The sequence below is a fragment of the Spinacia oleracea genome, chromosome 1 (genome assembly GCF_020520425.1).
Source record: "Spinacia oleracea cultivar Varoflay chromosome 1, BTI_SOV_V1, whole genome shotgun sequence".
Lineage (NCBI taxonomy): Eukaryota > Viridiplantae > Streptophyta > Magnoliopsida > Caryophyllales > Amaranthaceae > Spinacia > Spinacia oleracea.
The window spans coordinates 30,648,065-30,720,153 of NC_079487.1; the positions used below are offsets into that span (position 1 = coordinate 30,648,065).

Below are 72,089 nucleotides of genomic sequence, written 5' to 3' on the forward strand. Positions count from 1 at the left end.
GCAATTCATTTGTTTCCTCCGGATTGCAACGATAGGCAGCCTTATTAGGCAAAGAAGTTCCTGGAATAAGATCAATTTGATGTTCAATACCACGAATAGGGGGCAAACCTGGTGGTAATTCATCCGGAAATACATCCTTGAACTCAAACAGCAATTCGGCAATGGGACTGCCTTCTTTCCAATTTTGGCCTTCAATTGGACTCTCCTTAGCCACGAGCAAATACACCAACTCTCCATGATCAAGAGCTTGCTCAATTTCTCGTTCACTAGCCAACATGGTGAGATTCAGCTTTTTCTTTTGTTTCACACTCATGGATCGAACCGCTTGAGATGACATAGGCTTTAGCACAAGTTTCTTGCCTTTGTCTCTCAATTCATACTCATTGCTTCTCCCTTTATGAATCACGTCCCTATCAAACTGCCAAGGACGACCCAACAAAATATGACAAGCATCCATAGGAATAACATCACAAAGAACTTCATCCACATACGAGCCCATAGTCAAAGCAACCCTTACTTGCTTCGACACTTTTACACTATTACCATCATCAAGCCAATGGAGTGCGTATGGCCTAGGATGGGCAGTAGTGATTAAGCCTAATTTTGACACCATTTCACTAGAAGTAGCATTGGTACAACTCCCCCCATCAACAATTACACTACACCACTTATCTTTCACTAGACATTTAGTATGAAACAACTGATCTCGTTGGTCTAGATCAGTAGGTGAAATTTGAGTTTGTAGCGCTCTAAGAACCAGATTTGTGTCATAAATTGGAGCCTCATACCCTTCCTCTTCCTCATCATCACCACTCTCATCAAACACAAATAAGTCCCCCAACCTCTTTTCCTTTTCCAACAACTCCTCACGACATTCAACAGCTTCTCTCAAGGTCACTACTCGTTTATTTGCACACGCATTTTGATAATGCCCAAACCCTTGACACTTAAAACAACGCACCTTGGACAGATTTGTTTCTTTGGTTGGGTTAGATAGTTTAGGGGCAACCGTAGAATTACTTAAACCTACGGTACTAGGTGATGTGTTTGGTTTCAAGCTAGGTTCGGATTTAACCCAAGACTTGGCTTTACCATCCATACTAGACCCTCCCCCATATTTTGCCTTCCCTTGATTTTCCAATTTTAAACAAAGTCCACAAAGAGTGTCAAAATCAGAATATGGATAAAGGTCTACGGTATTGGCAATATTATAATTTAGACCCCTTAAAAATCTGGACAGTTTTTGTTCCTCAATTTCCTCAATTTCTCCCATTAAGGACAACTTTTCAAACTCATCAATATATTCAGCCACACTCATTTTTCCTTGCCTCAATTCGACAATTTTACGATAAGTTGTTATTCTATGAGTTGTTGGCACATACCTTTTACGTAGCTTACGTTTCAAAGACTCCCAAGAGGTAATTTTCTCCTTCCCTTCACGTATTCTCTTGGATTTCAGTCCCTCGAACCACAATGAAGCCCCTCGTCCTAGCTTCAATATGGCATATTTGCAATGCTTCTCATCATCAATGTCCTTGAAATCGAACATTCTCTCTATTTTGCGCTCCCACTCCAAATAGGCTTCCGGATCTGTTCCACCAACAAATTCAGGAAGTTCGGTGACCTTGAATTCATCCATAGCCCGTAGATCACGCCTAGGAGGCCTACGATACCCCCCATCTCTAACGTTCTTCAAGGCTTCTTGGAGATGTTGTAGAAAGTCAGGATCAACAAAATCCATATTTCAGTTTGTAAGAATTACGAACAGCAGCTCTCTCTTTTTTTTTTCTTTTTTTTTTTTTTTTTTTTGGGCGGATCACACGAACAGCAGCTCTGATACCACTAATGATACGAGTTTAAAAACTCGTTGTATAAACAAGGATAGTTGATTAACAAGCTAGACCTTTAACTCGTTGATCGTGAATGCAAGACAAGACCTATTGACTCACAATCAGTTCTTTGAATAGGAAACGCGTCCAAAACAAAGAAAAAAAGCTGAATTATAAACTATAATTCGAAATGTAACAAACAAGTGTTTTAATCATCCAGTTGGTTGTTTATTCCAATCAAGAAGCTGACTATAAATAGCCAAAAACCAACAGCTACAAGAGCTTTAAACGGCTAATTAAGAGCCATTTAAGAGCCTTTAAAACTGGCAGTTACAAGCTCTAAAGCCTCCTAATTTAGTCACTAAATTGGAGGTTCAAAGGCTTAAAACTCTCCTTACAAACAGCAATAATCAAAGCTAAGTAATGACTGAATTTAAATTGGGGATTTAAACAAATATCCCTTTATTAAACCGACTTTAACCAAAGCAATTAAAAATAATAAGTGCGTGCAATCTGTTTAAACAAGCGGACCAATGTGATTAAACGGACCAGTTTGATTAACGTACCACCTTGATAATAAGGACCATATAACGAGCTCACTCAATCCAAGTCACCATGCACACAAAATGAGCCATTGAACCCAAATCAGTTTTGGTTCCAATTGCTAGCATAAGACTATCACTTTCATCCATAACCGTATCAGCCTTTTTATGTTTTCTCAAAACATTCAAGAGTTTGGAAAGATCTTCATCGTTGAGTTTAGCATTGACAATTACCGGACTTGCGTCATCAAGGTAAGCATATTTGAGAGTAGAGGGGAGGGGTTTGAGTTCAAGATTGCTTACCTCCTTGGTGGTCTCAACGGACACCAAGGGTTCTTCACAATCCATAGCTAAAAGCATCTCTTGAGTCTCCATGCTGGCATTGCATTCATTGGGATCATACACAAGAACATACTCAAGAACATCGTTAGTAGAATGCATATGCATGCTCATAGACTCATTGACAATCTTATCAAGGATATCAATCCTTTTACAATCATCCATGTGGGAGGGGCATCTCATGATTTGGTTAAGTTGAAACTCAATTTTCTCATCCCCCACATTAAGGGATAGTCTACCACCTCTAACATCTATGATTTCCTTCGCGGTGGCAAGAAAAGGTCTTCCTAAGATGATTGGGACATTATGGTCCTCCTCCATTTCTAAGACCACAAAATATATGGGAATAAAGAACTTTCCGACCCTCATAGGCACATCCTCTACCTTTCCCAATGAAAGTTTCACCGAACGGTCGGCTAATTGGAGGGACACTTGGTTAGGCTTCAACTCTCCCACATTCAACCTTTGAATAATAGAGAATGGCATTACACTCACACTTGCCCCCAAGTCACACAGGGCCTTATCTATGACAGGTTCCCCAATTGCACAAGGGATGGAAAAACTCCCGGGATCTTTCAATTTGGTGGGCAACTTGTTTTGGATAATGGCACTACAACTTTCGGGTAGGCTAATAGTCTCAACCACATCCAGAACCCTCTTCTTGGTTAGGATCTCCTTCAAAAACTTGGCATATGTAGGCATTTGCCTAAGGGCTTCGGCAAAAGGAATGTTCACATAGAGGTTCTTGAGGACTTCTTGGAATTTTGCAAATTGGTCATCAAGGTTAGCTCCGGCAAAACGAGATGGGAAAGGCAATTTGGGTTTGTAAGGAGGAATCACTCTCTTTAGGACTTCAACAACCACTGGCTCACTCACCACAACCTCTTCCTCATCTATGGTGGTATCAACAATAGGCTCACTCTCATCAACGGGCTCACTCTCTCCTTGAGTTGGACTCTTAGTAGTTGAATTCACAAGGTTTTTTCAACTTCTTGTCACAATAGAATTAGCTTGATAGGTCCCTGTCTTGAGGGACCCGGCGAAGAATTTCAGCCAGCCATTCATGGACAGGACGAAGTCTCACCGGGACTTACCCCTTAAGGGGGTAAATAACCGGGAACTATTGAAGCATTAGAGGATGACAATTGTGCAATTTGTGTTTCAAGCATTTTATTATGGGTGGCCATGGAATCAAACTTTTGGTTGACTTCAGTCATGAATGTTTTCAACATTGCTTCAATATTGGACTCTTGAGGAGGTGGAGCATTGAGGAGCGGTCTTTGAAAACCGGGAGGGGGATATTGAAAGCTTTGTGGTGGAGGCGGTCTTTGAAATTGAGAAGAAGAGGAAGATTGACCTTGGTAACTCCCTTGCTTTGATAGTTTTGTGGTGGTGGTATTTGGAAGTTTTAGGATTGGCCTTGATTTTGTAAACTTGGGCATAGTTTTTATTCCTTGGACCCCCATAATAGTTTGAACTTCCACCTTCATAGTTGCCTTGATTTCGACCATTCCCATGGTTTTGAAATTGGTTTTGACCTTGGGTTTGATCATCCTTCCAACTAAACCTTGGGTTGTGCCTCCAACCGGGGTTATAGGTGTTGGAATAGGGATCAAACCGTTGGTTGCTTGCATTATTAAAAGCATTAACTTGTTCCATGGGTTGGTCGAAAGGATAGCAATATGAAGAGGGATGCTCAAACGAACCATGATAATCACAAGACAAAGCACAAGACATGACACTAGAAGGGGATTAGGGAGTAGAAGGACAAGGAGGGATAGAATTGGACCTTTGACGTTGTGTGACGAGAGCATCAAACTTGGATCTCAAGGCATGGATCGGCTCAAGGTCGTACCTTCCTCCTTTCTTGTCACATTCTCTCCTATCATCTTTCCAATCTTCACAATTTCGGACCACATCATCAATGATGTCAAAAACCTCTTCCAAGCTCTTCTTCATGATTGGCCCCCCGGCTCCCGCATCTAGGGCCATCCTAAAGGCCTTGAAAAGCCCGTGGTAGAAACAATGGAGAAGCACCCCCATCTCTATGCCATGATGTGGGCATTGGCGAATAATCTCATTGAATCTTTCCCACGACTCTTGAAGGGTTTCAACGGTCCTTTCCTTGAATGTCATCATCTTGGAGCGGTAGTCCGCGGTTTGCGCGGGGCTACTATATTTGTTGAGGTATGCCTCCGTCACCTCATTCCAAGAGGTTAAGGATTTTGCCTTAAGGTCATCGAGCCATTTTCTTGCGTTACCGATCAAGGAGAACTTGAAGAGTGCCATGCGTATGTATTCTTGGTTTACCCCATTGTGTTTTACCGTGGAGCAATAATCGACAAAAGTCTTTAGATGCTCCCTAAGACTCTCAAGTCTTGACCCGGTAAATTGGCTCCTTTGAACCATCCCAATAAGTGCGGCCCGTAACTCAAAGTCGGTAGCCTCCAAGGCCGGAAGTGGGGATGGCACTTTTTGCCTCATAGGCCCCGGGGGCACCATAACTTCTCAAATCATGCGCCATTAGAAATGTATTACTTGAACTACTCTTGAAAGATCGGAGACTTTCCGTTTCTCCGTCCGAATCTTCTAGTTCTTCGTGCGCAAAAGGAAAAACGTGTTCCTCTTGATGATCAATGTTGTTAGATGCATGTTGCAAGCTTCGTCGCCTAACACGAAATGTCCGCTCAATTTCCGGATCTTGAGAAATGAGGGGAGAGGCTCTAGGAATTCTTGGCATGCACACTCAAGCAAACATTAGCATTGACAATAAAAAAGAAAGAGGAAAGCAATTAAAAGAACTTGACTCATACACTAGAAGCTACTAAACTTAGCCGCAATTCCCCGGCAACGGCGCCAATTTGATAGAGGGAAAAACTAGGTCGTTGCTAGTCTTACACCTAAATCAATCCAAATACCTAAACTAACCACTAGAACCAAGTAGAGTGGCAAGCAAAAGGTCGATATCCACAGGGAATTGCGAGTTTGGTAGCTAGAAATGCTAATATAAGCTAGTTCGAAATGGGGTTGGTTGTTGAAAAGGAAAACTCAAACTAAACGATTAGAACGATAAAAAAGGATTAAAAACACTAGGGAATTGGGGTTCACCAAGGGTTACATGCAATAGGGGATTAAGGATTTTGGGGATTAACTAGACTTGCAAAGACAAATTGAAAAGGGGAATCGATCTTTAATACTCTCAAAACAATGAATCGTGCTTCCGCATCAACCCAAGGGCTAAGAATCAATCAAAATAAATCCGATCGAAATCATACAACGGAAGGACTCACAATCCCTTGCCAAATCAATGCATCGTATTCCACTGACCAAGAAAAGTTACGTCTAACCAAGCAAGCAACGAGGAACCCCCCCAACTTATGCATTTAATTGCAAGAACTAATAAATCCTACCTTAAAACCCCATACATGGTTACTGATGTGGGCTTGGTGTAAATCCACAATGGGCCCTAAGACGAGGATGATCTGACTCAAGCTTACCCCCAAAATTCACATGGGCCCAAGGCTCACATAAAGGCCTAAACCATGTCACTTAGGCCCTGGAGGACCCCTCCCTTGGCAAAAGCACGAGTTGTCCATGACCGAAGCCCAAGTCTAAAGGGTCCATCAGGTTCAAATCAAAACTTTCACTTATGGACACGTGTCCCAATCCCCGAGAACACCCAACCAAGTAGCTAGGGTTATGGGACCAATTCCCACGAAACCCTAGCCCTATAAATAGTCTAGATCCCAAGGTAAAAGGGGCATTTAATTCATTCCCACCTACCTTAAACTATCTTTGCTCTGCCTTCTTTCTACAAATTACTTCTCTCTCTAGCCAATACTTACTTAGGCATCGGAGGGAATATTCCTACGGGAATATTCTTGTTTTGCAGGTTGTAGGAAGATCATGCCAGCGCATACTTGATACCTCTGAGGAACGCGTGACAAGTCATCACTACAAAAGATCCCACAACATTTGGCGCCGTCTGTGGGGAGGTATAGTGTCATGGCCAAACCGCAATCTAAGACAGACGCAGGAGGAGGACGGCCTGCTATCAACATGGGGCAGCCCACTATAAGAGGCGAAGCTAAAAAGCATTGTGATGTCTCAGCAAGCCGGCTAGCCTCCGCGAGGTCCCTGCAGCACATGTTGCATGGTCTCCATTAGAACATCACGAACGAATGGAAAGAAAGAGTTCAGCATGTCCTCCAAGAAGAAATCACGAGATCCTTCAGTGAAACCGTCCCGGTGCAAGAATGCAGCAGAGCGGCAAAGCAAAAGGGAAAGTCAGTTGGAGATGGACGCGGTCTACCTATGGAGGCCCGACCTCTGAAGGAGGAAAGCTATCATGTAAGAAAAGAACGTTCGGGGCGGCGGACGAACCCGGCACAACGAAGACACGCTTGCAAATCCCAGAGTCGTCACTTTACAAGTAGGTCCACCACCATGACCTCGGGGAGGCCGTGAGCAGAACCCACCCGAAAAGAAACTGGCCGAGGCATCAAAATGAGGATGAAACGAAGGAGGCCGTCTGCAGAAAGCTTATTTGTCTACAATGCTAGTCCCGAGGACATTCTCCTGACGGAAGGACCGAATCTGGGGATAGAGCAGTTGCCTCCCAAAGGGCCGCCTTCAGCAAAACATGAAGGAAATAATGCCCTTGGTCCAAGTACGCATATAATATTAAGTCTAATAAATGCGGTTCAGTATTAATTAACAAGTTAATAATTCAGTGAGATCAAGTGAGCTGAATGCCTAGCTAGAGGCCGCTTCAGTTCAAGTGGAATCAATTATATTAATCCACAACTTACTCTTAACTTAACCCGTAGGGTCACACAAATAGTACGTAAACAGATCAAGTATTTAATGGCATTAAATACTCCATCTATGGATATTCGGAATCGACGGAACTTGGTTCTAGTGGGAGCTGAGATCGTCAAAGGCAAGAAATGAATACTCCGGAAACGATGATATTGCCGGAAACGGAAATATGGATCGTATCGGAAATATAAATATTATCCAAGTCGTAGATGTTGCCGGAAACGGAAACATGGTACGTATCGGAAAATATAATCGGAAATGGAAATATTGCCGGAATCTGAAATATTATCGGAAACGGAAATATTGTCGGAATCGGAAATATTATTGGGATCGGAAAATAATTCCGGAAACGGAAATATTAAATATTTGTTCGAAAAGGAAATTAATTCCGGAATCGGAAATGTTGAATATTGTTCGTGTCAGAAATGAATTCCGTAATCGGGAAATTAATCGGAAGCGCGTCGTACGAATTAGCATCGGACGAGCTTGCTAGACGAAGGCCCAGCACGAAGCAAGGCCCACGTCCAGCAAGGGATACGCGCGCCACAACACGCCAGCCCAAGGCTGCGCCAGGCCCACCGCAAGGCTGGCCCAGCGCGCGCCCAAGGCTGCGGCAGTCGTGGGCTCCGTGGCAATTGGGCTGCGTTGCTCAGGCTGTGCGCGCGCGCGCATGGCGCCCCTCGTGGGCTGCTGTGCGTGCGTGTGTGTTTGTGTTCACATACGAAACCTAAAGCGTATAGGATTCGTTTAATGATTAAATTCCTAATCCTAAAAGATAAATTGATTAAATAAGAGTTCTACTAGGATTCTAATTTAATTAATTCGTATCCTAGTAGGATTCCAATTCTCTTTCCATACCCCTATAAATATGTGGCCTGGGTTCACAATTTATAACGAGTTTTTTTTCAAGTATTCAAAGTGACATTTTGAGAGCAAAATTCAGTCATATTATTGCCCTATAATAGCCGAAAATTATAGTACCTTAAGGGCGATTCTAGTTGGTCAATCTTAAGGCGGATCCGGACGTGCTGTGGACTATCTACGGAGGGACGACACTTGGAGTCCTAAAGACTTGTTCTTGTTCGGTTCGGGCGCAGCTAGGGAGGGCACGCTACAAAGTGTATGCATCTAAATTATGCTCAATGATTATGTGTAAATAATATGTTTCCTGGCTTTATGGTTTTTCCGCATGATTTATGTTTATTCATATGTATCATAACCTAACAGTGGTATCATATCCTCTTATTATTTTCATAATCTAAATTGCATGAACATGGTTAAATTTTACAAATTTGCAAAGAATTAAAGGGGTGATTAATTTTCGTAATTAATTGCAAATTGCGTTTATTTAATTATATGTACGCAGTTTTTCGGCAGTTTCTTCGTTACTCATCCAAATCGAGTGATTTTTGTGTCAATTCCTCATGTAAAAGGCATTCTAAAATTTTGAAAAAAATAGTCTTTTCGGCCGAACCCAGAATTCCCAAATTCGAACCCTAATTATGACTTTTCGGAGGTTTTAGTTTTTCGAACGCAAAAGTTTGTAAATTTAAGATGTTAAATTAAGTATTTGCGATTCTTGTTGATAAATCTTGAGTTTTTGATTGACCTACTGTATATGTTTAACAATTATGAATGCCTAGACTTGTTAATTATGCAACCTAATTTGTAACTATGATTAATTTGTTGAAATTCGAATAATTTAGAATTGATTTGTTTTTCATAATTAATTAATAATTAATTAGGTACCAATGATTAAAATCCACCATAAAAATTGTTAATTTATGTTAAATTTTTAATTTTTATGACCTAGATTTGAATCCATGTTAATCGGAAATTAATTGATTAATAAATTTTCGATTTTTCGCCCTAAAATTATGAAATTATTATGTTTTATTAATTCGTCATTAATTTTAAATTAAAAATTTTAAATTTTTATGAAAACGCTCATGAATGTTGCACGCACAAAGCAATGGAAGCTACGTGTTACCCTTAAGGGGTGTTGTATAGTGCGGGCACGCGACGACGAGCAACGGAGCTCGTCGCCCGTGCGGTACGAATGCAGCGAGCAACATAGCGTGGCGCGCGCGCAAAGCAAAGGTGCTGGCCGTGTGTGCTATGCAATGGGCGAGGGCGAGGGGCAAGGCAAGCGAGCAGTCGCGTGTGGGCAGCAAGCGAGCTGCGCCACAGCGCGCACTGCCTCTCCCAGCGAGCGCTGGCTCGCGTGCAGCGAGCGCTGGCTCGCGTGCAGCGAGCGCTGCCTTGCGAGGGTGAGCAGCAGCAGACGCGACACAACACAGAGGCTGCGCGCATCGTGGCCAGCGATGGCTGCGTGTGCGTGTGGCCTATGGCTGTGCGTTGCGTGGTGATGTGCGTACCTTGTGTTACGATTAAATCGTTTTAAATTTTAATTTGAGATTTTCAGTTCGAGTAATTTTAATTAATTTTAAAATTAATAATTTAAATTGTTTTCTTGGATTTTAATTTTGAATGTTATAATTATTAATAAATTTTAATTTATTCTAATTATTTTAATAAAATTAAAAACCTTGAATAAATTTAAATTCGACTGAAAATAAATTAAATAAGTGGATTCAGTTATAAATTTATATGAGCTTTAAATTTTAATTAAATTTGTATGTTTCCGGTTAGAGTAGAAATACATTTTTATGTTTAAAATTAGTAAAGCATATGAATTTATTGGTTTAAGTGGGAGCAATTTTAGTCATAAACTCTTGATTAGGTCTACAAATCCTTTAAGGTTAAACAACTTGATTAGAATTAATAAGGAATGAATCATTAGTAGATTATTGGTGCCCTTGATTAATTGCTGCAAATATTTATGTGATGCATAACGTGTTTTACTAACCAGCTATGTGGGCCATTCATGATAATGAATGGGTGAATGGTATATATTGTATATGTACTCTTTTGCAGGTTATGAAGTGACTAGTATGGCCCAAATAGGATAGAAAATATGGTATGCGTACCATTAATTTGAATGTAATTGGTCTAAAGCACCAAATTTGTTTTTCAATTCAAATATGGTCTGCGTACCATCAAATAGTTGTAATTAGTTTAATTATAGCTTATCCTATTTGAAGAAAATGGCGCCTCCCACGAAGATTTTCAAGACGGACTTTGAAGTTGAAGCTTCAAGATGAAGTCGGGCCATACTAGATCACATTTATCTTATGCATGTTTTAAGTTATTTATTTCTTTTAAATATGTCTTAAATATGCATGAGATCGAAGCTTAATTATGTTGCATGATTAAGGATTTTAGTTCACTTAAAATCTAACCAACATAGTAAGAGCCTTAAGTTCCAAACTTAAAAAAAAAAAAATTGAGTTAAAAGGTGCCATGCCCAAATAACACTTACTTGGATATCCTTTTTTCATCGATCTTAGTAATAGTTTTCCGCCATAGCGAGGTGTTACTTATCGATACTAAAGGGGTAAGGTACACAAATAATTGTGAGTACATGTTAGTTTTGGTGAAACTCAACGATATAAGTAAGGAGTCCTTTTATGTCGTGGCAAAATCGATAAGTTTACCTAATAAGATCTTAGACGTACCTATCAAGCAAGAGTAGTTTCTAGACTATTAGCAAAAGGCTTTTGCTTACCTAAAAGATTTTAGAATTGAGTCTAAATACATAATGTGCTTAATTCTTCAATGGTTTTTAGGATCTTGGAATCATTTTATTCACACCTGCCGGAACACATAACTTGAATAAAATGCTTAATGAACATTGAATTATGCATGTATGCTAGAATTTAAGTTTATTAAGAGAAACTGTGAATGATTATTTATTTGTTTATTCTTTTTCAATTGTAGTTTTAATTATGGAAAACAACAATTCATTTAACATTCGATCAATTCTCGAAAAGGAGAAGTTGAGCGGGAAAAACTTCCTTGACTGGCAAAGGAACTTGCAAATAGTTCTAATGCAGGAAGAAAAGGAGTATGTCCTGGAAGAGGCGATGCCCGAAGCCGCAGGCGAAGGGGTCACTCAGGCAGCCCTCAATCGTTGGATTGATGCCAACAAGTATGTGAAATGTCTAATGCTTGCAACCATGAGTGCAGATCTACAGAAAACGTTCATCAACTCAGATGCTTTCACGATCATCAGTGAGTTAAAGAACATGTTCCAAGATCTGGCTCGGGTCGAAAGATTCGAGACTCATAGGAAAATTCTTGAGACCAAGCTTAAGAAAGGCGAGCCCGTAAGTCCACATGTTCTCAAAATGATTGGACTCATTGCGAATATGAGTCGGCTGGATCAGCAATTCTCTCAGGAAATGGCTGTAGACACCATCCTCCATTCTCTTCATAACGGGTATGATCAGTTCAAGCTGAACTACAATATGAATAGTCTGGACAAAACGCTCACTGAGCTTCACAGTATGCTGAAGACCGCTGAAAAGACGCTCAAAAGTGATAAGCAAGATGTGCTTATGGTGCGTGGGGGCAAGTTCAAGAAATCTGGAAAGAAGAGGAATGCTAAGAAAGGTGGCAACAAGGCCAGCCCAACTAAGCAAACTGGCGCCAAGTCTGAAAAGAGGAAGGCCAGTCAACCCACTTCTGAATCTGAATGCTTCTACTGCAAGAAGAAGGGGCATTGGAAGAGAGATTGCTTGAAGCTAAAGGAAGATCAGAAAAACGGAACAGTCGTTCCATCTTCAGGTATTTTCGTTATAGACTGTACACTTGTTAATTCAACTTCTTGGGTATTAGATACAGGTTGTGGCTCACACTTATGTTCCAATTCACAAGGACTAAGAAGAAGTAGAAAGTTAAGCAAGGGTGAAGTCGACCTACGAGTGGGAAATGGAGCACGGATTGCTGCATTAGCTGTAGGAACTAATATTTGTCGTTGCCCTCTGGGCTAGTTTTGGAACTGGAAGAGTGTTTCCATGTTCCAAGTCTTACTAAAAACATCATTTCTGTTTCTTGCTTAGATGCTAAGGGATTTTCCTTTTTAATAAAAGACAATAGTTGTTCGTTTTATTTTAAAGAGATGTTTTATGGATCTGCTAGATTAGTCAATGGACTTTATTTATTAGATCACGACAAACAAGTTTATAACATAAATACCAAAAAGGCCAAAAAGGATGATTCAGATCTCACCTATCTGTGGCATTGTCGATTAGGCCATGTTAACTTGAAACGCATGGAAAGACTTCAAAAGGAAGGAATTCTAGAACCATTTGACTTAGAGGATTATGGTAAGTGCGAATCATGTTTACTTGGCAAAATGACAAATGGCAAAATGACAAAGCAACCTTTCTCTAAAGTTGGAGAAAGAGCAACTGAACTATTGGGTTTAATCCATACAGATGTATGTGGACCAATGAGTACAAATGCTAGGGGTGGTTTCAGCTACTTTATCACTTTCACTGATGACTTCAGTAGATATGGTTATGTCTACCTAATGAAGCATAAGTCTGAATCCTTTGACAAATTCAAGGAATTTCAGAGTGAAGTAGAGAATCAATTAGGCAAGAAGATTAAGGCACTGCGGTCTGATAGAGACGGTGAATATCTGAGCTATGAATTTGATGACCATCTGAAAGAATGTGGAATTCTATCAGAATTGACTCCTCCCGGAACACCACAATGGAACGGTGTGTCGGAACGGAGGAACAGAACCTTGCTAGACATGGTTAGATCAATGATGGGTCAGGCCGAACTTCCAATAGAATTCTGGGGACATGCACTAAATACAGCCGCACTCACTATAAATAGAGCTCCGTCTAAAGCTGTTGAAAAGACTCCATATGAGTTATGGTTTGGAAAGCCTCCAAAAGTGTCCTTTCTTAAGATTCGGGGATGTGAAGTATACGTCAAACGATTAATTTCAGACAAACTTCATCCAAAATCTGACAAATGTATCCTTGTGGGCTATCCAAAGGAAACAAAGGGGTATTACTTCTACAATACATCTGAGAACAAGGTGTTTGTTGCTCGAGATGGTATCTTTTTGGAAAAGGATCACATTTCCAAAATGACAAGTGGGAGAAAACTAGACCTCGAAGAAATTCGAGTCGAACAACAAACTCTAGAGAATGCTCAAGATGACATTCAGGATGAAACTCAGAGATCTTTAGAAGTTTCTGGTGAGAATCATGGTCAATCTAGAAATGTAACCCCGCATAGATTGCAGAGATATAGATCTCAACCGGAAAGGTACTTAGGTATTTTGACGAACGAAAGCTATTCTATTACTTGAAAGTGATGAACCTGCGACTTACAAACAAGCTATGACGAGCCCTAGCTCCAAGCAATGGCATGAAGCCATGCAATCTGAATTAGACTCCATGTCTGAAAACCAAGTATGGGATTTGGTCGATTTGCCAGATGGCTACCAAGCCATTGGAAGCAAATGGAATTTCAAACTGAAAAGGACAAGGATGGGAAACTTGAAGTTTTCAAAGCTAGACTGGTTGCAAAAGGTTACAGGCAAGTCCACAGTGTGGATTACGATGAAACCTTTTCACCAGTTGCAATGCTAAAGTCTATTCGGATAATGTTAGCAATCGCTGCATATTACGATTACGAAATATGACAGATGGATGTCAAAACCGCTTTCTTAAGCGGAATTTTAACAGAAACTGTGTTTATGACACAGCCTGAGGGTTTTGAGGATCCAAAGAATGCTAAAAAGGTATGCAAGCTAAAGAAATCAATCTACGGATTGAAGCAGGCATCCAGGAGCTGGTGATACGGTTATGGATGAAAGTGATAGTCTTATGCTAGCAATTGGAACCAAAACTGATTTGGGTTCAATGGCTCATTTTGTGTGCATGGTGACTTGGATTGAGTGAGCTCGTTATATGGTCCTTATTATCAAGGTGGTACGTTAATCAAACTGGTCCGTTTAATCACATTGGTCCGCTTTGTTAAACAGATTGTACGCACTTATTATTCTTAATTGCTTTGGTTAAAGTCGGTTTAATAAAGGGATATTTTTTTAAATCCCCAATTTAAATTCAGTCATTACTTAGCTTTGATTATTTCTGTTTGTAAGGAGAGTTTTAAGCCTTTGTAACCTCCAATTTAGTGACTGAATTAGGAGGCTTTAGAGCTTGTAACTACCAGTTTTAAAGGCTCTTAAATGGCTCTTAATTAGCCGTTTAAAGCTCTTGTAGCTGTTGGTTTTTGGCTATTTATAGTCAGCTTCTTGATTGGAATAAACAACCAACTGGATGATTAAAACACTTGTTTGTTACATTTCGAATTATAGTTTATAATTCAGCTTTTTTTCTTTGTTTTGGACGCGTTTCCTATTCAAAGAACTGATTGTGAGTCAATAGGTCTTGTCTTGCATTCACGATCAACGAGTTAAAGGTCTAGCTTGTTAATCAACTATCCTTGTTTATACAACGAGTTTTTAAACTCGTATTATTAGTGGTATCAGAGCTGCTGTTCGTGTGATCCGCCCAAAAAAAAAAAAAAAAAAAAAGAAAAAAAAAAGAGAGAGCTGCTGTTCGTAATTCTTACAAACTGAAATATGGATTTTGTTGATCCTGACTTTCTACAACATCTCCAAGAAGCCTTGAAGAACGTTAGAGATGGGGGGTATCGTAGGCCTCCTAGGCGTGATCTACGGGCTATGGATGAATTCAAGGTCACCGAACTTCCTGAATTTGTTGGTGGAACAGATCCGGAAGCCTATTTGGAGTGGGAGCGCAAAATAGAGAGAATGTTCGATTTCAAGGACATTGATGATGAGAAGCATTGCAAATATGCCATATTGAAGCTAGGACGAGGGGCTTCATTGTGGTTCGAGGGACTGAAATCCAAGAGAATACGTGAAGGGAAAGAGAAAATTACCTCTTGGGAGTCTTTGAAACGTAAGCTACGTAAAAGGTATGTGCCAACAACTCATAGAATAACAACTTATCGTAAAATTGTCGAATTGAGGCAAGGAAAAATGAGTGTGGCTGAATATATTGATGAGTTTGAAAAGTTGTCCTTAATGGGAGAAATTGAGGAAATTGAGGAACAAAAACTGTCCAGATTTTTAAGGGGTCTAAATTATAATATTGCCAATACCGTAGACCTTTATCCATATTCTGATTTTGACACTCTTTGTGGACTTTGTTTAAAATTGAAAAATCAAGGGAAGGCAAAATATGGGGGAGGGTCTAGCACTAGTAGAAAAAACCCTTGTTGCAGCGGGCTTTTAGACCCCTGTTGCAGCGTACATCGTATGCTGCAACTGGGGGGCCTGCAACAAGTATTGACTTGTTGCAGCGTACAATGTACGCTGCGAAAAGTACTTTTTTGCAGCGTACATTTGCATGTACGCTGCAACAAGTGTGTAAAATTAGGCAAAAATCAAGACTTGTTGCAGCGTACAAATAAAAGCCCGCTGCAACAAACCAGTCTGTTGCAGCGTACAAATAAAAGCCCGCTGCAACAAACCAGTCTGTTGCAGCGTACATCATTTTGTACGCTGCAACAAGTCTTGATTGTTGCCTAATTTTACACACTTGTTGCAGCGAACAAGTATATGCCCCCTGCAACAAAGCTGTGCTTTTGGCGGGAAAATTTTAGTTTTATTTATCTATACCTAGGGTGTCTTACACCAAATATAGGAACCTGTCAACAACAATAAATAAAATATCGCAACCTGTAGATCAACAAATATAAAAAATAATAACTGGTGTTTTGTATACATATATATATATCCCAAAACCAAAGTGCACGTACTACATTCAAATATACGTTCCAATTTCAATGTACGCATACATTTTAATGTAAACGATTGTTCTATAACAACTAAACCACCTCGATCAAGCGCGCTCAAGCCAATAGTAAATACTTGCGGGTAAAACACTTAGCCCGTTGCTCACGAACCACATCAATTTCCTCACTAGTATAGGCGCATTCCTCGGAGTGTAGACCTTTACAAAAACAGAAATTTCAACTAAGCATTAGATTAAATTCAAATTAAATATCACACTTTAACATTCAAGCAACTAATAACAATGTCCTAATAGCTATTACAAATAGTGCTTTGAAGTGGTATAGTTAAGAAGAAAAACCTTTATTTAGCAGTGCGTCATTTCAGAAACATAGATGATTTGTTCAACTCCGAAATAAAGCAGTACTTGAGCAGCATCACAAACAAGCTTCTCCTTGCCCCTCTTACAATCATCAAAACATCAGTTCTTCTCCAGGCACAGGAAAAGTGCTAGGCACAGAAACGAATGCTTGCCTTCCATGCTGCATAGAAGTTAATACATTTGGTGATCTACATACATGGAGCGAATATGTTATTCAAACAACCATTAAGAGGGTGATCCCTCTCTCCCTGTCACTTCTTAGGTATAAGGGATATTCATATATGTGGATCTCAACAGCTTCACAAAACATTTGACAGCAAACCTGTTTATAAGATTGAAATTTGGGTCCTATTTTCTGAACAAAATAAGTTACAGACTTACAGGTTGTTATAACTCTTTATAAATACTTAATTCTTGAATTGTCATGTTCCCACAACTCCACCCTAACTAGTGATAAATCCAAACTAATGAGCCACAGAAAACATATACAGATACCTATCACCTATACCCAAGCTAGTTAACATTGTTAAAAACTACTATAAAGTACACAATGTCTATCGAAGCTTCTAATCCTCGCAACGATCACTTGTCAACTAATGATGCAATGTTGGGAAATCAAAAGCTTTGTGGAAGAAGTGACTCAAATAAAGCAAATAGAAGTGGTTCGAGTAAGAATTGGATGATGAGTTGGACCAAATCTACATGTGTGTGTGTGTGTGTGGGAGTGGGGGGGGTGGGGTGGGCGGGGAGGGGGGGGGGGGTGAGACCCTGATGGCATTATGACTGGGGTGTAGTTTTCTGGGTCAGTTTTCCCTGCCCAGCAAGAGCATACAAGTTTAGTTTACTGATACAAAACCCTTTCTTCAAACAAAATAAACATACAATGGAATACCTTTACGAAAAGTGCTTGCCTACCATACCTCTATAAAACAATTGCCTAGCTCCTAGTATTTAAAAGTGAATCCAAAAGCACAAAATAACCAAGGCCTGAAGTAAACTCAACCAAGTCCAAACCTTTTAGTAGTATCCAATTTGGATCTTAAATCAGCTATTTCAGCCTCAGCAACAGAGAGACGCCGTTGGCAAGCCGCCTCAGCTTCATTAGCAGCTTTTATCCTCAGCTTCAACTAGTTTAGTGATTTGATTCTAGAAGAGGTAGACTGTGGACAGATACAAGAAGATAGAATAGATCACATAGTAAGTAGAGGCACGGGAAGATATGTCAGACTACATTTACACAAACAAAGAGTTGGAGAAGTGAATTTATCACAACAGAACTAGAGTACAGAGGAATATCAAATCAACAGTTGTCTGATTTTTTTTAACTTTAACAGGAAAAAAAACAGTGGAACGGTTTTATCCATGAAATTCCTTTTAACATAAAAGTTTGTGGCATGAGCCTTAGATGTGCGTAAATAGATTGAAATTAGTATGTCCACCCTCCTCTCATCTCAAACAAAACCCATAAAGGCAAGAGTCCGCAAGACAAATTCTGGGCTTGGCTTGTAACTGAGTCCCTGGCCATCACTCTGGTTCTTCTCTAACTTACACTGAACACCAATTATACTTTTTCCAAAAAAGACTTGCTCCATCATCTGCATCTCTTACATAGTCAAGCGCATTTTTCAATCTCAAAACTGGACTCATTTCAGCTTTTAGTTACAGGGGATGAGGGTCTAAAACTCAAGTCTCTCAAAGGAAAAAACCCGTCAATTTATCAGAGAATATAGGAGACAGCAGCACAAGTATCTAAACCAAAAAGAAAGTGATTGCTAGATACCAGGAAACGTTGTATTCATCTGGGTCTCTACGGTACGCACAATACCAAGCTGCTCAACGTAGTTTCCTAGGACTATCAATGCTCTAGTGGAAGCAATTATAATTTTATAATTCCGGTCACCAATACACCATTGTAACATACTACTAGAAAGACCTATCCTAGAGGTAGCTTCTCGGCATATATTGCATAAGTACTACATAGGAGAGTTGGAAGTGTGGAACCACTGATCAGAGAGTGATTTGAACCCCTCTCGAACATGAAACTGCAGTTCATCTAATACAGTATATAAATAATCAATATCCAGTTTGCAGTGAATCAGTGATCACTACAAGACCTTGAAAAACTGAAAATAATAATACTAGCCAGACTATGGGACTAGTATTATGAAAGCTGAAACTTTGGAAAGGCATAAATACGACAATACCTCAAACGCTAAATCAAAGTGCAGCTAGCTGAAAGGTGGTTCAGATGTTTATGCTAAGACATGTGTTTGGGACGGATAAAAATTAGGAATTGAAAAGACTTTTCGCTCAATCAACAACCCTCGATGTTGTCAGTTACGCTTAAGTTAGGAATGCATATTCACTCAAAGTTAAGAATAAAAGTTGCGTTGGATTGCTTGGCCACTATTTTCAAGCTTCGGTCTACCCCTTAACAACAATATGCTAACATCCACATCTATAACCCACTGCACGAAATCATTTGTATTCATATAATTACTTGAAAGTGGAATAGAACTATTAGATGACCATAAAGAATTCTGCAAGGAATAAAAAATGACAGATAATAGTAAGCCTGGCCTAGCTGAAACATATCAATTTTTGTTTTAACGTATCAAAGTATGGCTGATTTCAAAATATAAACTTGATCAATTGAATTCCCCCGAAGTAAAGCAGAATCCTAACATTTACCCTTATCCTTATATCAGTCAGTCCATGAACAATAACATATACTAGTATTAAAGAACACTTCAATGTGCAGGACCAAGAAGAAAATAAATGCAAACTAAAGATAACAAAGTTTTATCAAAAACTACCTTAAATTTGGCAGGTTCAACTAGTTGAAAAACAACAGTATCTCCTTCCAATTTCAGAACTATGGCAAACCTTTTCCACCCACCACTGAGTCCACGATATTGAGGCAGATAATTGGCTTCGTATTGTTCTCCAGTATCTGTCTCGAGTATTATAACAGTACGGTTTTTTACTGGTATATGCGCCCTTCAAAAGGGTGGAGGAAGTCTCTGTGACTCCACCAAATGAACCAAGTAAGAAAACACCTCAAAATAAGCATATTAATTTCATCAGAATAATATATAGTTTGTCACATTTGGCTAATGAAAAGGCCTAAAACATGAAACATGAAATTACTTAAATTGGATTGCTTTAGATTCAAAAAAGGACTGACATTCAAGAATGGAGGGAGTAGTTTTTCACATTTGCCTAATGAAAGAGCCTAAAACATGATTTGAGGTACTAACCAAGATGAAACCACCAGAAACATTCGATTTTACATCACTTTTACGGTAGTCAGATGTTCAACATTTATCTTTGAGTGAATTTTTCTAGCATGAACAGAATTATATTTCCTTAATCAGGGATTATTACAATATTTTTCTCATCAAGAAAATCAAATTAATTGATATATCTCTGTTTAAATTACATACGAAGATCAAGATTCAAGAATTTGCAAAATTTCATCATTTAAAACAAAAGAAATCATAACCCACCCGAGATAAACGTATGTATTTTCTCCTAATCTTGTCAGCCAACAATTTCTTTGGCTTTCTCTGCAAAAATGAAAAATGAACAAACCCTAATTTTGAAAACGAAAATAAAAAGGGACAGGGGAGAAAGTTACTTGCCGCAGCGAGGATTGACGGAGAACATGGTTCGCGAACCGGCCGAGCAAAGAAGCTTAGTTTTCCTAGCAGGGAATCACTTCGCCGGTTGTTTTTTCGAGCAGGGAATACCTTTTGCGGGGGTTTTTCGAGCAGGGAACCACCGGTGAGAGGTGAGGAAATTAAATAGACTCTTGCTAGAGTACCACCGGCGACGGGCGAGACCACGCGGCGACGACCACTGGTGAGAACCACCGGCGAGACGCAGGGTAAGCCGAGAGAAGAAGAAGGGAGTAATGAGAGTGGGATATTCGCTGCGAAATTGGTCATGAGGTTTGAGGTAGAAATGTTTGGTCTGAGTTAAAGTTGCAGCGAAAAAAATTACAAATATGTTATTGCAGGGGGCTTTTACCATGTACGCTGCAAAATAAAAGGTCTATTGCAGGGTGCTTTTACTATGTACGCTGCAAAAATCTCTTTTGCAGGGGGCAATTAATTTGTACGCTGCAACAACCCTTTAAAGGGTTTGACCCGCGTTGACCGACTGGTTGTTGAAGCGTATTAATACTTGTACGCTGCAACAAGGGGGTTGCAACAGGGGTTTTTTCTACTAGTGTAGTATGGATGGTAAAGCCAAGTCTTGGGCTAAATCCGAACCTAGCTTGAAACCAAACACATCACCTAGTACCGTAGGTTCAAGTAATTCTACGGCTGCCCCTAAACTATCTAACCCAACCAAAGAAACAAATCTGTCCAAGGTGCGTTGTTTTAAGTGTCAAGGGTTTGGGCATTATCAAAATGCGTGTCCAAATAAACGAGTAGTGACCTTGAGAGAAGCTGTTGAGTGTCGTGAGGAGTTGTTGGAAGAGGGAAAGAGGTTGGGGGACGTATTTGTGTTTGATGAGAGTGGTGATGAGGAGGAAGAGGAAGGGTATGAGGCTCCAATTTATGACACAAATCTGGTTCTTAGAGCGCTACAAACTCAAATTTCACCTACTGATCTAGACCAACGAGATCAGTTGTTTCATACTAAATGTCTAGTGAAAGATAAGTGGTGTAGTGTAATTGTTGATGGGGGGGTTGTACCAATGCTGCTTCTAGTGAAATGGTGTCAAAATTAGGCTTAGTCACTACTGCCCATCCTAGGCCATACGCACTCCATTGGCTTGATGATGGTAATAGTGTAAAAGTGTCGAAGCAAGTAAGGGTTGGTTTGACTATGGGTTCGTATGTGGATGAAGTTCTTTGTGATGTTATTCCTACGGATGCTTGTCATATTTTGTTGGGTCGTCCTTGGCCGTTTGATAGGGACGTGATTCATAAAGGGAGAAGCAATGAGTATGAATTGAGAGACAAAGGCAAGAAAATTGCGCTAAAGCCTATGTCATCTCAAGCGGTTCGATCCATGAGTGTGAAACAAAAGAAAAAGCCGAATCTCACCATGTTGGCTAGTGAACGAGAAATTGAGCAAGCTATTGATCATGGAGAGTTGGTGTATTTGCTCGTGGCTAAGGAGAGTCCAATTGAAGGCCAAAATTGGAAAGAAGGCAGTCCCATTGCCGAATTTCTGTTTGAGTTCAAGGATGTATTTCCGGATGAATTACCACCAGGTTTGCCCCCTATTCGTGGTATTGAACATCAAATTGATCTTATTCCAGGAACTTCTTTGCCTAATAAGGCTGCCTATCGTTGCAATCCGGAGGAAACAAAGGAATTGCAAAAGCAAATTGATGAACTTGTGAATCGAGGCTATGTTAGAGAAAGCTTGAGTCCATGTGCTGTTCCGGTGTTGCTTGTGCCTAAGAAAGATGGAACATGGCGAATGTGTGTTGATAGTAGGGTTGTGAATAACATTACCATCAAGTATCGTTTTCCAATTCCGAGACTTGATGATATGTTAGATGAGCTCCATGGTTCGAAGTTGTTCTCAAAAATTGATTTGCGAAGTGTTTATCATCGATTCGGATGCGTGAAGGAGATGAGTGGAAAACGGCTTTCAAGACAAAACATGGTTTGTATGAGTGGACCGTCATGCCATTTGGTCTCACTAATGCTCCTAGTACGTTTATGAGGCTAATGAACGAAGTGCTTAAATCATTTTTGGGCAGATTCGTTGTGGTATATCTTGATGACATCTTAGTGTATAGTAGGAACGAAGAGGAGCATCTGATTCATTTGAGGGATGTTTTTGAAACACTTAGAGCTCAAAGACTCTATGGGAAGCTAGAGAAGTGTTCATTCCTTGTTGACAATGTTGTATTCTTGGGCTATGTGGTTTCGAAAGATGGAGTGTCCGTGGATCAGTCCAAGATCGAGGCTATCAAATCGTGGCCTAATCCTAAAACTATAAGTGAGGTGCGTTCATTTCATGGTCTTGCTTCATTTTATAGACGTTTCATTTGTGATTTCAGTACTATTACTAGTCCTATCACTGGTTGCTTGAAGAAAGGTGCTTTTGTATGGGGAGAGGACGCTCAAAAGGCGTTTGATGTGATTAAAGAGCGTTTGTGTGCTGCTCCTATTTTGGCGCTGCCAGATTTCTCTCAACCTTTTGAGGTCGAGTGTGATGCTAGTGGAGTGGGGATTGGTGCTGTTTTGATCCAAGGTAAGCGTCCCATAGCTTATTTTTCAGAAAAGTTAGGGGGTGCTCGTTTGAATTATTGCACTTATGATAAAGAGTTCTATGCCATTGTTAGAGCTTTGGATCATTGGAGTCATTATTTGCGTTCTAGCCACTTTGTTTTGCATTCTGATCATGAATCTTTGAAGTATATTAATGGGCAACAAAAATTGAGCCCAAGGCATGCTAAATGGGTTGAGTTCTTGCAATCCTTTCATTTTTCTTTGAAATACAAAGATGGTAAAAGCAATGTGGTGGCTGATGCATTATCACGAAGGTACACTTTGCTTGCTACACTTGATGTTCGTTTGTTGGGGTTTGAAACCTTAAAAGATTATTATCATGATGATGGTGATTTTGGAGTTGCATTCGAGAAATGTGCAGTTGGTGCTTATGGGGAGTACATGTTGCAAGATGGGTTTCTTTTCAAAGGTAATCGCCTTTGTATTCCTAAGCATTCAATTCGTGAGTTACTAGTGCGTGAGGCTCATGGTGGAGGATTGGCTGGTCACTTTGGCATAGCCAAGACCTTGGAAATATTGAGAGAACATTTCTTTTGGCCTAAAATGTTAGGTGATGTAACGAACATTGTGAATAAATGTGTGACTTGTCATATGGCAAGAGTTCTTTCAAACCCGGTTTATACTCACCTTTGCCGGTTCCAGTTCGCCCTTGGGAAGATGTATCCATGGATTTTATAGTGGCTTTGCCTCGTACTCAAAGAGGTAAGGATGCTATTATGGTCGTGGTGGATAGATTTTCAAAAATGGCTCACTTCGTTGCTTGTCACAAAACGGATGATGCTTGTAATGTGGCTGATTTGTATTATAAGGAGATTGTTCGTTTGCATGTAATTACAAAGACTATTGTTTCTGATCGAGATTCCAAGTTCTTGAGTTACTTTTGGAATACATTGTGGAGAAAGGTGGGAACTAAGTTGTTGTTTAGCACTTCACATCACCCTCAAACTGATGGGCAAACAGAGGTGACAAATCGAACCTTGGGAACGCTATTGAGAGGGTTGGTAAGTAAAACGCAAAAGGATTGGGATGTCAAGCTTGCTCACGCTGAATTTGCTTATAACTGGTCTCCTACTTATGCTACTGGTCATTCTCCATTTGAGGTAGTATATGGGATTAATCCATACTTGCCCTTGGATTTAATTTCATTACCAAAAGATGAGTTGGTTCACAAGGATGCCGATGCTAAGTTAAAGTCTATGATGAAACTGCACCAACAAGTTCGTGAGCGAATTGAAGCTATTAATGCCTCTTATAAACATAAATCAAATAGGAATCGCAAACCGAGGTTGTTTGAAGAAGGTGATTTGGTTTGGGTTCATTTAAGGAAAGAGCGTTTTCCAAGCAAACGCAAGAACAAGCTTATGCCTAGGGCTGAAGGTCCTTACAAGGTGGTTGCACGTGTGAATGATAATGCTTACAAGATTGAGCTTCCGGGAGACTATGGTGTCCATGCTACTTTCAATGTAGGTGATCTTTCACCTTATCTTGATGATGATGGCCTTGCTGAATTGAGGTCAATTCCTTTTAAAGGGGGAGGGGATGATACGGTTATGGATGAAAGTGATAGTCTTATGCTAGCAATTGGAACCAAAACTGATTTGGGTTCAATGGCTCATTTTGTGTGCATGGTGACTTGGATTGAGTGAGCTCGTTATATGGTCCTTATTATCATGGTGGTACGTTAATCAAACTGGTCCGTTTAATCACATTGGTCTGCTTGTTTAAACAGATTGTACGCACTTATTATTCTTAATTGCTTTGGTTAAAGTCGGTTTAATAAAGGGATATTTGTTTAAATCCCCAATTTAAATTCAGTCATTACTTAGCTTTGATTATTGCTGTTTGTAAGGAGAGTTTTAAGCCTTTGTAACCTCCAATTTAGTGACTGAATTAGGAGGCTTTAGAGCTTGTAACTGCCAGTTTTAAAGGCTCTTAAATGGCTCTTAATTGGCCGTTTAAAGCTCTTGTAGCTGTTGGTTTTTGGCTATTTATAGTCAGCTTCTTGATTGGAATAAACAACCAACTGGATGATTAAAACACTTGTTTGTTACATTTCGAATTATAGTTTATAATTCAGTTTTTTTTCTTTGTTTTGGACGCGTTTCCTATTCAAAGAACTGAGTGTGAGTCAATAGGTCTTGTCTTGCATTCACGATCAACGAGTTAAAGGTCTAGCTTGTTAATCAACTATCCTTGTTTATACAACGAGTTTTTAAACTCGTATCAGCTGGAATATACATTTTGATGAAGCAGTCAGTGACTTTGGTTTCATCAAGAACGCCGACGAATCTTGTGTATACAAGAAGGTCAGTGGGAGCAAAATTGCTTTTCTAGTATTATATGTCGACGACATATTACTTATCGGAAATGACATTCCTATGTTGAACTCTGTCAAGATTTGGCTTGGGAAATGTTTTTCGATGAAGGATCTAGGAGAAGCACAGTACATATTGGGCATCAAGATTTACAGAGATAGATCTAAAAAGATGATTGGACTTAGTCAAAGCACTTATATCAATAAGGTACTTGATAGGTTCAAGATGGCAGACTCTAAGCGAGGCTACCTACCCATGTCTCATGGAATGACTCTAAGCAAGACTCGGTGCCCAAAAACACTTGATGAGCGTAGAAAAATGAATGGGATTCCATATGCATCATTGATTGGTTCAATAATGTATGCTATGATATGTACACGCCCGGATGTTGCGTACGCACTCAGTGCTACGAGCAGATACCAGTCAGACCCAGGAGAGGCACATTGGACTGCTGCCAAAAATATTCTGAAGTACCTGAAAAGGCACAAAGATGACTTCCTGGTCTATGGTGGAGATGATGAATTAATTGTTAAAGGCTATACGGACGCAAGTTTTCAAACCGACAAAGATGATGTCAGATCACAGTCTGGGTTTGTCTTCTGCCTCAACGGAGGAGCAGTAAGCTGGAAAAGTGCTAAGCAAAGCACCATTGCGGATTCTACAACTGAAGCGGAGTACATTGCTGCACATGAAGCAGCAAAGGAAGCTATATGGCTAAGGAAGTTCATAGGTGAACTTGGTGTAGTCCCCTCCATTAAAGGACCAATAGCCCTGTATTGTGATAATAACGGAGCTATTGCACAGGCAAAGGAGCCTAGACACCACCAAAGAGTCAAGCATGTACTTCGTAGATTTCACCTTCTACGAGAGTTCTTTGAAGGAAAAGAAGTCGAGATAAGCAAGATTGGTACTGATGACAACATATCAGATCCATTGACTAAACCTTTGCCGCATGCGAAGCACAAATCGCACACTGCAGCTATGGGAATCAAGCATATTGGAGAATGGATTTGATGTCCTTGTTTAATGTTTTAAAGTTTTAGAGTTTAATACTTTGTAAAACATTATTGGTTAATCATTCACAATAAATGAATAGAATTCATTTTTCCATTTAATTTGTGGTTTATTAAATGATGAGTCCCTTCAATTTGACGAAATATTCAAGATAGACTGTCAGGACCAGTCCTGTGACTAAGAAATGTCCATCAAGTGAACTTGAATGTCAAAAGTTGAAAATGGTCCCTGGTCGAAGTTTTCTATAAAATTGGACGCATAGAAAACGTTAGAGGACTAGAATGCAAGATGACTAGCAGTTCTGTTTCTTGAACTATGTGGACATGGCAATGTCGTAATCATTTGCATAGATACTTACTTTGGGAAGACTAGTATCGGACAGACCTATGAAACTTTACTGTAAGAGATGAAAATCTGTCATAAGTAAATTTCATTAAAATTATTAGACACTAAATCCTCAATACCTGAGTGATTTGAGATTACATGTTTGAGAACTGGTTACTTTGACATTGACCAACCGTCGCACCGTAAAGGAGGCTATAAAGGCAACGCTCAGGTAATCACCTATCAAACGAAGTCTAAACTCAAGATCGCAAGATTGGGATTGTCCTCCCATAAATCGGGATGAGATGCTTAATAGTAGTACAAGGCCACTCGGAGAGCTAGAAACTGTAAAATGCATGGGCGTGCTCGGATGAATCATAGGATATGATTACCAAATTATTTGATCAGTTGAACTCTGAAACCGAGAAACACCTCTGGACATAATAAGGATGACAACTCTTACCTTATGTTCATGAGCAAGCATCGAGTGACAAAGGAATTAGGTAATGCACACTTGTCCCTAAGGACAAGTGGGAGACTGAAGGAAATAATGCCCTTGGTCCAAGTATGCATATAATATTAAGTCTAATAAATGCGGTTCAGTATTAATTAACAAGTTAATAATTCAGTGAGATCAAGTGAGCTGAATGTCTAGCTAGAGGCCGCTTCAGTTCAAATGGAATTAATGATATTAATCCACAACTTACTCTTGACTGAACCCGTAGGGTCACAAAAATAGTACGTAAATGGATCAGGTATTTAATGGCATTAAATACTCCATCTATGGATATTCGGAATCGACAGATCTTGGTTCCATTGGGAGCTGAGATCGTCAAAGGCAAGAAATGAATACTCCGGAAACGATGATATTGCCGGAAACGGAAATATGGATCATATCGGAAATATAAATATTATCCAAGTCGTAGATGTTACCGGAAACGGAAACATGGTACGTATCGGAAAATATTATCGGAAACGGAAATATTGCCGGAATCTGAAATATTGTCGAAACGGAAATTAATTCCGGAATCGGAAATGTTGAGTATTGTTCGTGTCGGAAATGAATTCCGGAATCGGGAAATTAATCGGAAGCGCGTCGTACGAATTAGCATCGGACGAGCTTGCTAGACGAAGGCCCAGTACGAAGCAAGGCCCACGCCCAGCAAGGGAAACGCGCGCCACAACACGCCAGCCCAAGGCTACGCCAGACCCACCGCAAGGCAGGCCCAGCGCGCGCCCAAGGCTGCGGCAGTCGTGGGCTCCGTGGCAATTGGGCTGCGTTGCTCAGGCTGTGCGCGCGCGCATGGCGCCCCTCGTGGGCTGCTGTGCGTGCGTGTGTGTTTGTGTTCACATACGAAACCTAAAGCGTATAGGATTCGTTTAATGATTAAATTCCTAATCCTAAAAGATAAATTAATTAAATAAGATCTCTACTAGGATTCTAATTTAATTAATTCGTATCCTAGTAGGATTCCAATTCTCTTTCCATACCCCTATAAATATGTGGCATGGGTTCACAATTTATAGCGAGTTTTTTTTTCAAGTATTCAAAGTGACATTTTGAGAGCAAAATTCAGTCATATTATTGCCCTATAATAGCCGAAAATTATAGTACCTTAAGGGCGATTCTAGTTGGTTAATCTTAAGGCGGATCCGGACGTGCTGTGGACTATCTACGGAGGGACGACACTTAGAGTCCTAAAGGCTTGTTCTTGTTCGGTTCGGGCGCAGCTAGGGAGGGCACGCTACAAAGTGTATGCATCTAAATTATGCTAAATGATTATGTGTAAATAATATGTTTCCTGGCTTTATGGTTTTTCCGCATGATTTATGTTTATTCATATGTATCATAACCTAAAAAAAAAGAGCACCCCGTTCTGCATCTTTCACAAAGAGGCCGGACACGACACCCAAAACTGTCGGATGCTAAAGAGGATACTGGATGGTTACGCGGCCAAAGGATGCCTACAACACTATCTCTGCTTGACAAATGCAAGTGAGGCCAGCACTATAAAGGGGCAAAAATTGTGCACATCTGTCTCTGACAATGACAACAGCTTCTCGGATGATGGATTCATAGTAGTAATATCAGGAGGGTTAGCGGCAGGTGCACCGACTAATGATGGACGACAGTTTGGCTCGTCTCGGTCTCGCACTGAGCGAGTAGACCTACCCCATGTGGAAATTTCGGAAGCTGATTATCGCAAGTCGGTAATGCCATATGATGATGACCCCTTGGTCTTGGAGATTAAAGTAGCCAATCTCAGGGTGAAAAGAGTGTTAGTAGACACTGGGAGCTCGTCCGACATAATCAGTTTACAATGCCTACATAAGTTGCAACATGACCCTGGAACGATAGAAAGAGTACCCAAGCCCCTTGTAGGTTTTGGGGGAAGTGTCGCTCGTCCTATCGGCTCCATCTTGCTTCCCGTCTAAATTGGCACACCTCCAGTAACTATAGAAGGCGCTGTCAGATTCATAATTGTGGCGAGTCTCACCTCCTTTAACATCATACTAGGCCTCCCAGCCCTCAATGATTTGAAAGCAGTAATTGTTCCTCATTTACTGTTGATTAAATTTGTGGGAAGCAACGTAGACATTGGAGCCATCTATGGAAACCAACAACTGGCCAGGGATTGCTACCTATCTACGTTAGAACCGGCAACTTGGGGGGCGTCTGTTAGGGGGAAAATATCCTCCTGGTGACGTGGTCAGACATGACAAGTGGAGCATATGTGGCTGCTAACAAGGCGTGACGAAGCACCCCTCTATCTTGCTCTCAACGGCTAAGGGAAAGGCAGCGGTTACGAACCGTTGCTAAGCAAGCCGTTATTACTCATATAATGCCCAATTATGTACATTTATGTGTAAACGTTACACTCTTATCATGTAATGCCTATAAAATGGCTCAACTAAGTTAGTTTGTATACACGAAATACTAAGCAATAATAATACTCTCATTCTATGCTCTTACGACTTACTCTCGTTGCCCTAAATTATCTTGCTCAATCGATTGTTAGCACCATCATCAAGGCAAGTTCGTCTCTAAGTTGAATTTGCCCAAAACAATTTGGCGCCCACCGTGGGGCTGACAATCAAAAGCAGCTCGATAATACCATTCCGATCACCACGGCCGGTAATGCTAGCTCATCCAACGATATCACTCGTCGTTTTGAAGCCATGGAGCAGCGCATCAACATCCTCCAAAAGGAAAACGAAGCGCTGCACTTCCAGGTCAGATCCGCTGCCTCCATCGCCACCGGGTCTGGGTTCCAGTACCGGCGAGACACCTCTGGGCTGAGCTGCCGCTTGGACCTCGACGTGGCCCTGGATCATCCTCTCCATGTACCCTTTGGCGAACCCGGAGGCCCAATCCTCGAACAGATCCGCGAATTCGAGCCGTTGCCGAACCAGCCCCGTTCTAATCCGAGTTGGCTGCCTCCCCCTCCAACTCAAGCATCTTCTGCAGGTACATCAGCGACCAACGCTGCCACGACGGCCGCCCAAGCCGCCCCATCTCAAGTCGGCACGACAACATCCACCATGGTGTCGGCGCCCGCCTCTAATCCTGCATCTCGTCCATTACCTCCCCCAATGGTAACCATGTCAACGTCGTTAACCGTCTTAGTCCTGGCGCATAGACCGACACCGGCGACTCAAATGCCCTGGGACCAACTCTTCTCTCAGCAAGTCGTCCAACCTGTCGTCAACCTAGTCACCTCGGCACCAGGAGCACCTCCCCAAATAATGGTGGTCCCCTTGGCCGGTCAAGCACCACAAGCAGTGTTCCTGCACACCCCGATGCGCCCAAACTCCTCTCGAAACTATTCTTTATACACTACTCCTAACAGGTCAGTTGCTCCGATTAGTCATGGTTTCGTAACTCCCTTTCCTTATGTTGCAGGTACCAACGCTGCCCAGGGAACACCTCCCTTCTTGCAACAGGTCGTACCACAGTTTACTCCTCACCAAGCTCACAACATATATCCACAAAACACCTATTACCAACATCTCCAAGCCAGCCTTCTCGAAACGTTCAGCCCCCTCGTCCCGGTGCTCAACAGCATCTGTGAAAACACCAACCACCAACTCCAACAAATTATGACCATGATAAATGAAATTCCGGGAGTGCCAACGCCAATCAAAGAAGCCAGCCTAAATAGTTATGCCAACTCACCATATGCCGACCCCATCGACGCAATCGACATCCCGAAGCGGTTTAGCCCACCCAATATGCCCATGTACGAAGGAACGACCGACCCAAGGGAGCATATCTTGACCTACAAGCTGCGGATGATGACATTCCCAGTTCCCAAGCAAATAAGGGAAGCTAGTCTTTGCAAAGGATTCGGCTCGACACTATTTGGACCCGCCTTGAAGTGGTTAACCATCCTGCCAAACGGATGCATCACTTCCTTTGCTCACCTCGACAACATGTTTAATTAGCAGTTTGCCAGCAGCAGGTGTTTGGAGAAACAAACAAGCGACCTATACCGAGTGGTTCAACGCCCAGACGAACCTCTGAAGGATTAAATAGCTCGGTTCATCAGGGAGAAGGTGAGTGTACCTGAGTGTGACGTCCCAACGACAACCGAAGCATTCAGGCAAGGGTTGTATGGCGAGACCGACCTATGGAGGGATCTGATCAAGTATCCCTGCAAGACGTTCGAAGACTCCCAAGCCAAAGCAATGGCTCAAGTCAGGTTGGAAGAGACTCTCTACTCCAGGAAGGGAGCTAACGACTATACTAAGACGGACAGGCGACTACCCTATCCCAAGATAAGCAACGATCGTCTTGCCCCTTATTCCCGACCTCAACATATAGTAATGATGGAGGAAGACGACGACTCCGACTGGAGGAACAGTCCAGACCTGCCCCAAAGGAACAACGAATATTCTTTTTGTGTTAACACTGTAGGTTTGATGAACTACCTCTCGGAGATGGGGAAAGCAGTGCATTGGCCACCGAAATCCAGTAAACCCGAATCAAAGAAGGATCCCTCAAAATGGTGTGAATTCCATGCCGACATCGGTCACACTACCAAGGAATGCGTGGCGTTAAGAAGAGAAGTGGCTTACTTACTAAAGAACGGATACTTCAAGGACGTTATGTCGGACAAAGCTCGTGGCGTCGTCAACAAAGACAACTCCAACTCTCCTTCTCGACCTCCTCCACCTCCTCCTCATACTAAAACTCTAAATTTTATTGCTGGAGGTTCTGACGTTTGTGGTTTGACTTATTCTGCAACGAAGAGGCACGCTCGAGAAAACGAGATGGACAGACCAACCCGAGCCTAGCCGCGAAGTATCTAACCCCTATATCTTTTGATGAGTCTGATGCAGGGACATCTCGGATAAGCACCACGATGGTTTGGTAATATCCATCCCTGTTGGAAACTACATGATCAAACGAGTCCTGGTCGACAATGGTAGCTCCACCAATGTTATGATGCTCGACGCCCTCAAGGAGATGGGGCTCAACCCAGATACAGATGTCGTCAAAAAGCCCACGGTGATGATAGGATTCAGCGGCGAGGCAAAGACCACCTTTGGAGAAGTAACCCTACCTATTTACGCCCAAGGGAGCAACCAACAGGTAAATTTTTGTGTTATTGATTGCCCTTCATCTTACAACATTATTTTGGGCAGGCCCTGGATTCACGACATGAAGGCCATCCCATCGACACACCACCAAACCATCAAATTCTCGACTCAATGGGGGGTTCAAGAAATCAAAGGGGATCAGCAAGAATCCAAAGAATGTTACAAGGCAGCCTTGAAGCCCTCAGCCACCAATAAATCCTCTTTATAGCAACTACAGTCCAGTTCCGACCCATCAGGCTACAAAGAACCCAAATCTGAGCAGCTTGACGAAGTCATCTTAGATCCTGCAAAGCCAGAACAAGTCGTCCTCATTGGATGTGACGTACCTGACAACATCAGGTCGGAACTTATCACATTTCTCAAAGCCAACGCAGATTGTTTCGCATGGTCCCATGAAGATATGCCAGGTATCAGTCTAGGCATCATCACTCACAAACTCAGTGTTGATCCACATCACAAGCTCGTCAAACAGAAACGAAGGAAGTTCGCCCCAGAACGCAACCAAATCATCAACGACGAGGTTCGGCAATTATTAGACACCGGAAAAATTAGAGAAGTCAAATATCCAGATTGGCTGGCCAACGTCGTCGTAGTCAGAGAGAAGAACGGGAAATGGCATTTTTGCATAGACTTCACCGACATCAAGAAAGCATGCCCTAAAGACTCTTTTCCCTTACCTCACATCGACGCCATGGTCGATGCTACTGTTGGGCATGAAATGCTCACATTTATGGATGCATTCAGTGGATACAATCAGATTCTGATGCACCCGGACGATCAGGAGAAGACCGCCTTCATCACAGAACGTGGAACCTACTGTTACAAAGTCATGCCCTTCGGCTTGAGGAATGCTGGTGCTACCTATCAATGCCTAGTTAACAAGATGTTCAGAAAACAGTTAGGCGACACTATGGAGGTCTATATCGACGACATGTTGGTAAAGTCCAAAAAAGCCTCGGAGCACATCTCACACCTCCAGCAAGCCTTCGACGTCTTGCGAGAATACAACATGAAACTCAACCCCACCAAGTGCTCGTTTGGAGTCTCCTCTGGAAAATTTCAAGGTTACATGGTCACTCAAAGAGGCATCGAAGCTAGTCCCAACCAAATCCGTGCAATCATCAACTTGCAGTCACCTCGAAACCAAAAGGACGTGCAAAAGCTAGCAGGCAGAGTGGCTGCTCTCAACTGTTTCATCTCCAGGTCGTCTGACAAATGCAAGTTATTTTACGTCATCCGCAGGAAGAACGAGAAGTTCAATTGGACCGACCAACAAGAAGCTTCACTGCAACAACTCAAACAGTACCTGTCAGAACCCCCGCTGCTGTCGAAACCTAAAGACAAAGAGGAATTACAAGTATACCTTGCAGTCATAGAGTCGACCATTAGTGCAGTATTAGTACGAGAAGAAGACGACAAGCAGTTACCCATTTATTACGTCAGTAAGTCCTTACTTAGCGCCGAAACGAGGTACTCCCATCTCGAAACACTTGTCCTTGCGCTCATTGTTTCTTCTACTAAATTACGCCCTTATTTTGAGTGTCATCCTATAACTGTTAGAACTAACCATCCCATGAAGTCAATCATGAGGAAGCCTGAGTTATCTAGAAGGTTGTTACGACATCAGATACGAACCTCGCACAGCCACCAAGTCGCAGGCTTTAGCAGATTTTGTGGCTGACTTCACCCCAAGTCTCCAACACGAAGTCGACAAGGAAGTCAACACATTAACCGATGGTGAACTCTCATCAACATGGACCTTGCATACTGACGGCTCCTCCAACATACGGGTTTAGGTATTGTTCTAAAGTCGCCACAAAGGGACACCATAGTGCAATCTGTCTGCTGCAAGTTCAAAGCTACCAACAACCAGGCGGAGTACGAAGCCTTTATCTTAGGATTATCATTAGCACTCGACATGAGTATTCGTCGACTCGAGGTACGTCGTGATTCATTATTGATTATCAGTCAAGTTAACGGTTCGTATGCAGCAAAGGATTCCAAGATGCAGGCCTACTTGGAAATAGCAAAAAGGCTCGTCAACAAGTTCGACTCATGCACCCTACAGCAAATACCAAGAGATCATAACACCCAGGCCGACGCCTTAGCCAATCTTGGCTCAAACATCAAACCCAAGCTCATCTCCATCCCCGTAGTCCACTTGATGTACCCAGCCATCACCAACGACAACTTACCCATCATTGAACAAACTCCACCAACTCAAATGCCCTCATCATGGCGCGACCCCTATATACATTGGCTCAAACACCATACCCTTCCACCTGGAATCACCCACGAAAAATCCTTCCGCATGAAAGCTTCAAGATTCATTCTAATCCATGGAGTACTGTTCAGGAAGTCAGTTGCAGGGCCATACTGAGATGCTTAGATCATGACGAGATTGAGTCGATATTGCGGAACATACATGATGGAGAATGTGGAAATCACGCCGGAGGACGAAGCTTAGCCCACAAGACTCTAACCATGGGGTATTTTTGGCCGACTATGAAGAAAGATGCAATTACCTTCGCCAGGAAATGTGACTCTTGCCAGCGGTTCGCATCCATCTCTCACCAACCTTGTGAGGAGCTCCATCCCATCTTGTCCCCCTGGCCCTTCATGAAGTGGGGGATAGATATAGTAGGCCCCTTACCACAGGCGTCAGGGCAACGCGTCTTCATGTTGGCAATGACTGATTACTTGTCCAAGTGGATCGAAGCAGAAGCATTCAAACGAGTCCGAGACACTGAGGTCATTTCATTCATCAAGCGAAACGTCCTTAGTCGGTTCGGAATCCCCTCCGAGATCGTCTGTGACAATGGTTCTCAGTTCATCAGCAACAAAACCAATGAATTCTGTGGTAGGTAGAACATCACCTTGCATACCTCAACACCAAGGTACCCTCAAGCAAATGGCCAAGCTGAATCAAGTAAAAAAATCATCATCAACAACCTCAAGAAGCGCCTTGACGATGCCAAAGGAAGATGGGCAGACGAACTACCTATGATCCTTTGGGCTGATAGGACAACACCCAAGACGACAGCCAATCATACTCCCTTCTCTTTGGTCTTCGGTTGCGAGGCAGTCATTCCTCCCGAAGTCGAGCTCCCCACAGCAAGAAGCAGTTTTATGACACCAGGAATGAACGACTTAGTCCTGTCCTACGACATCGACACTGTTGACGAACTCAGGGAAGCAGCACTGGTCAGGATGGTGTCCTACCAACAAGCAGTTGCAAATAGGTACAACAAGAATGTGAGAGTTCGAGTATTCCAACAAGGAGATTGGGTTTTGCGCAAAGTTTTCCCAAACAAGAAGGATCCTCGACACGGTAAGCTGGCCCCGACCTGGGAAGGTCCCTATCAGATCGTAAGACGAACAGGTCATGGCGCATAAGAGTTGGTTGATAGAGACGGTACATCCATCCCAAGGAGCTGGAACGCAACGCACTTGAAGTTGTACCACTTCTGAACACTTTGAATCCTTTCTTTTTAGTTTTTTCTAACACACAGGAAAATTGGCATTTACCGACATCGTGTCGACATCCCCAAACTGGGGACTGCACGACATATTCCGAACCCGAGACGATCTCGGATGCAACCATGATGAAGCACAACTGTGACGACAACGAAATCAGATAAGTCCCCTATCTTTGTCTTTTTTAATTTTTTGATTCTTTTTTCTTCATTATCATTACTGACTTAGGCATCGGAGGGCCGTTCTTCACGCCATCATCTCATTTTGCAGATCACAACTCGAAGCTGACACAAACATACACCTAGAAGGAACATGAAACATACACATATGACACGACTTCGTCTAGTATTTCTTCTAAACTCTTTTCTTTTCCTCTTCTTGTCATAACTTCGTTTCATTTCATGACGCTCTATACTGACTTAAGCATCGGAGGGCCGTTGGCTCCACCAACGGCCAATCCTCACGCTCTGCTATGTTGACAGTATGATGCCCACATATGACGGATTCGACAAGAATAGGGTGGATTGGATAAAGTTGAAAGACAGAACACAGAGAAACAAATTTGAAGTCATACACGACAAAGCATGTTCAAGGAAACGAATGCAAGGAAACTTCGTCGATTTTATTTCATATTTCTCGCAAATTACAAACACACTTGTACAAATTACATCTTACAACTTTACAAATTACAAACTACAATTTAGGCCATAACAAAAACGCCTGACACATTACATTGTACATTACATACACATTGGAATACAGATTTACATTTTGCTACAGTCTACACTTTGCAGCATCTCCTCTGACAAGCTGGGGACGTCGCCAAAGTCAACCTCGAGGTACGCACACTACATGCAAAACAAACACAAACCAAAACACAAGCAGTTCACACAAACCCAGCTTAAAATTAAAAAATCCACAACTATTTACATGACTTGTCCCCTTAGACAAGCCTAAATCACACACAAAAGGCTGCCGCCATTAAGGCGAAACACATCCATAATATTTTTTGACCTCTTCAAAGGCCAAACACAAAAACCATTGTTTAAAAAACTAAGTCACCATTGAAATTTTAAATTTTTAAGGAGGGGGGGACAAAGCTACTCCTGAGGATCTGTTGGACCTGCATTCTCCCCTTGTTCGGCATCGCCTGGTGCCACCACCGTCTCGGCATTGGGGCTGGTTGCTCTTGCACCCTCCTCAACGTCTTCTTTATCGCTAACGGCACCAGGGGGGACATAGTCCTTGGGTAATGCAGCGTTGAACCGGGAAATATCTTCCTCTGAGTCCAGTTCACATGTTTGCCCGCCTTGAAGTCTTCCATCATCTCAGCTTTCATCTTCCAAGTGTAATAACCAGCACACTCAAAAATCCTCGCCTTGACTTTGGAAAGAGACGTCTTCAGCTCGTCGACCTCAGCAGCCAACGTCTCCTTCTCGGCATTTAGCGTTGCAATCTCAGCAGCCCCTTTTTCCTGCTCCGCCTCCAGCATCTCAGCCTTGGCCGTCGCCTCCTTCGCCACGCCGCCAAGTCGGCCAACCTACTGCTTAGCTTTCTTCATGTCGTTTTTCATTTTTACTATTTGATCCTCTAACACTATGACATGATGGCGCGTAGCCAAAGCAGATTGCAGGGCCTATGTTAACAGGAAAAAGAAGAAAAAGAGAGGGAATTCTAAGTCACTAAACGACGACTTAAAGGTGGCATGTAATAAAAGCTAAAGCAACGTAGAGAGTTATACCTTCCAAGCATCCGAGACGCTCTCGACAGTTGCAGCAACTGGGGACAGGGTCTCTTGACGCTCTCGACTGGCCGGCATCCATAGGCGGTCAACCTCTGGCCAAAGCTGGTGTTGTGGGGCATCTGCCGACCCGTAGTCATCAGGGAACTCCACTGTAAGCTTCCACTTCCAAGATGGAGGTGGAAACTTGAATTCAGCAGGCCGAGACGCCCCAATCTCCCCAGTCACCGTAGCGTCGGTGGAAGCCTTTTGCGACCTCCGAGGTGACACCAAAGTGATGGGTTTAGGTCATGTCCGTGCCTTTGGGGAGCGTCTGCAAGAATCTTACGGCCAAGGGGAGCAAGCCGTCTGGGAGGTTACCAAGCTTGATTGGGAGAAGCACATGGAGGGGGAGGACTTCCATTGGTTTGAACAACGGCTGAGCCATAGCTCTGCGTTCTGGCCGCTGAATGCCTTGGTCACCCGCCCCCAGAGTTTGTGTCTTCTGATGATGATGAGGACGCTCCAGACGGCTGACTTCTTACCAGTTTGCTTGTTATGCGCCATGGGCTCTTTTAATAATATTTTGTGTTTTTGCATCGTGGGCGTATGTATCATGGCTCCATCTGTGCACTAACACTTTTTAGTTTTTGCTGTACTTGTGCCGGGAGGCACTGAAGATATTTTGGGTGCTAGTGCGCCTTTTTGAAAAAATATGGCGTTTGGTTTGAAAGTGGTATTTTGTTTGTGATTGCTTTCAAACCAAACGCCATATTTTTTCAAAAAACGAGACGAGCTGGCGTCAAAAAACTATTGCTTTCAGGAACAAACTGCCGCCAGTTCGTCTCATTTTTTGACGGGCATGTCTATAATAGGATTATTGCCGCAAGTCAATCAATCGGTATGATTGCCGCTAGACATGCTCGTTATAAAACGATTGACGCTTGCCTCTGGCACGGCACGCACTAATGCCATAGGGCATGATAGGAAAAAATCCTTGTTTTCAAGGATATGTTTGTGTAGGGGGTTTATTTGTGCTCATACTTTTCCCCTACGAAGGAATGGCTTGGAGCTTTGTATGTTTTTGAATTTCGAAAGAGTCGCCACCAAACAATTTTTAGGGTCCCGTTTGGAGAGACCAAAGTTGACTCTTTAGTGGATAAGGCATTGAATCTTAGAAACGGATGGGTTAGATCCGGGCAAGCTAGGGAACGAGATGCTTATTCCGCGAGCCTTAAAAATTGTATTCGAATGCATGGCAAAGAGCATTTTCGAATAACCCTAGTTATGACACTATGTGGGTTTGAACTTGGAATTTTAGCACATAGAATTTCTACTTGTATTGTGACCACTTTGCTTTAAAGTTAATTTAAGGGAACCTAAGACCGGTTTGTCCAAGAAATTATCTTTGTTAAGCGTGGTGTAACTTTGCATTTTGTTGTATTTAGCATGTGAGGTAATGAAAGCAATAAACAAGTAAAGAAACATCACAATGAATAAAGGAATTATTGAAAGTGCGTACAAAACCATATCATCTCAAAGTGAGACGAGTAAAGAATGCGGAATTGAAATAGCATGTAATAAAGGTGCAAAATTGACGTGCAATATTGACCGGCATTATTGAAATTGTGGTATTGAAGTGCATAATTGAAAAGGTGCGATATTGAAATTGAACTATTGTATTTGAGATCCGAACGCCAAATGACTTCTTAATAATAAGTGCGTCCGACACAGATTCAAGTCTAAGACTCTCAACTTTAGGACAAGTTGCTCATCCAAAAGTGTCTTAGATTTTGGGCATAGAAATTGAACTTGAAGTATTGAATCTTGAATGTTGAACTTAGGTGTCTTGAATCTCAAAGATTAGACCTTTTAATGTTGAAAAGGTTTCATCTTTGATATGCTCCATAACTTGAAATGATTCTAGTTTAAGGAAGTGATTACAAACAACCTTAAACATCATAGAATCTTGAAAATGAAACTTGCACTTGAATATTGAAATAAGGAGTCTTGAATCTCAAATATTAGACCTTTTAATGTTAAAAAGGTTTCACCTTTGATATGCTCCATAACTTGAAATGACTCTAGTTTAAGGAAGTGATTACAAACAACCTTAAACATCATAGAATCTTGAAAATGAAACTTGGACTTGAATATTGAAAAGAGGAGTCTTGAATTTAAACATTAGACCTTTAAATGTTAAAAAGGCCTCACCTTTGATTACTCCATATTTTGAAAATGATTATAGTTTAAGGAAGTAATTACAAACAACCTTAAACATCCTGGAATCCATAACTTTGTATTTGCATCATAGAAAGTGTTGATTTTGAAAAAATATGTGATTGTTGTAAGTGACACTTTTGAGATCAAAAGTGTCAACTTTACTAATCATTTTGAAAGAGAAATTGTAGAAAACATAGTAGATTAGGATTGGGATTCGGAATTACCTAGTTAGGTTTAGGTTAGAATTCCTCTTGGAGCTCCCAATTCCTTGAACACTTGAGATTTGTATGAGAATGTGAAGTTTTTGTATTTGATTTTTGAGGGGGAATTTCAGAATTACGACGTTCTGATTGAAATTTGGTGCCCTAAAATGCTTGGAAATCAGGGTTTAAGTAGAAAATTGGATGGCTAAACGCCAAATGACAGCTGCGCCCAGCGCAGGCTATGGCGCCTGGCGCCGCTGACGTGGCACAGGAAACGGCAAGCAAGGGCGATGACACCGTCCTTGCATTTGGCTTTTAGTGAGCGTACCTTTGTGTGAAATGTACGAGCTTTGGCACGTAGCACTTGCTTAATGGTTAAGGCTTTGATTTTGCGACTAAAAACTAGCCTTTTCTGGTTTTTGAATTCGGTTTTACAAGACGAGGCCCGGCTAGCTCGGTTTTGTGGGTCGGCGCCCGAATTTGGATTGCTCAGTGTCATTTTGACTGGAAAAGGCCTTGTAAAACCAATGGAGAGGTCCATTGGGTGAGATTGTGTTTGGATTTTAAAATTGATTTTTGGAAATTGAACTTGTATCGAGTTCCGTAATGGGAACGGTCTCGGGAATTCGGACTTTGGATCTTGAACTTTGGAATATGTTTTAGAAATTGGGACTTCCGTACGGAGTTGCTCCAACCACCTAGCAAGGACAAATGTACCGTTATCATCCCAAAGGGGAGACACGATTTAGGTGTCTACAGATTGCCACTGGCAACAGTTGATTCCGCAAGCCTTATTTTGTATGCTTGTCTCATTTTGTGACGGGCATGTCTGTAATAGGATTGATTGACGCAAGTTAATCAATCGGTATGATTGCCACTAGAAATGCTCGTCATAAAACGATTGACGCTGGCACGACAAGCACTTATGCCGTAGGGCATGATAGGAAACAATCATTGTTTTCAAGGATATGTTTGCCGCTGGCAACTGTTGATGCCACATGCCTAATTTTGTATGCTCGTCTTGTTTTGTGACGGGCATGTCTATAATATGATTGATTGACGCAAGTCAATCAATTGGTACGATTGCCGCTAGACATGCTCGTTATAAAACGATTGACGCTTGCCGCTCACGACACGCATTTATGCCGTAGGGCATGATAGGAAACGATCCTTGTTTTCAAGGATATGTTGGCCGTTGGCAACTGTTGATGTTGCATGCCTTATTTTGTATGCTCGTCTTGTTTTGTGACGGGCATGTCTATAATAGGATTGATTGACGCAAATCAATCATTCGGTATGATTGCCGCTAGGCATGCTTGTCATAAAAGGATTGACGCTTGCCGCTGGCACGACACACACTTATGCCGTAGGGCATGTTAGGAAACAATCCTTGTTTTCAAGGATATGTTTTCCTCTGGCAACTGTTGATGCCACATGCCTTATTTTGTATGCTCGTCTTGTTTTGTGACGGGCATGTCAATTATAGGATTGATTGACGTAAGTCAATCAATCGGTATGATTCCCGCTAGACATGCTCGTCATAAAACGATTGACGCTTGCCACTGGCACGACACGCACTTATGCCGTAGGGCATGTTAGGAAACAATCCTTGTTTTCAAGGATATGTTTGCCGCTGGCAACTGTTGATGCCGCATGCCTTATTTTTTATGCTCGTCTCGTTTTGTAACGGGCATGTCTATAATAGGATTGATTGAAGCAAGTCAATCAATCAGTATGATTGCCGCTAGACATGTTCGTCATAAAACGATTGACGCTTGCCGCTGGTTCGGTACGCACTTATGTCGTAGGGCATGATAGCAAACAATCCTTATTTTCAAGGATATGTTTGCCGTTGGCAACTATTGATGCCGCAGGCCTTATTTTGTATGCTCGTCTTGTTTTGTGACGGGCATGTCTATAATAGGATTGATTGACGCAAGTCAATCAATCGGTATGATTGCTGCTAGACATGCTCGTCATAAAACGATTGACGCTTGCCGCTGGCACGGGACACACTTATGACGTAGGGCATGATAGGAAACAATCCTTGTTTTCAAGGATATGTTTGCTGCTGGCAACTGTTGATGCTGCATGCCTTATTTTGTATGCTCGTCTCGTTTTGTGACGGGCATGGCTATAATAGGATTAATTGACGCGGTATGATTACCGCTAGACATGCTTGTCATAAAATGATTGACGCTTGCCGTTGGCACGGCACGCACTTATTCCGTAGGGCATGTTAGGAAACAATCCTTGTTTTGAAGGATATGTTTGCCGCTGGCAATTGTTGATGTCGCATGCCTTATAAATTTGATAGGTGATCAGCCAATGTTGATGCTAATCTGGGCCACTTCTTAGGCTTCAATCAATTAGGCTTCTTGTGGTTTGACGTTTGCTAATCTTGGCCACTTCTTAGGCCATCAATCAATTAGGCTTTTGTTAAAAGAATAAACACAACTTCTGAGACAAGTAGCGTAATTTTATTAATAATTTTTGCAAGGTGAATTTAGCCAAGTACAAAAGAACTACGCTACTACGACCGTATAGGCTTTTAAGTGGAATAAAACAAACATAAATTGTTAACATATGGTCGTCAATTATCGAGTATCCTTCAGAAATTGTACTTCTTAAGATTGTCAGCATTCTAGGGTTGGAGGATTGGACGACCCTGCATATCTTGAATGCGGTAGGTTCCATCTCGCACTGCATCATATATCTCATATGGGACTTCCCAAGTAGGAGTCAGCTTTCTCTGCTCTTTAGCTCGTCTCACTGCTTCCATCTTCCTGAGGACAAAATCCCAAACTTTCAGTACTCTCTTTGAGACCTTTTTGTTATACTCTCTCGCCATGCGCAGTTTGTATAACTACTGTCTGAGGGCGGCATTACCTCTGACTTCTGGAATAAAATCTAATGCAGCCTTCATCATTTCCCAGTTAGCATCCTCATCATACAATATAACTCGGAGAGTTGGTTCACACATTTCAATGGGTAGAACCGCTTCAGCCCCATAGGCCAGTAAGAACGGAGTCTCACCCGTAGAGTTCTTTGTCGTGGTGCGGATAGACCAAAAGACATTTGGAAACTCATCTGCCCATAATCCTTTAGCCTCATCCAGCTTTTTCTTTATCCCTTCAGATATGATTTTGTTAAAGGCTTCCACTTGTCCATTTGCCTGCGGCCAACCTACCGAAGCAAAATGACTGGCTATACCGTGTTCTGCTAACCAGTCTGTGAGCTTGGGTGTCTCGGACTGGGGTCCGTTGTCAAAGAAAATTGATTGCGGCACGCCGAACCGAGTGATAATATTTCTCCAGATGAATTCTTTCAAATCGTAAGTCTTGATGTTCTTTAATGCCTCTGCTTCCACCCATTTGGTGAAGTAATCAACAACAACAATAACATAACACCTTCCCCAGGGGGCGGCGGTATAAGGGCCCAAGAGATCCATTCCCCACTTGGAAAACGGTACTGGACTAGTGATTGGTGTCAAGATTTGAGCCGGGCTGTGTATCAGATGAGCAAAGCGTTGGCATTTGTCACATTTTTTAACCAAGGAAAGTGCATCCTCTGTTAGAGTTGGTCAATAATAGCCGGTCCGGAGTGCCTTTTCAGCCAAAGCCCTTCCCCCAATATGCGAGCTGCACAAACCTTGGTGAATATCTTCCAGGATCTCCTGCCCTTTCTCAGGCGTCACGCATCGTAGGAAAGGACGGGAGTAGATTTTTTGTATAATGTTCCATTCCACATTTGAAACCAAGAACATTTCTTCTGGAGTGATTCTGCATGCTTGTGGTCGTCAGGTAAGACTCCATTCCTTTTGAAGTTGACTATATCATCCATCCATGTGGACGTTTTGTCCCCTGCCCAGCGCGCAACAGCTAGCACAACAATGGGCTAGTGCGTTGTTGTGGTGCGTCACTCGGCCAGCAACAAAGAAGGCCATGGGCGTTGCCTTGTGCACGCAACCCATGGGCGCTGCGGCGTGGCTGCTTGGGCGAGGCGTGGGCTTCGGCCTACGGCCTTGCCTTGGCACTTTGGGTCGTTTTATTTATGTTTCGGTTGAAAACGATTTTAATTAACTTTAATTTCATAATTTAATTTTTTTCTCGGAGTTTGATTTTGATTAATTTATTTATTATAAATTATTTTATACTACCTCCGTTTCAAAAAGATCTTTACAGTTACTATTTGCACGAACTCCAATGCAATATTTGACTACTAATATATCCAATTTCGTATGTGAAACAATTATGAAAATTTGATATTCTGAAAATACATCCCGAGACCAATCTAACAAGATCTTACATGTAACATTTTGATGTATATAATGGTGAGAATTTACGGTCAAAGTTTTTGTACTTTGGACACATTTTCCAAAGCGTAAAGAACTTTAGGAAACGGAGGTAGTACTAATTATTTTAATAAAATTAAAACCTTGATAAAAATTTAATTAATTAATTTTAATCAACTGAAAATAAAATAAAGGGATTTAAATATTATTTTATATGAGCTTTAAATCTTAATTAAATTTTTAAGTGTCTGGTTGGACTAGGAAATACAATTTTATGTTTAAAAATTTGTAAAGCATGTGAATTATTGGTTTTAGTGAGGGCTTTTAGTCATTAAACTCTTGATTAGGTCTACAATCCTTTAAGGTTAAAACAACTCGATTAGAACTAATAAAGTTGAATAATTTGTAGATTGTTGGAACCTTTGATTAGTTGCTGCAAATATATATGTGATGCATGATTTTTTCTACTAACTTGCTATGTGGGTCATTCATTGATAAATAAATGGGTGAATGGTATATTGTAAATGTACTATTTTGCAGGTTATGGAAAGTGGCTTGTATGGCCCAAATAGGATAGAAAATATGGTCTGCGTACCATTAATTTGAATGTAAAATTGGTCTAATGCACTAAAGTTTTTATTTTAAATATGGTCTGCGTACCATCAAATAGTTGTAATTAGTTTTAATTATAGCATATCCTATTTGAAGAAAATGACGCCTCCCATGGTGAAATTCAAGACGGAGTTTACAATCCATTTTCAAAGACGGAGTTTGAAGTTGAAGCTTCAAGATGAAGTCGGGCCATACTAGGTCACATTTAAATTTTATACATGCTTAAAGTTATTTATTGCTTTAAATATGTCTTAATTATGCATGAGATTATGGCTTGATTATGTTGCATGATTAAGGATTTTAGTTCACTTAAAATCTAACCAACATAGTAAGAGCCTTAAGTTCCAAACTTTAAAAATTGACTTAAAAGGTGCCATGCCAAAATAACACTTACTTGGATAACCTTTACATCAATCTAAGTAATAGTTTTCCGCCACAGCGAGGTGTTACATGTTGATTCTAAAGGGGTAAGGTACACAAAAAATTGTGAGTACATGTTAGTTTTGGTGAAACTCAACGATATAAGTAAGGAGTCATTTTATGTCGTGGCAAATGAGATAGGTTTACCTAATAAATTCTTAGATGTACATATCAACCAAGAGTAGTTTCTAGACTATTAGCAAAGGATTTTCTTACCTAAAATATTTTAGAGTTGAGTCAGAATACATAATGTGCTTAATTCTTCAATGATTTAAGGATCTTGGATTCATTTTATTCACACCTGTCGGAACACAAAAACTAAAATAAAATGTCAATGACTTGTTTAAATTGTATGATTGCTTTAATTTTCAAGTTATTACTCATGATTATAGACTTTGCATGCTTCAATGTATGTTTTAATTATTGTTTATAATTAAATATCTTGCACTGCGGTAATTCCTTTTAGAAAGGTAACAGTAAATTTCCTCGATTGGTAGTAAATCCAAGAACGATTCACGGAAATGTGAGAAAGTGAGCAATTTAAAATGTACGTTTCTTTTAGCGACTTTTATGGTTGTTTTCAAGTATCAAAGTCGAATGGAAAACCGATTGGTGCTTGTGAATTCAAAATACAATGTAGTTTTGAGATCATAAAGCATTGAGTTTAAACGCTCAGCTTTACCTATGGTTAATTAACAACCAAATATCTTTGTCCATTTAATTCTCAAATGAGTCTAGTTCCTAGACATTCGAATAGATCGATGCTTAGAGAACTTTAAGCTTCTCGTAAGATCATCTAGTTGAAGAAAAATATTCAACATAAATTAAATGGTAAGAACCTTGTTGGAGTGACATTGGATATGTCTAGCAAAGTATAAAAGTCAACACTAGAGAAGTAAATTCTTAAGACTATAAGAAAGGGTACAAGAAATAGGAAAACAAGGAACAAGTGAAAGGAACTTAGAATTCCGTTTCTACCTATAAGTTTATGTTTAAAGAAAAAGTAACCTAGAAATCAAACTTCCTTGGTATCATATACCGCTTGAGGTTCTTACTTCGGTAATAACTCAAACAATGGAAGTTAGGATACACTAATGACCTACAAGTTGGAAATGAAGCATGGAAATGCTGCATTAGTTGTAGGGTCATCTAGTTTGTTTTAAGTCCTTTCAAGGCTGGAACTTAATGGCTATTTTGTTCCATAATCAGCATACCTAAATTTCTGATTCAAACACAGAAAGACTCCCATTCAATAAAAACAAAAACACTGTTTGTTTGTTTATTTGAATGAAATGGTCATTTACGGGTTGAGTCATGTATGCTTGATTAAAAAAAATAACTCTTTAACAATAAGAACTCTACTAGGTTCAAATCAATCTCTTTATTTGAGTTGCTTAGACCATGTCAACAAGTTAACATTCAAAAGATCTATTTTGATGGACTTTTGAAATTAGATTGATTTCTAGATCAATTCAAGACTAGCTAGTCTTACTTGTTGAAAGTAACAAAAGATATGAACTATTGTTATAACACCTAGACAATAGAGTTCAAAGCTAAAGAAAGATTTTATAACTTTATTATTTCACCTAGATTTCGGTGAATATTGGTTTATTTACTAAATGTGATATAAATTTGAATATGTTAGGCTAGTTCAAAGATTCAGAAGTATAAAATCCACTTGGAAAGAAATCATAAAGATCTAGGTAAGATCATGACGATGATTACTTTAAGACCAAAAATGATCATCAATGATTGTGTGTTGTAATTTCACGATCTAGCTCCATAAGATATGGCATATCTAAGTTGGAATAATCTAAGTCAATTAGTGCTTGATTCGATGAATGATGAATCATAAAGATTTTTCCTATAATTTCTAAACAAAATGCTCAACTACCACCAAACTAAACCAAATTCGTCAAAGCTATTGAAAAGTAATTTCAGAATATCTTTTCAATAATATATATATCTAAAGAGTTGCTAAACTCAGTGGAAGATTAGTGTTTGTTATTCGACAAACTAAGGCCCAAGTATAGATATATGTTTCATTGTGATTTATTCAAATAAAACACAAGGGTATTGTTTCTACGACGAATTTTTGAGAACATAATGTTTGTTTGCTTGAAATAGTGTCCTTTTGGAGATTCGTTTCCAAAATGACAAGTGGGAGAAAATAGACCTCAAAAGCTCTTCGAGGCAAACAACAAACATAAACGGATATTCCAGAGGCTTTTAGAAGTTCTTCAGAAAATCCAAACACTTATTCTTTAAGGACTTTAGAAGTGGCTTTAAAGAATAGACATCTCTTAGAAGGCTTTACAAGTGCTTCAAGGAGAACAGAATATTCGAAGGACTTTCAAATGTCTGTTGATATTCTATTGTTTGATGTTCTATACCCAATTAGGCATAGAGTTCAGGTCACTGAAACTATGAGATTCTTCTATTAGATAGTAAAGGAACCTACAACTTGCAGTCAAACTATTATCATGTAGATTAATGAGTTTATGACTTGTAAGAAAGCTATGTCGAAACCCAGATTCCCTAAAATGGTTAGAGGCCATATATAGACTTAATGGTTAAAGGCCATAAAACATAATCAATGTTTTGATGACAAAATTGAAATTTTGTTGATTTGCAAGAATGGTTTACACCTATTGGTTGCAAATTGGTTTCAGAAATAAATACCACCAAAACAAGAAATTGTATTCACACACAAAGCTAGATTAGTTGCTAAAGGTTACAAGCAAATTCATGGCATGGATTGTGTTGAAACCTCGTGCATAATCGTAATACTCAAGTCTATAAATCAAGTAATGATTGCATATTGGTACATATGACAATTGGATGACAAAACATCTTCATCAATCAAATGTTGGAAGAAACTATGTACATGGCATGTCATAGGATTTGCGGATCCAAATAAATACTTGAAAAGGAAATCTAGCTTATGAAATCTAAGTACAGATTTAAGCAAGCAATTGGGAATTGAAACTGTATTTTAGTGAAGCTAATAAGTATTTTAGTGAAGCTAATAAGTATTTTAGTTTCATAAAATGTACACGATTCTTATAGATATATAAGAAGTTTAGTGGGAGTACGTAAAACTTAATTGGTCCTATGTGTATCACACACATATCTCTCTATTGTGAAATGACATTCAAATGCTAATGACTTAGATTTGAAATTATTCATCAATGATGGACCAAGGCGAAACTTAGTACATACTAGGTATTAAGATCTATTTACAAAGATCTTATAACATTGTTTTAGGTTAAGTAATATTGGAGATATTCGACCCATATGAATAAATATAAGTAAAGAATGTTTGAACTATGTATAAGCATTTTCTAAGTTAAACATCAAAGAGTCTAAATGAAATTCTTAACCTATATTATATGTCAAAGAATTTAGCTAGATTTAGTATCTACTAAAACTAGATGAGCTAAAGTTGCATAAATAGAATTCAATTGGGAATTATTTCTGCAAAAGAATTTATCGTGTATGATGTAATATGAGGTTCGCCAAAAATGTATAGTATGACTTTAGGCATGACGAACATATACCAATCTCTATTGGTCTAACTGAAGATCAACTAGATTGAGATCAAGAAAAACTTATGGTACTTGAAAAGGTACATAGGAATAGTTCTTGATTCAAGGAAATGAAGATATGCTAAATATTGATGCTACACGCATAAACACTGGAAAAAGATCAAGCAAGATCCCTTTGGAGTTAACCATTGGCAAGGACGAGCTACAGAGCATCGTGTTTTAAAATGGCAACGTGGATTGAAGACCATGAGTTGTTGCGTGGCAAATTATAATTTCTATGTTCAGAGATATAGATGGAAAGCCTTCCACATATTTGAACTGCTTGGATAAATAAATCCATACAAAGCATCACTAGCAACCTATGCAGTTGAAGTAAAAGTAATTATTGCCTAAGAAGCAATGAAGCAGAGTTGTTTATGTTAAATAGTTCTTCACTGAACTTGGGTAGATCACATGTCTGCTGGCTTGATGGTTCTTCATTGCAAAATGCGTAGAACCATTCTTGAAGCAAGAAAGACTAGATCACAAAATAAACATACTCAAAAGATATGATCATCCTATCTCGAAAGGCATTCGATTAAAAGGATATTAAGATTGGCAAAGCATGATAACTTAACCTATGCAACAAGTGAAATACAACACTCACATTGTGGCACTAGAAAGTCAAAACATAGTTTTGAATGCCATTAATTGTTTTAAAGATGGGTTAGAGGCCCATGGTTGTAAAACATTGGGGTTAAACATTTATCATATATGAAACGTATTTTCATATTCCATTTAATCTTGGTTTAGTATTAAATGATGAGTCCTTTCAATTTGACGATATATTCAAGATAGACTGTCAGGACCAGTCCTGTGACTAAGAAATGTCTATCAAGTGAAGTTGAATGTCCAAAGTTGAAAATGGTCCCTGGTCGGAAAGTTTTCAATAAAGGTGGACGCATAGAAAATGCTAGATGACTAGAATGCCAGATGACTAGTAGTTCTGTTTCTTAAACTATGTGGACATGGCAATGTCACAATCATTTGCATAGATACTTACTTGAAAATATTAGTATCGGACAGACCTATGAAACTTTACTGTAAGAGATGAAAATCTGTAAGTAAATTTCATTACATTATTAGACACTAATCCTCAATACCTGAGTGATTTGAGATTACTTGTTTGAGAACTGGTTACTATAACAGCAACGCTCAGGTAATCACCTATCACACGAAGTCTAACCTCAAGATCACAAGATTAAATTGTCCTCCCATAAATCGGGATGAGATGCTGAAAGTTGTACAAGGCCACTCGGAGAGCTAGAAACTGAAAAATGCATGGTCGTGCTCAGATGAATCATAAGCTATGATTATCTGTTTATTTGATTAATTGAACTCTGAAACCGAGAAATACCTCTGGACATAATAAGGATGACTACTCTTACCTTATGTTCATGAGCAAGCATTAAGCGACAAAGGAATTAGGAAATGCACACTTGTCCCTAAGGACATGTGGGAGACTGAAGGAAATAATGCCCTTGGTCCAAGTATGCATTCAATGCTAAGTCTAATAAATGCGGTTCAGTATTAATTAAACAAGTTAATAAATTCAGTGAGATCAAGGGAGCTGAATGCCTAGCTAGAGGCCGCTTCATTTCAAGTGGAATTAATAATATTAATCCACAACTTACTCTTGACTGAACCCGTAGGGTCACACAAATAGTACGTGAACGGATCAAGTATTTAAGTGAATATATTATTCATTAAATACTCCATTTATGAACATTCGAAAACGATGGATCTCGGTTCCAGTGGGAGCTAAAATCGTCAAAAGGCAAAATAAAGATTACTCCAGATATGATGATATTGCCGGAAACGGAAATATGGTTCATGACGGAAATATAAATATTATCCAAGTCGTAGATGTTGCCGGAAACGGACACATGGCTCGTATCGGAAAATATTATCGGAAATGGAAATAATTCCGGAATCAGAAATATTGCCGGAAACGGAAATATTATCGGAATCGGAAAATATTGTCGGAATCGGAAATATTAACGGAAACGTAAATATTTGTTTGAATCGGAAATAAATTCCGGAATCAGAAAAGGAATCAGAAGCGCGAAGTGCGAATGCTCGACGAACGAGCTTGCGAGACACAAGGCCTAGCGCAAGCGCCAGGCCCAGCGTCAAGCAAGCCCGCGCGGAGCAAGCACGCTTGGGACGAGCAAGAGCAGCAGCGCCCAGCTCATGCGCCGCGTGTTGTTGCTGGACGCCAAGCACAGCGCAGCAACATTGGCTTAGGCCACACGCTGCAAGGCCTTGGCCGGCTGGTTGCTTGCAAGCTAAGCAAGCTACTTGCGCAGCAAGTAGTTTGGGCCACAAGTTATAGTTTTCCTAAATCTACTAAAATTTGATATTAAGGGTAAATCTGAAATACTTAGTGTTTGATTGCCCCTAGAATTCTAATATTATTAATGAACTAGAGTCCTAATGGATTTAGTTAATCGATTCCTAGTAGAATTACAATTCCTTATGTATAAATATGTGGTACATGATCACAATTGATTATTCTATTCAAACACATTAAATTCAAGGGAGAATTTAATACTTGCCTATCACCATTGTGAGTTTCCCGAGTGCACATGAAACTTTAGAGAATATTCTAGTTGGTTGAACCTAAGGCGGATCCGTGCGTGCTGTGGACTATCTACGGAGGGGCCACATTTGGAGTCATGTACTTGTTCTTATTCGGTTCGGGAGCAGCTAGGGAAAGCACGCATCACATAGTATGTATACTAAATTATGCTAATTGACTATGTTGCAATTAATTTGGATTCCTGACTTTATGATTTTTCCGCATGAATTATATTGTTTATATTATTCATAACCCAACACGCCGTTGGTACTTTTTTTTTATATCTTTGAGTAGCATAACTTATACTTTCTCCGTTTTTTAATGCTCACAATATTTGGATATTTTACACTTTTCACATATTCTAGTTGTTGCGATTAAACCAAAATTAGAACAAACTTATCTGAGTTGATGAACTGAGTGAAAAACAATTGTTGCGTCATGGACACCCACTGTCCTAAAAGACGATTCCGCGCTACCTCCCGATGAAGTTGAACAGAATGCGGTCGCCCTCCAAGATTAGTGCAACCCCGACTTTGTGTGAACTCACAAAACCGGATGGAGTCAGAACATATGCCCAGAACCGAAGACAATTTTGTGTGAGAAAGAGAAATGTGTGTTTTGATTTTTCTGAAAAGTGATTGAATAGCTATGTGTTTTTGGAAATGAACAGTAATCAGAATTTAGGAGAGCAATAGACATAAACGCCTGGAACAATGTAGATTGTAATGACCAAAAAACGGACAAAAACAATCAATGTTGTAACGGACGTCATTAAGGTTAATTAAACCAACGGTTACGTAATCAATACAGATTCCAGTAACAAAGACTTAACCAAAATGTCCCGGTACCAAAAAGAATAGGTTGGCCTACAAAACCCACCCCACGCCCGTGAACCGCATTCCCAAAGACCCAAGGCCGAGCCCCGCCGGACCCAGCGCCCGCGTGTGTTATGTGTCCACCCATACCACTCTGAAATTAAACAAGAGTTACACCCATTCCCCAATTAATGAACAAGAAGAATATGAAGATTTTTTTCAATGTGGGACTCTCTTATTTTTCTACACTTATTTCTTTGTGTTTTCTAATGAGAACTTTGATTATTGTTGGTGATATGTGTACATAAAACATAGTTTTGTGTAATCTTGTTAGATTCGTTTCAATTTATATTTTCAAAATATTGACTTTTTAAACTTTTACATAAAAAAATTAAAGATATTAATAATCAAAGTTATAGATAAACATGCATAAAAGTAACCAACATTGCGAGTTTTAAAAAGGAGAAAGTATAAAAAAGAAAATTGACTAACTATATATACTTCGAGTGGCAGTATTTTGAGACTTGTCGAACAACATTCGTTGGGTGAGCTTTTCCGCAATTAGATAGTAATAGATTTTTACGAGTACCAAATATGTCAATTTAGCTTGAATCCAAATTTAACTTGTTTATTGGTCCACGTTATGCACGGGGTAAACATACAACTACAAAGAGAGTCTAAACATTATCTCCTTACGAATGCATTACATAATCATGACTGTTCATCTATACTATTTTTAATCTCTAAAACAAAGCATGTCACACCGCTATGGCACCATATTAGCAATATAGTGAAACATTACAAGGCGTCATACAGAGTGTTAACAATATAATGACATAAAGGGTGTGCTTTTAATATGATATCACTATAAAAAATTGTATCATTAACGATGGGAAATTCCGTCGTTAAAGGCAAATAATCGTTGATTTAATGACGGAATTTCCTGTCGCGAATCCGTCATAAAAAGGGGTAATCATTAATGGAAAATCTCGTCGTTAACCGTCATAATAGACATTTGCAACGGTTGTTCCCGTCTTTGTTTGGTTGTTAGCCCCGTCGCAAAAAAGCTTTTGCGATGGAATTTTTAACCCGTCGTAATTAGGTTGTCATTAAAGATACAAATTCTTGTAGTGAATACAATATGTTTTTGTTAGAGTCCGAATATGAGACCAACAAGAAGTATAGCAGAAAGTTTATCATCTTAGCTAAGTATTAGATGTATCTTTTAACTCCACTTAAGTATATTTAAGTGGCATATATAGGATGAGTGTGTTTTAATACTATTTTTCCGCATATTTATGTTATTTGCTAATTTTCATAACATAGTGATTGCAAAAAACTTAATTTTGCTACCTTCAAAAAAAGAAAAAAAAATTGCTACCATTATTGGTAAATAGTTTCGAATAATTACTACATCTTTAATTTGTCCATTTCTCATATATAATAGTAGAACATGGTTTTCTATTCATTAGTCGGCAATTGTTTAACATATATTTATCATAATTAGGGATGCAAATGAGCGATACTTTCGCGAACAAGCTCGGCCAAAGCCCGCTCAAAACGCTGTCAAAGCTCGTTATTAAGTAAATAATGAACGAGGTTGAACAAAAATTATAGGCTCAATAAGTAAACAAGCCAAGTTCAAACCTGTTGTGGGAGTTTTTCCAATAGTTGATGACGAGGAGGTATCTGGTTACACGTAGAGTCGAGTCTAGTCCACGTCGGCAGCTTTCCTACAAAACAAGAATATTCCCGGAGGAATATTCCCTCCGATGCTTAAGTAAGATTAGGGTTTTAAGGAAGAAGTACTTAATGAAAAGAAAGCATTAACTATATGAAAGTGAAGGGTGTTTCTCTATCTAGGAACTTGTGTCAATTCCTTGGGAATTGAGTGTATTTATAGTCTCCCCCTTTTGGGGGGAAACCCTAGAAGGGTCTAGGGTTTCACATGATTGGCTAGCTTACCATAATATGACAAGTGTCATTATCATAACATTCCCTATGGGTCATGGGCCTTTAAGGGGATTGTACATTAAACTCAGCCATACATCATTATTTGCTGACTCTTAGGTGGCTGTCAAATAAGCAATTTTGTTTATTGGGTTGTGCCACGTGTCGCGCTACGATTGGGCCACGTAGGCGGGGTATTTTTACCCACATCATTTTCCCCTCAAGAAGGGTAGTAGAGTAAATCAGTTTGTATAATGCCCATTCTTGATCATTGATTTCTTAATCAGGTTCGTTAGACCGAAGAGAGAGCGCCAAGTGGCGACTCTTCCAATTCTATACTTTCTATATATATGGAAGAGGGTAAAAAAAAATTTGATTTTTACTTTTCAAAAAACAACCTCCTTGCTTTCTAGAGAGAGAATTTACAGAGAGATTCTTGACGAATTCTTTGACTCGGCCGATTTCTTAGGACGAAGAAGGATTGTGCGAGCCCTCCGTCTCCTTTCTAGGACGCTGATTCTGACGCCATTATCTCCGACGTATTTTTTAAGGTAATTGTCTAACCATTTCGTCTATAATCTTATGTATGCCAGTAATTTTTGCATTACTTTTGTCATTCGTCAATTTTTGCATTGTCCAATATTTTGGGCGGTGTTTTAAGGTTCTTGAGCCGTTAAGGTTGGAACTTCTGGGTATGGTGGTCTGATCTGCGCCGCACCAATATCCCTCATTTTTTTAAGCCCGTCGTTAAGTTCGGCCTCCCATTGCGTCTTATGCAGGACACGATGAAGAGGACGAAAAAGACGGTAAACATTGCTGACTTGCGGCTAAAAGGTCAGTAGATGGACCCTTCTTTCTCAGGGGGGAGATCCATCAGAGTGCCGGCGGGGGAAATAAGCCGGACTCCGGACTCCGCCAGGCGAGGCTAAAAGGGCTCGTCAAGGAGTTACATACTTTGATGAATTTTGGATGGAGGAAATGGAAGATGTTGGTCCATCGAGACAACTCGCCGAATCGTTCGAGGAGTCAGAGCAAGATGAGAGCGACGGTAAGGTTGGGGTGAAGAGGCCGGAGAGGAGGCAATTAGAGCGCCTCGAGCTGTTGCTGGAGGTGTACAGGGGGAAAATGCTCAAATCGCTGCGGATCAGATTGGGGCTGATCCAAAGTGGTTAAAATGGATGGAGAAACATGGGGAGAATTATGCCGCTGGCATGAATACCGGCCCTGGTTATGAAATGAATTTTCCTGAAAGCGAGGCGTCCACCATTTTTGATGTGGGCCCAGGTGAGTTTCCTGTGTATGTTGGAGCTTTCAAGAGTGGTTTACGCTTTCCAGTCCACCCTTTTGTGGAGGAAGTGTTGGATGGGTTCGGCATTGGTCTTTGCCAATTGTCACCCAATTCTTGGACGAACGTACTTGGGTACGTTGCTAAGTGTGAGTTGTTGGGCCTGAGGCCGTCTTTTAATGAATTTCTTAGGTTGGTGCGTTTTCAGAAAGTGAAGGGAACCGAAGGTTGGTTCCAATTGGCTAACAAGGGTGAGTATGCTACTGCCTTTGACAAGCCGTCAAAACATCATTTTTGGAGAATGAGGTGGGTGGTGATGTGGATCGCCGACGAGGAGGCGAAGCTGAGATTTAGCCGCTGGCAGTTGGAGCCTCGCTTTGATGGGGGGAATGAGGAGTTTCCGGCCTTAACGGCACAGGAGTGGGATCAGATCGTTGTCAACTTTCAAGCTGAGTCTGTGACGGTGCAGACTAAGAATTTGAACATCCCTAAATCCTGGCTCCCGTCATGTTCTCAGTTCAAAGATCCAGTGTTTCTGGCAGCGGCTGGTCTAGATCATGGGTTAGACCAAGGTATCGAGGCATTACTGCTTTTTCGTGTTAGATATTATTTGCTAACTAACGGTGTAAACATCTTTTTTTTTGCAGCCGTTTCCATGTCTAAGCTCCCGACCCAGGAAAAAGGAGGAATTAGCACCAAGGAGTGGTTGACTCAAATGGTTGACCAGAAGCTGAACGGAATCGTTGGAGGTGCCTCGGCGAAAGTAAGTTGTCTATTTTTTGTTAACCTTGGTATATGTCTCGGCATTTTTCTTTATATTGCCTGTTCTGTTACTGCAGAGGGCGAGAAGAGTCAGGCCGGCCCGAAGCGCAAGGCCGAGGACAAGGATGCCTCTACTGCGGGGAAGCGTCCCAAGGTTAAGGCGGGAATCAAGCGTCCCAAGAAGGAGGATGTAGCGGAGAGGTCGATTGATTCTCCGGTAGAGGTCATTCCCATGGTCGTGACTCCTTTGCGGCAGCATCCTCCTCCGGAGGGTTCGGCCAAGAAGAGGGACGCTAGAGGAGGGGCCGGTCCCAGCAAGAGGGCTCCTTCACCTACGTCGGTTGAGATCCTCGATGGTGAGGACGACCAGCCAACGGCTCGGGCGGCCTAGACTCCGGAAGCGCCTCGTCCCCGGGGGAGCGACGATCTAGATAGGTGTTGGATTCTTCGAGTTTAGTTGTTTTCCTGGTTAAGTACTTTTGTAAACTCCCATCTCTCTTTTGTGCAGCTTCTGACAGGCAGGCGGCATTGGACGAGGAAATTCGCAACATTCCTCCGTCACGACATTTTTCTTCACGAGATAAGGCTAAGATTATCTCGGCGGTGATTAAGGCCGTGCCGAAGGATTATGCGGAGTAATTTCCTCCAGCGGCAAATGCTCAGTTTGGCGCCATGCAGGTGGTTCTCTTGGATGTATGTGTCAAACCTTTTGTTATCATTTCGTTTTTGTACTTTGTAGTTATTATTTTTTCTAACTTACATTTTTCTTGTAGCTTCTCATTAAAGCCGAGGGCTTCAAGCGCTGGCAAGCTGACGTCACCAGTCAGCTTCAGCGGCAGGTGCATAGGGCCACCAACGCCAGCGACTACACCATGGAGACGGTGGAGAAAGTTTGGCTAGAGATGCAGGAGACCATTGAGGCTCAGAGCAAAGAGCTGGCCGTCTTAAGGAGCGACAAGAAATAGTGCTTAATCAAAATTAATGAACAAGTACTTGCTATTGAGACTCTCAATGCCGAAGCCCTTTCTGTCCAGTCGTTCCTCCAAGAAGCCGAGGCCAAGGTGAAGGAAGTTGCAAGCTTGCGTCAACAGGTGGCTAGTCTTGAGGAGATGGTTTCGGCCTCTCAGGCTGAGATTTCTCAGGTCAAGGCTGAGGCTAAGTAGGCTGCGGACGAGGTGAGAGAAAGGACTCGCCGAGCTTGGGACGCCTGCATGGAGGACTTCTCATTTTCCTGGTTTGAACGGCAAATAGAGAAGCAGGGTGCAATCATTACCGCCGAGCAACAAGGTCTTCCTCCTCCCGTGTTCGAGGATTCTGATGCCGAAAGTGAGGAGGTGAACTCACCGGCTCAGGAGGAGGGGACTTCGGCTCAGCCAACCCCAAACCCTGCTGTCGACGGTCCAGATGGTGTGGATGCGTCGACCTCTGCGAACTCTGCTGCTCGTCCTGCTAGACCCTAACTCCACTTCTCCTCATCAAAATCAAAATCAGTTTTTATGGCGCCGCGAGCGTCTGTAATAAATAATTTTTATTTCTATTTGACGCCTAGGGCGTTTGTTTGGATACTTTTTTAATTTTCGTTGGATTTGGCGCCGTTTTGAGCGCAGACAAGTGGTGATTCATCACCCTTTTATGTTATTTTCATCTTGAGACTTTTAAACGCCTTCTATGTTATTTGTGTGTTCTGTGTATTAATGGACATCTATCTTTGTGCCCCAGAGCAGGTGTTTGTAAGTCTCTGAACAGGACTCCAATGCCCAAGTTTATTTTAGTTGATTGATTGACGCAAGTCAATCAATCAGTATGATTGCCGCTGAACTTGGGCATGGGGATTGTTGAGCGGCTTTTGGTGGCGGCCTGTTTTATACTATGGCCAATAGGAATAGTCTTGGGTGCCTTAGAAAAATAAACTATCGTTTTAAGAAAGCGATGATTGTTTTGGGGGTTTGCCCCCGTCTTAAAATGGAAGCGGCATGTTTTATGTCGCGGCATATAGGAGTATACCTATTTTGCCTCTGGAAAAATAGACGTTCGTTTTAGGAAAACTATGATTGTTTAAGGGGTTTACCCCGTCTTAAAATGGAAGCGGCATGTTTTATGCCACGACATATAGGAGTAGTCCTATGTGCCTTGGAAAAATAAACTATTGTTTTAAGAAAACGATGATTGTTTTGGGGGTTTGACCCCATCTTAAAATGGAAGCGGCATGTTTTATGCCGCGGCATATAGGAGTAGTCCTATGTGCCTTGGAAAAATTAACTATTGTTTTAAGAAAACGATGATTGTTTAGGGGGTTTTCCCCCGCCTTAAAATGGAAGCGGCATGTTTTATGCCGCGGCATATAGGAGTAGTCCTATGTGCCTTAGAAAAATAAACTATCGTTTTAAGAAAACGAAGATTGTTCTGGGGGTTTGCCCCCGTCTTAAAATGGAAGCGGCATGTTTTATGCCGCGACATATAGGAGTAGTCCTATCTGCCTTGGGAAAATAAACTATCGTTTTAAGAAAACGATGATTGTTCTGGGGGTTTGCCCCCGTCTTAAAATGGAAGGGGCATGTTTTATGCCGCGGCATATAGGAGTATACCTATGTGCCTTGGAAAAATAAACTATCGTTTTAAGAAAACGATGATTGTTCTGGGGGTTTGCCCCCGTCTTAAAATGGAAGCGGCAAGTTTTATGCCGCGGCATATAGGAGTAGTCCTATGTGCCTTGGAAAAATAAACTATCGTTTTAAGAAAACGATGATTGTTATGGGGGTTTGCCCCCGTCTTAAAATGGAAGCGGCATGTTTTATGCCGCGGCATATCGGAGTAGTCCTATGTGCCTTGGAAAAATAAACTATCGTTTTAAGAAAACGATGATTGTTCTGGGGGTTTGCCCCCGTCTTAAAATGGAAGCGGCATGTTTTATGCCGCGGCATATAGGAGGTTACCTATGTGCCTTGGAAAAATAAACTATCGTTTTAAGAAAACGAAGATTGTTCTGGGGGTTTGCCCCTGTCTTAAAATGGAAGAGGCATGTTTTATGCCGCCGCATATAGGAGTAGTCCTATGTGCCTTGGAAAAATAAACGTTCGTTTTAGGAAAACGATGATTGTCCTGGGGGTTTGCCCCCGTCTTAAAATGGAAGTGGCATGTTTTATGCCGCGGCATATAGGAGTTATCCTATTTGCCTTTGGAATAATAGACGTTCGTTTTAAGAGAACGGTTTCCATAATTTTGGTAGGTGATCAGCCAATACTTGTGCTAATCTTGGCCACTCCTTAGGCTTCAATCAATTAGGCTTGGAAATGTTTTGCTAATCTGGGCCACTTATTAGGCCCTTATTCGATTAAACTTTTTGCATGCATATGTTAGATAAATTAGTATTTGACGTGCGAGTAATAAATAGTACGAAACGAGTAGTATTATTTATACTTTGTCAGGCAAATTTAGCCGGCTACAAGAGAGATTACTACTCTATCAGGACCGTTAGAGGTCATTTTCTAGGCAACAGATTCTTCAATGAAAGATGAAATCAGAATACATCTTAGAAAAAATATTTCTTGAGATTGTCTGCATTCCAGGTGCGCAGAACAGGTCGGCCTTGCATGTCTTGAATGCCGTGGTCAGCTAACCATTCCTTCAGCTTAGGCGTCTCAAACTGAGGCCCATTGTCAAAGACGATAGCTTGTGGCATTCCGAAGCGAGTCATAATATTTTTCCAAATAAACGCCCTTACATCACTAGTCCTTATATTCTTGAGTGCTTCTGCTTCCACCCACTTGGTGAAGTAGTCAACGGCTACAATTACGTAGCGCCGGCCTCCAGGGGCTGCTGTATATGGTCCTAACAGGTCCATCCCCCACTTGGCAAACGGAATGGGGGTCAGAATAGGGGTGAGAGGGTGAGCCGGCCTGTGAATGAGATGAGCAAATCGTTGGCACTTGTCACACTTCTGCACCATGGCCAAGGCGTCTTCTCTCAGAGTGGGCCAGTAATAACCAGTTCGTAGGGCTTTTTCAGCTAAAGCTCGTCCTCCGATATGGGAGATACATAATCCCTGATGCAGGTCGTCCAGAATTTCCTTCCCTCTCTCAGGAGTGACGCACCGCAGAAGGGGTCTGGAAAATGACTTCTTATACAAAAATCCATTCCACCATTCAAACCAAGAACTTTTCTTCTGAATTTTGGCGGCTAGACTTGAGTCGTCTGGAAGCGAGTCGTCTACTTTATATGCAATGATAGGGTCCATCCAAGTTGACGACCGGTCAAGGATAGCTACCACAGGAGCACATAACTCTTGTTCAATGTTTCGTTTTTCTTTCATTTCCCAAAACACATGACGCGGAGTATCACAGGAAGCTGAGCTAGCTAGCTTAAATAGGGCGTCAGCCTGATTGTTCTCTGTTCTAGGAATCTGCTTAGCCTCGAAACTCTACAAATGTTCTATTTCTTGACGCACAGCTTGCATGTATTTGATCATGTTGGGGTCTCCTGCCTCGTAGTCTGCATTTACTTGACTTACAATGAACTGTGAGTCAGAAAAAGCAAGTATTTCTTGAGCTCCGGCAGCTTTGCACATTTTTATGCCGGCTAGCAAAGCTTCGTATTCAGCCTCATTGTTAGATGTTTGGAAGTTGAATCTCATGGCATACTTGTACTTGTCTCCTTCAGGGGATTGGCATATTATGCCGGCTCCACATCCGTTCTTTTTACTATCATATCATCAATGTAGGCTTCAATGTTTCGTCCCAACTGGTTAGAGAAGACGGTGTTGACTAGACGCTGAAATGTGGCCGGCGCATTCTTTAAGCCAAACGGCATTACTTTGTAACAGTACAAGCCTTGCTCAGTAACAAATGACGTTTTTTCTTGATCATCTGGCCATAAGGGAATTTGGTGAAAACCAGAATAGGCGTCTATGAAGGACATCATGGCATGACCAGCCGTCGAGTCTACCAACCGGTCTATCTTGGGCAGAGGGAAGCTGTCTTTTGGGCAGGCCTTGTTTAGATCTGTGTAGTCCACACACATTCTCCATGATCCATTGGGCTTCGGCACCAACACTACATTTGCTACCCAATCTGGATATTGGCTTGGCCGAATGAACCCAGCATCTAACAACTTCTGAACTTCCTCAGCTGCGGCTTTGTTTCTAGCTTCCCCATGATTTCTCGTCTTCTGACGAACATGTTTTAAGGACTCATCTACATTGAGCTTGTGGACGGCTACACTTGGATCGATGCCCGGTGATGTGGGCCTAAATATTCCAACCATAAGGCCTAAAGAAGCCACAATGACCAATCAAGCCAGCCCAGGTGATTCATGGGCCCAAGCCCAGGAAGTAGGCTCAGGCCTCGGTACCCAAACAAAACAAGGGCAAAGCCTTACTTAGGCAAGCCCACCTTCTCTGGCCCAATTCGCAAAAGGCCCATCATTGTTGGCCAAATGACACGTGTCCTAAATCCCCAAGGGGCACGTGTCCCACAGTTAAGGTTGAAGGATCAATTCCCAAGAAACCCTAGCCATATAAAAGGCTCAGATCCCAAGGTAAGAGGAATCAATTCATTCTCACCAACCTAGAAACTACCTTTACTCTGCCTTCTCTCTAAATTACATCTCTCTCTAGCTTATACTTACTTAAGCATCAGAGGGAATATTCCTACGGGAATATTCTGGTTTTGCAGGTTGCCAGAGGTTCGTGTCAGCTCATACTTGATACCTCCGAGGAACGCGTGACATGTCATCACCGTAAAAGATCCCACAACATTTGGCGCCGTCTGTGGGGAGGTACAGTGTCATGGGCGAACTGCAATTTGAGGGCGAAGAGCACAATGACGGATCAGGGGAACGAGCAAGGTTTCCTACCAATGGAAGGCAGCTCTCTGCTAAAAACAAGACCAACAATCATTGTGAAGCAGCAACTAGTCGGCCTGCCTCTGCGAGGTCCCTGCAGTACTTATTAAACGATCTCCATCAGAATATTGCGGATGAATGGCAAGAGGGGTTCAGCACGTCCTCTAAGAAGAAATCACCAGATCCTTCAGCAAAGCCAACCCTGAGCAGGATAACGGCAGAGTGGTGGAACCATTATCAGATGATCTTGATCCACCCCGGAAGGGACAACGCCCGAAGAAGGAAAGCCAGCATGTAAGAGAAGAGCGTCCAGGAAGGCGGACGAGTCTATCTTCACGGCAGACGACTTGTGAATCTCAGGATTATCGCTCTCCCAGGATTTCTAGAAGGCGGCATGAGAACATCACCCCGGAAAAGAGTGGTCGACGCACTGAAGTAAAAAGGAAACGAAGGAAGTCGTCGGCAAGAAGCTCCTTTATATTCAACACGGCTCTTGAAGATATTCTCTTGACTGAGGGATGGAATCCGGGAATAGAACAACGGTCCCCCGACGACCGGCTACCTTGAAACAACAGGCCTCGTTCTGCGCTTTTCACAAAGAAGAAGGGCACGACACTCAAAACTGTCGGATGTTGAGCAAGATACTGAATGACTACGCGGCTAAAGGACACTTACGTCAGTACGTCCGTTTGACAGATGCAAGCGAAGAGTCGAGTCTCCCCACCAATAGCAACAGTTATTCAGACGAAGGATTCGTTGCAGTGATATCAGGAGGGATAGCAGCAGGAGAACCATGTAAAGAAGGACGGCAATCAGGTTCATCTTATCTTCGTCCCGCACAAATGGATTTACCTCCTGTGGAAATTTCCAAAGACGATTACCGAAAGGCGGCAGCACCATATGATGATGATCCTTTGGTTCTAGAGATTAAGGTGGCTAACCTCAGAGTGAAAAGAGTACTGGTAGACACGAGGAGCTCGTCCGACATAATCAGCCTGCATTGCCTGCAAAAATTGAAGCACGATGCCAGAACAATAGAGAAAGTATTCAGGCCCTTAGTAGGATTTGGAGGAAGTATCGTCCTCCCAATTGGATCCATCCTGCTCCCAGTTTCCATTGGCACCCCTCCAGTGACCAAGGAAGGTGTCATCCGATTTACGATTGTAGCAAGCCTCACCGCATTCAATATCATACTCGGTCGTCCAACACTCAATGACCTAAAAGCTGTGATTGTTCCCCATTTACTACTATTGAAGTTCGTAGGAAGCAATGGACGCATCGGATCCCTCTATAGAAACCAACAGCTGGCCAGAGATTGTTACTTATCAACGCTGGAACCACCAGCATGGGGAGCCTCTCCAAAGAAAAACGAACAGTTGAAACCACTGACAAGCCAGCGTAAACTCAGAGAGACACCTATGGCACATAATGCGGACAGACGCCCTGAGCCAGTGGGAGCACACTATGATATAGTTCTAGACATAGTAGACCCGTCTCGAACAGTTCCCATTGGAATCCCTCCTGACGACCCCATGGCAGCGGCACTGGTACAACTGCTTCGAGAATACAAAGAAATATTTGCCTTCACGGTAGAGGAGATGTCAGGCATTGATCCGGCGGTGGCCGTGCACAAGCTGAATGTAGATAGCGCTATGAAACCAGTACGACAGAAGAAAAGGAATCATGGAGAGGCAAGAAATTTAGCCGCTACTGCTGAAGTACAGAAGTTAATGGACGCAGGCTTCATACGTCCATGTCAGTATCCAGACTGGGTAGCCAATGTAGTACTGGTACCTAAGCCCAATGGGACGTGGAGGATGTGTGTCGACTATACCGATTAAATAAAGCCTGCCCCAAGGACAGTTTTCCATTGCCAAAGATAGACCGACACGTCGACTCAACGGCAGGGCACGCCATGATGAGCTTGATGGACGCTTACTCCGGATTTCATCAGATCCCTTTGTGGCCCGAGGACCAGGAGAAGACATCATTTGTCACAGGGCAAGGTTTGTACTGCTACAAAGTAATACCGTTCGGCCTAAAAATGCCCCAGCCACCTTTCAACGATTGGTGAACACTATTTTTGCAAAACAACTGGGGAGGAATATAGAAGCCTATATTGATGATATGATTGTAAAAAGCAAGCAAAAGATGGATCACCTCGGCGATTTGCGGGAGACCTTTGAGACCCTTAGGGCTTACCAAATGAGACTCAATCCAAAGAAATGCATTTTCGGAGTCTCTTATGGCAAGTTCCTTGGCTTTTTTATTGATGAGAGGGGCATTGAGGCCAATCCTGACAAGGTACAAGCCTTCATCACTATGACGTCGCCAAAGACAGTTAAAGATGTGCAACGCTTGACTAGTTGTCTTGCCGCCTTGGGACGATTTTTGTCTAGAGCTGGAGATAAGTGTCATTACTTTTCCAGTACCATCAAAAAGGGTACCCGGTTTGAAAGGACGCCACAGGCAGAGGCAGCCTTCCTTCGTTTGAAAGAGCATCTGCACACTCTGCCGCGGCTAGTCAACCCTCTCTCAGGGGAGGTTCTGTGCCTCTACCTTGCCATCTTAGACTACGCTCTAAGCACCGTCCTACTTACAGAGAGGGATGGGATGCAACTACCTGTCTATTTCATCAGCCACATGTTGCAGAATGCAAAGCTTAAGTATCCAACTGTTGAAAAATTCGGCTTTGCTGTGTTCTTGGCTAGCAAGAAGCTTCGCCCTTACTTCCTGGCCCATCGGCTGATAGTGTACACGGATCAACCTCTGAAACGGCCATTTACCAACCTGGAAGCGTCCGGGAGAATGCTCAACTGGGCAATCGAGCTTAATGCATTTGATATTTCGTATGAGCCGCGGAAGGCCATAAAGGGACAGGCTTTTGCTGACTTTATTGCGGAAATGACTAGGCCACTCTACTTGAAAAATGAAAAGACTCAGTGGGTGGTCCACGTGGATGGCTCTGCCACCCAAAATGGGTGTGGAGCCTGCATTATCTGTGAATCACCAGAAGGGGATGTCTATGAATATGCAATGCGTTTTAACTTTCAGACGTCAAACAATGAAGCTGAATATGAAGCCTTGATATGCGGAATCCAAATGAGCAAAGCAGCAGGGGCAGCAGAGGTCCTGGTTTTATATGACTCACAGTTAATTGTCAGTCATGTAAAGGGAGAATATGAAGCCAAGGATGATGCCATTATAAAATATGTGGAAAAGGTCCACCAAGAAGCTCAGCAGCTGACTAGCTTTAAAATACAACACATACCCTGGTCTGAAAACAGCAAGGCAGACGCCTTATCCAAGTTGGCAAGCTCAGCATCCTGTGACACACCACGTCATGTATTTTGGGAGGTAAAGCAGTCCAAGAGCATTGACGTCTTGAGAACAGACATCTTAGACCGAACGGCCACCTAGATGGATGATATTGTCAATTTCAAAATGAATGGAGTGCTCCCGGATGATCCCAAGCAGGCAGAAAGGTTACAAAAGAAATGCACCTTGTTCGAGATATGGAACGGGACTCTATACAAAAAGGATTTCTCACGGCCTCTTCTTCGCTTCATAACCCCAAAGAAGGGGATGAAGTACTGGAAGATCTCCATCATGAATTATGCAGCTCGCACATAGGGGGGAGGGCCTTGGCAGAAAAAGCTCTAAGAACTGGATACTATTGGCCCACCCTCAAAGAAGACGCTCTAGACTTGGTTAAGCGGTGTGATAAATGTCAACGGTTTGCTCATCTAATTCGACGGCCGGCCCAGAAACTAACACCAATCACCAGCCCAATACCATTTGCTAAATGGGGGATGGACCTATTAGACCCTTATACAACGGCACCAAGAGGACTGCGCTATGTGATAGTTGTCGTCGACTATTTCACCAAATGGGTAGAAGCTGAAGCCCTGAAAAACACTAAGGCACAGGACGTGAGAGCTTTCATCTGGAAAAACATCATTACAAGATTTGGCGTGCCTCAGTCCATTGTCTTCGACAATGGGCCACAATTCAAGACACCCAAATTGGAGAACTGGTTGGCTGACCATGGTATCACGGCATGTTTTGCATCAGTAGGCCGCCCCCAAGCTAACGAACAGGTAGAAGCATTCAACAAAGTCATCTCTGAATGGATGAAAAAGAAACTTGATGAAGCAAAAGGGTTGTGGGCCGACGAGTTACCCAATGTCTTATGGTCTATACGGACCACGACAAAAAATTCTACAGGAGAAACACCATTCTTATTAGCCTATGGAGCTGAGGCCGTCCTACCAATTGAAATGTGTGAACCAACTCTACGCGTCATGTTATTTAATGAAGACGCCAATTGGGAAATGATGAAAGCGGCCTTGGATTTCTTGCCAGAAGCCAGAGGGAACGCGGCTTTGCGCCATCAACTATACAAACTCCGGATGACTAGGGAGTATAACAAAAGGGTCTCTAGAAGAATCTTAAAAGTTGGAGATTTTGTGCTAAGGAAGATGGAAGCCGTTGGACGCGCCAATGAACAAGGGAAACTCACCCCTACCTGGGAAGGTCCATACGAGATCTACGAGGAAGTTCGAGACGGAACCTACCGGATCCAAGACATGCAGGGACGTCCGATTTTGCGTACCTGGAATGCGGACAACCTGAAAAAGTACTTTTTCTAAATTAACATCTATGTTATCTCGATTAATGAATGTTTTGTAAGAATAAAGACGTCCAAACTATAGACGCATCATGTAGCACGGCTTAATGAATTTTAAATGAAAAATTTCCTGCAAGCCGGCCTTGCTGGGAAATCTTTATTTATGTTAAATACGTTATCAAATCTCTTGAAGAGGTGCAAACTAACATTCTCTTAAGAACTAAAGACTAGTCGTTTAAAGGCCAAAGAAGTGGCCCAAATTAGCACCCTCACTAGGCTGATCACCTAAAACACAGGGGACACACATTTTTCAGCAGCTATGTGAAGTAGCTAAAGACCTTGGCAATAAAGACCGAGGCAAATATTTTCCGTCCCTATTTAGGGGCGTCACATATAAATGATGAATTAATCAGCATCATAAAAAATAAACAGAAACGACAAATAAAGCTAAGAACAAAAACGTTCAAAAAACGCCTAGTCATTCCAATGAGTTAGTCATAATTACAAATTATGCACATATTGCCATTAAGCAGAGCGTCACAAAAACAAACCCAAAATAAATACAAGGCACCTAGAATGCCTCATTCCTCATCATCGCCGGGAACAAATTCAGGAGGAGAGCGTCCTTCTTTCAGGGCTTTCTCCACCTGCACATGATAGTCGAGGAACTTCTCAAACCAGCTGAAGGGGCGTTGACTGCCAAACTCTGCATTCCAGGCAAGCTCCATGCCCCCTCGAATCGACTTCTCACCAAGCACGGCCGACTGGTTATGCACCCCCTTTGACGTAGCCACTTCTTTTCTAGCCGCCTCCAGCTGTGTCTCTAACTCCTTAAACTTAGTGTCAAGGCGAGAAAACTCAGCCTCTTTCTCCTTAATCTTCTCAGATAGATCCTTAATCTGGGAGAAGTTCTAATCAATCTGTTCAAGGCGGTGCTTATTTTCAGCACGTTGAGAGGTCAGGGACTTGGTCACCGCGTCGATCTCCTCCCTCCTGTTGAGTCGAAGCTCCTCCAGTTCAGCAAAATGCTGATCGCCGCACTGGCTAGCAAGAAGACGGTGTTTAGCCTCTTCATGCACCCGAGAAATGCGCCACTTCTTCAGCGAGTCCAGCAGAATAAACATCTGCATAAAACAACAAGAGTAATTATCAAAAACAAAACGTTTCCCTAAAAGACAAGGATAATAAAGCTTACATCCAGCACAGAGGACTGCATGGCGGCAAGTTGAGTCTCGGTCGCCTCATGAAGGGTCTCAGCATACTTCGGAGGAATAGCATTGCGCATCAGACTCATTATTTGTCTGCATTCCTGAGAAGTAAACCTGCCTGAAGAAGGGATCTGATCCAATTCAGCATCAATGGCTTTTTGAGGGTCGGGTATTTCTATTGGAAAAACAACTGCCTTTGAATCCCTGGGAGAGACTATAGAACTGCCAAACGAGGAACGGCAAGTGGTTACGATGTTAGAGTAAAACTTACCACCAGAATTCGTAGCCCTCTCCGCTGTCCTCAGAGGAATGTTCCGGCGGACGACTTCCGGAATTCCCCCAAGTGGATCAACCGCCGCCTTAGCTTTTCGAGAACTAGGAGAAGCGAACACCCTTTGATGCGCAGGGGACGCCTTAGACACCTTCGAGGCTGTTGACTTGAAGACAGATTTCCCCGTGCCACCAGCCTTACGCTTAGAAGGAAGTGCCACAGCCGAGGCAGCCTTCCTCGAACCCTGAAGAGACAAAGCCACATTAGTTGCAAAAATTGAAGGAAATCACATACTCTGGGAGGCTTGAGCAATACCTTCTTTTCCTCTGTGGGAAGGATAGGATGTTGAATAGCCTGCTCCGGGACAGCCTGCTCAGCTGCCTTCTAACGTTGTAAGGCCTCAAAGGTGTTGGCGTCAAGCACCTCTGCCAGCCAGGTTGGCATATCTACTCGGCCCTTGGCTGCATCATCCAGCTTCTCCATGGCCTTGTCTGAAAAACAAGGAAGACGCCAGTGAAAAACGAAGCATTAATAAACAACGAAAGGTCCGGGGTACAAGACATTACCTCTCGGCATATACAGGCACAAGCCCACAGCCGAGAGGAAAATGGAATCGTCCAACTGATCCAAATGAGGCAACCACCCCTCATGTATATAAGCCGTCTTGGTCCCAACTGTGAGCGGCTTGGCCCTGAATAGAGACGAGATCCGTTTCCAGAGGGCGGCGGAAATAAGAGGAAAGGAGCTGCTTTTTCCAATAAAGTTGTGTTGAAGCGTCCAACGTCTCATCCTGCTACACATCTCCAAGTTGGTGGTTCTGATAACCACCCACTTTTTCCTCCAGTGATGCCACTTGGACGCCTTGCCCATCACCGTCTGGTAAGTTCCCTTATATGTAAGGGCTAACCAACCTTCGACGGACCGAGGAACTTGAGACATTGAGGCTATCCTGAGAAATGCTGGGGAGGAAGGGGTAATACCCTCAAGCTCACACCGGGCAATATACCCAAAGACGCCGGCCCAGGAGTTGGGGGACATTTGGTTCAAACCAATGTTAAAGACGTCTAACACCTCCACCACAAAAGGGTGAGGAGGAAACCTCATGCCTAACTTTAGGAAGGAGTTGTACACGGCGAACTCCCCTTCTACTAAGCCAAAACTGGTACAGTCTATGCCGGCTTGCATGCCAAACTTGTACTCAGAACCCAAGTTTAGAGACGCCCCATAATCAGCTCCCTGGGCAGTAAGAAAGTTCAGCCACGTCTGAAGGGGGCAAAACTCACAGGGGTGAAGGTGGCCTTCTTCGCCACCTGAAGGGCCCGCTGGCGCACCGTCGGCACGCTCGTTCGTGGGGGCGTCCTCCTCTATGGGGGAAGAATATTCCCCTTCGAAATGTGGCTCCCCTCCTATTGGCACCATGATATCCTGCACAGGCTGAAGAATTGGCTCAAGACGAGGGGCATAACTTGAGAAATGAAGACGTTAAAATAGCAGGTCGCCGCCCTTAGTTTTGACGAGGTCCTCACATTATAGATAAGAGAAGGGAACAAGGAATGACCAAAACTAACAAACAAGTTTTCTCAAAATAAATATTACCTGATGGATCGAAGAAAAGATTTCCGAAAGAAATTCGATGAAGAACTTCAAAAACAGGACTTTGAAGATTGTGGCGGTGCTACAGTGTCTCTGGGTGGATGCTGGACGCCGGAAATCGCCTTCTCCTGTGGCTCTCGAATGATTATTAGAAATGAGGGGGAAAATCACTCAAAATTGTCACTTATTTATAGAGGGGTAAGAAATGATTACCCCTGCCACGCGTCATCACCTTACTGGACAATCCAAGAGTAGTGAAAACTAACGTTCGTTTTTCACCCCTCATGAGGGGCAAATGATGTGGGCCTAAATATTCCCACCATAAGGCCTAAAGAAGCCACAATGACCAATCAAGCCAGCCCAAGTGATTCATGCGCCCAAGCCCAGGAAGTAGGCTCAGGCCTCGGTACCCAAACAAAACAAGGGCAAAGCCTTATTTAGGCAAGCCCACCTTCTCTGGCCCAATTTGCAAAAGGTCCATCATTGTTGGCCAAATGACACATGTCCTAAATCCCCAAGGGGCACGTGTCCCACAGCTAGGGTTGAAGGATCAATTCCCAAGAAACCCTAGCCCTATAAAAGGCTCAGATCCCAAGGTAAGAGGAATCAATTCATTCTCACCAACCTAGAAACTATCTTTACTCTGCCTTCTCTCTAAATTATTTCTCTCTCTAGCTTATACTTACTTAAGCATCTGAGGGAATATTCCTACGGGAATATTCTGGTTTTGCAGGTTGCTAGAGGTTCGGCCAGCTCATACTTGATACCTCCGAGGAACGCGTGACACATCATCACCGTAAAAGATTCCACAACACCCGGCATCTCCTCCACAGCGAAAGCAAAGATGTCCTGGAACTCTCTCAAGAGGGTGACCAGATGTGCCCCAAGCTGATCGTCAGGAGAGACCCCTACTGGCACCGTCCTTTCTGGACGTGCTTCATCAAGGATGATTTCATAATGACCGACAACCGCTCAGGCCGTCTTGTCTCCATGTGGGCCGTGGCAATGGTAAAGGTTTCTTTCTTGACTTTATCTTCTATCTCGTCTAGTTTTCTTTTTGAACTTGCTCTGACTTCATTAGTCTTGCTGCCTCCCCAAGCCTCGGGACTTAGTATAGTGAGATAACAATCTCTTTCTAGTTGTTGATCACCATGAATAGTGCCGACTTGGCCTTTATCACAGACATACTTCATAAGCATAAGATGAGTGACGACCACTGCTTTGGCCTTATTCAAAGTGGGACGTCCCAAGATGATATTGTAAGCAGTGAGGTCCTTCACAATCAGAAATCGGATGTTCAAGTTCCTACTTTGATGCCGGCCTCCTACTCGTAGGGGCAGAGTGATTATCCCTTGGGGATGAATTATGCCGCCTCCGAATCCAATGATGGGATAATGTATCTTTTCAATCGCCTTAGGATCATGTTCGAGACGATTCAGACAAGCTGTACTGATAATATTTGACGAACTCCCCGTGTCTACTAAGATACGCCTTACTTTGAGGTTCGCTACCTTCAGTTCAATAACCAAGGGATCGTCATGAGGAGTGGCTATCTTGCCTCTATCGGCTTCACAAATCTCTACTTTAGGGAAGTGGTCCATTGGATCTTTTCCTGACAACATTACCTGCCCCAACCGGCTTGCATAGTCCTTTTGCCCTCTCATTGTTGGGCCCCAGCGGCTAGGCCTCCAGAGATGACGGCTACGATTTCTGGATCAGTGTCATTGCTATCACGCCGATATGACGGTGACTTACCTTTCTTATAGAACTTTTTACCATTTCCCCCGGTGCTCGTGCTAAGATATGATTTCAGAAATCCTTTAGCGGCTAATCCATCGAGAGCTCTGCGCAGACTCTTGCAATCTTTGGTGTCATGGCCTACATCACAATGGAACTTACAATGAAGGGAGCTATCTCGGGTTTCCACCAGCGACTTCATAGGGAATGGGCGATCAATCTCATATCTATCACTGACGTCCAACAATATCGTGTACAAGTCAGTGTTATATTCAAATCTCTCTTTATCGTAGGGCCGTCCTCTCTTCTGTCCTTGGGAGGTGTTAGCCTGATACCCCTTCTTTTCAATAGCCCACGTCCCATTAGGGAGGTTAGTCTTTTTATCCGTCCTGTCTTTGCACTGAGGGTGGTCTGCAGTCTCAGTTCACTTGGATTCCTTTGGGACAGAACAGATTTTTGTGGCATGGATAAAGGATTCGGCCTCGTCTAGGTCATCTTTCATAGTTCTCACACTCTTCTTCACCAAGTCGAACTTAAAAGAACCCTTCTTAAGTCCCCTAAAAAAGTTGTAAAAGGCTACCCCATCAGGTAGATCCGGAATTTATCCCGACTCCAAGTTGAAACGTCTCACATAGCTTCGTAAAGACTCGTCTTTTCCTTGCTGTATTCGGCCCAGATGCATGCTCGTCTTCTTTTCCTCCTTATAAGCCATGAATCTTGCAGAAAACAACATTTCCAGTTCTGCATACGTGTTA

At 41.9% G+C, this 72,089-nt stretch overlaps 1 protein-coding gene and 2 long non-coding RNA genes across 3 annotated transcripts; all 3 read right to left on the reverse strand.

Annotated features, from left to right (window-relative positions):
• Positions 1 to 16,179: 16,179 nt before the first annotated feature.
• LOC130465793 (uncharacterized) lies at positions 16,180 to 17,319 on the reverse strand. The gene is made up of 2 exons (XR_008925806.1): positions 16,588 to 17,319; positions 16,180 to 16,446 (listed from the first exon to the last, which is right to left on the reverse strand). It is a non-coding gene; the product is annotated as an uncharacterized lncRNA (long non-coding RNA).
• A 315-nt stretch (positions 17,320 to 17,634) lies between these two features.
• LOC130466329 (uncharacterized) lies at positions 17,635 to 20,263 on the reverse strand. Its single transcript, XR_008926466.1, has 3 exons — positions 20,118 to 20,263; positions 19,425 to 19,631; positions 17,635 to 17,768 (listed from the first exon to the last, which is right to left on the reverse strand). It is a non-coding gene; the product is annotated as an uncharacterized lncRNA (long non-coding RNA).
• Positions 20,264 to 42,395: 22,132 nt separating this feature from the next.
• On the reverse strand, positions 42,396 to 43,202 carry LOC110780775 (uncharacterized). Its single transcript, XM_022006596.1, has 2 exons — positions 42,622 to 43,202; positions 42,396 to 42,537 (listed from the first exon to the last, which is right to left on the reverse strand). Exons 1-2 carry the CDS (start codon positions 43,200 to 43,202, stop codon positions 42,396 to 42,398), a joined length of 723 nt encoding a protein of 240 aa, XP_021862288.1.
• Positions 43,203 to 72,089: the final 28,887 nt, after the last annotated feature.

What these genes read in the sequence shown, in the direction of transcription:
- LOC110780775 (XM_022006596.1), bottom strand. Translation starts at nt 43,202, where the DNA reads ATGGATCTCTTGGGCCCTTATACCGCCGCCCCCTGGGGAAGGTGTTAT. An exon ending in GGTAATGCCGCCCTCAGACA is followed by an intron (nt 42,538 to 42,621) that starts GTAGTTATACAA and finishes TTTTGTCCTCAG; the next exon opens with GAAGATGGAAGCAGTGAGAC.